Source organism: Punica granatum, chromosome 5 (assembly GCF_007655135.1).
Source record: "Punica granatum isolate Tunisia-2019 chromosome 5, ASM765513v2, whole genome shotgun sequence".
Classification (NCBI taxonomy): domain Eukaryota; kingdom Viridiplantae; phylum Streptophyta; class Magnoliopsida; order Myrtales; family Lythraceae; genus Punica; species Punica granatum.
The window spans coordinates 25656391-25719833 of record NC_045131.1 but is presented as its reverse complement, the minus strand read 5'-3'; the positions used below and the strand labels follow the sequence as shown (position 1 = coordinate 25719833).

General features: G+C 37.5%; 3 protein-coding genes and 5 long non-coding RNA genes across 9 annotated transcripts in view; 4 read left to right on the top strand and 4 right to left on the bottom strand.

Moving 5' to 3' along the window:
* Positions 1-12122: 12122 nt before the first annotated feature.
* Positions 12123-12558, bottom strand: LOC116206931. The gene is made up of 2 exons (XR_004156823.1): positions 12419-12558; positions 12123-12336 (listed from the first exon to the last, which is right to left on the bottom strand). It is a non-coding gene; the product is annotated as an uncharacterized LOC116206931 (long non-coding RNA).
* A 513-nt stretch (positions 12559-13071) lies between these two features.
* On the top strand, positions 13072-13512 carry LOC116206930. The gene is made up of 2 exons (XR_004156822.1): positions 13072-13213; positions 13312-13512. It is a non-coding gene; the product is annotated as an uncharacterized LOC116206930 (long non-coding RNA).
* Positions 13513-14555: 1043 nt separating this feature from the next.
* Positions 14556-21812, bottom strand: LOC116209409 (GDSL esterase/lipase At5g45920). Its single transcript, XM_031543041.1, has 5 exons — positions 21529-21812; positions 20990-21220; positions 15442-15509; positions 15168-15332; positions 14556-14958 (listed from the first exon to the last, which is right to left on the bottom strand). The coding sequence occupies exons 1-5, from the start codon at positions 21625-21627 to the stop codon at positions 14802-14804; spliced, it is 720 nt and encodes a 239-aa protein (XP_031398901.1). The 5' UTR covers positions 21628-21812; the 3' UTR covers positions 14556-14801.
* A 3898-nt stretch (positions 21813-25710) lies between these two features.
* Positions 25711-29381, bottom strand: LOC116206748. 2 transcript variants are annotated; one of them, XR_004156784.1, is made up of 8 exons: positions 29207-29380; positions 28169-28247; positions 27487-27608; positions 27206-27246; positions 26989-27087; positions 26538-26693; positions 26198-26418; positions 25711-25983 (listed from the first exon to the last, which is right to left on the bottom strand). It is a non-coding gene; the product is annotated as an uncharacterized LOC116206748 (long non-coding RNA). The 2 variants fall into 2 exon arrangements; XR_004156783.1 differs by lacking the exon at positions 25711-25983 and having other exon boundaries at positions 26046-26418; positions 29207-29381.
* A 3018-nt stretch (positions 29382-32399) lies between these two features.
* LOC116209096 lies at positions 32400-33347 on the bottom strand. The gene has a single exon (XM_031542654.1). It carries the CDS (start codon positions 33345-33347, stop codon positions 32400-32402), a length of 948 nt encoding a protein of 315 aa, XP_031398514.1.
* A 16862-nt stretch (positions 33348-50209) lies between these two features.
* LOC116208732 lies at positions 50210-51136 on the top strand. Its single transcript, XR_004157115.1, has 2 exons — positions 50210-50590; positions 50833-51136. It is a non-coding gene; the product is annotated as an uncharacterized LOC116208732 (long non-coding RNA).
* A 7067-nt stretch (positions 51137-58203) lies between these two features.
* LOC116209170 (pyruvate decarboxylase 1) lies at positions 58204-61905 on the top strand. Its single transcript, XM_031542731.1, has 7 exons — positions 58204-58825; positions 59214-59377; positions 59575-60136; positions 60375-60463; positions 60777-60894; positions 61055-61243; positions 61508-61905. The coding sequence occupies exons 1-7, from the start codon at positions 58367-58369 to the stop codon at positions 61676-61678; spliced, it is 1752 nt and encodes a 583-aa protein (XP_031398591.1). The 5' UTR covers positions 58204-58366; the 3' UTR covers positions 61679-61905.
* Positions 61906-63077: 1172 nt separating this feature from the next.
* LOC116207154 overlaps positions 63078-63443 on the top strand; it is a 2498-nt gene continuing 2132 nt past the window's right edge. Inside the window, exon 1 of the long non-coding RNA XR_004156875.1 lies at positions 63078-63207. This is a non-coding gene — a long non-coding RNA (uncharacterized LOC116207154). The remainder of the gene's footprint in view (positions 63208-63443) is intronic.

Sequence of the window (63443 nt, the reverse complement as noted above, 5' to 3'; positions counted from 1 at the left end):
TGCGGGCCGAGTCTATGGAGGCAAACCGCGGGCGAGAAATGGCCGTCCAAACTGAGGGTCTCGGTCCGAGTTCGAGCTCCGGGTTTCCGAGGGCTTGTGAGCTGGGAGTTTTTTTTCTTCGAGTTTCTCCGTTCAAGACTCGAGCTGAGGATTTCTTTTTTTCTTCGAGAGCATCCCCCAGCTCCGGGATTTTTTTTGCCTTTTTTGTCCCTCCTCCTTCCAAGTCCCGAGCCGCGGGTTTTGTTCCGAAAAATCGAGAGAGAGAGAGAGAGAGTTGCGTGTACGATTCCGTTGACGTGTGCAGAGGAAGACGTTGGCGTGTGGCAGGCTCAGGTGCAGCGATCACGGGTCGGGAGGCGTCCCTGCAACGAAGAAGAAGAAAAGAAAAGAAAAAGAAAAGAAGAGAAAAGGAAGAAGAAGAACAGGAAAAAGAAAGGACGAAGGAGAAGCAGCAGTCAGAAGTCAGTGATTTCTGACCGTTTTTGACTCTTTTTTTTTGTAACGCGCGTACAAATTAAAAATTCTGTCTTTTTGATCGGACGTCGGAAAAATAATTCGAAATCGCCATCGCGCTCAGAAAAATTCATTAATCAATATTATGCGATAAAATTATTTTCAATCTCGAATTTTGTCCCACATTTTGAAAATTGACGTCGATGAACGCGGAATTCGAAAACGTCCCGAATAGTATTATTTTTGAAAAAAATCATAAAATTGGTGTAAAATTAGGAAAATTTGCTATTTTCAAAAGGTCGTGAATACTCGAGTAATTAATCGGAAATACTTCCCTCACGGGTGGCAAAATGACGATTTTGCCGCTCTGAAGTCGGTGGATCAAAATTGGGTGCTGGCAATAGATAAATGAATAATAAAAAGAAAAGAAACAAGAGAGCTTCCGCGATATATGCCCAGTTGATCTTGTTCTTCTCTCTTCTTCATCCTCGTCGTCTTACTCGTTCTCTGCCAACAATAGAATCCACTGGAGCATAAGATGAGAACAATCAGAGCATTCTTGACTAATGCCTTACTCCAAGATTCAACAATTCCGATCTTTAATTTATTAAAATCGTTGTTTGTGACGAGAGAGATGAAGGGAGAGAGAGAGAGAGGCAGCCATGAAGAAATGAAACCTGGATTTTGACTTCTTTTATTTTTTGGATCAAGAGACACTAAAGACTAGGACACATGGGCTCCGGCCATCGTCTCTTTTTTTTTTTTTATGAACTTCTATAACCTACAAAATAAAAATGAAAAATGAAAAAGTAAAAAAAGTGAAATAATTTCGACTTCTAAATTGAGCACGGTATATAAATACCGGCATAAAATGAACAAAATTAAGATAATCATAGAAGATTCCCTTGAATTGATGTAGGTGTTCTTCTTGAATTGCATGACACCACCACTTGCTCGATTGCCACTTTAGTTTGTTCTTTCGTCTTCGAACCCTCTCTTTCAATTCTTGATAGAGTGCCTGCATTACGAAATCTATGTAAATCAATCCAATCATTAAATTTTTAATTTCTTAGTAGAGACACGGAATTTTTTATCAATTTAGGAAAGTGAAAGAAAATTGTAAGTCCATCTCAATTTTTCGCTCATGGCAAAGGTGGTGTAGGTTCTAGGCACTTTAAGACTCCAAGAAAATCCACATCTTCAAATTCTCTTTCGAGAAGCAATGAATCCTCGAGTGGATATTCCGGATTGCTTGCATCATCGGGTGGCATGGTATCGGGTCCTTCTTGATGCTCTTTCTCTATCGATGTGGTGTCGTCCTTGAGTTCCACGGTGCTAACACTCGTGACCAATCGTTCCGCCACTTGTTTTCACTGCATCATGCTCGTCGTGACTTCTTTGATAACCTTATCCTTCGAGTTGAAATCGGTGTCATTCAGCAATTAGGATTGGTTGCAAAGGATGGAGGCAATTAGCTCTCCTTGTCTCTCAATTCTCCATCCCGTAGCTTCAATTTCTTCTGCTAGAGCCACTTGTGACTGTAAAGAGTACATGAAGCGTTCCTCCATCATACTTGGTTCTTCTTGTACCGGAAACCATTATTGCGGTTCAAAACCAAACGGATTCGGCCATGTCCCCGGTTGATCTTACCATGAGAAGTTGGGTGGATTACACCAATCCACATAACCCTCGGCAATATGTCTTTCCATCATGCTCTCCATCGACGGTTCGTCACTATTATCAGAGCACATCGCATAAGTTCACCTACAAAAATTCAAGAAAGAAATATATTATGAGCAAAAATATAAAATGAAGCTTGATTGACAATAAAGTTGTTTAGTATCAAAAATAGTAGAATTTTAGAAAACAAATCCCCAACAACGACACCAAAATCTTGTTTGGTTGTTTTACAACCCAACAAGTGCACAAGCCGTAACAAGTAATATAATAGTGAGTAGAGTATCGTTCCCACGAGGACTTGACCTATATTTCTACTAGCATTCGGAATTATCAAAACCTAATTGAAGTCAAGCAAATTAAAATCGGTTTTTAAAATATAAAGCAAATTAAAGATAACCGAAAAATCAGTTGATGAGATGACCTAGAATTACGATTTCCCCCACACTTCACCAATTCGATCTACTCCCTCTTTCCCTAAAAACAAATCAAAAACCACTTAAAACTCTAAATCCTACCAAGAGGAAAATGAATGTAAATTAAACTATAAATCTATTAAAACTAACTTAAACTCAAGAATTTAACTCTAATTATATCCGTTAAAAGTGCCAAATAACTCTATTTTTATAGAGTTACCAACTATATATTATATGTTAATGGCCACATTAGACCATGTTTATAAACACAGATGGCCAATATATAAAGGGCAAATTACAAAAAAAAAAACCCAAATTTTGTAAAAAGTCTCAGTTTTGTCCTAAATTTTGTTTTGTAACAAAAAAACCATAAGTTTTCTAAAATGTCTCAAAAATGACCTCCGTTATAACTTCCGTCAATTTTTGCTGCTGATGGTGAGTCCCTTTAACAGTCCACGTAGGTCACACGTAGGCAAAAATTGACGGAAGTTATAACGGAGGTCATTTTTGAGACATTTTAGAAAATTTATGATTTTTTTCTGTTACAAAACAAAATTTAGGACAAAATTGAGACATTTTACAAAATTTGGGTTTTTTATTTGTAATTTACCCTTATATAAATGCCTGTATCAGTAATTGATAATAGTAATCCCCACCTATGGAAATCCTTTCTATGTGCCCAAATTACAAAGACACAGTTTTCAGAGGCCGGTAGGAGAATGGTATGTGGCAATGGGCTCCCATAAACTTTTCAGCTCCCATCGATCTAGTAAGTTTGTGAAATTCTGCTTCACAATCATTGTATGGTGCAATTACTTTTTTGGACCATGTCAATTGATTATTTATTATGTATCAATAATTGTAATACTACGACTTAACTTCCTAAATTTGAGCTCTCATTCATCAGTGTTGGCTCCCCAATTTATCCTTGGACAGCCTTCCCATCGCATTATATGTATCCAAAAATCTCACAAGTGCATATACCTCATAAGATGCTGCTTAAAGAAAAATAGTAATAAAACATAGTTTTAGAATAAACATAAATAGTAGTTTTAGAAATTGATAGCATACAGTAATTCTGCTTACAATATTTAAAAAGTAGTTATATCCCTCTAGTAATCCGAACGCACTATTAAAACTGTCATCTCAGCCAAAGGAAAGGAGATATTTTAGTGTCGACTAAACCCTAATGTTTTGAACGTAAAAGGAGGTTTAAAATGAAGTAATCAACTGATCATAATAACGTAACTCATTGGCAAACTAAACTCTCAGTGATGTGCGGACTTTACTTGCATTGTACAGATTCGAAATCCCACTTAACTAAGGCCAAGTTCACATCACAATGTGATTAGTTTCGACTACTAGACTAAGGACATATTTATAGCCTAGAAAATATAAATAAATAAATAAATATTAATATAATAAACTCATTATTAGAATGAGTAAAATAAGATGAGTTCGAACTGAAATCAGTCTCAACCGATAAAATCAAAATATCTTTTAACATCTTGGAGATGGAATCCACCCACAAAACAAACCCATAATATATCAGAATTCTTTTATATCCTCGGAGCACGTAGAAATATAAAGATATATCGTGCATACACATTGTTTTTATAGGAAATGAGCAAAAGGAATAGCAAATCACCGACCAACTAATATTTAAAGAATCAAAAGCACCTTTCCTTTTTATTTTTTTATGGGAGGTTATGAAGGCGGCCAGAGATTCAATATAAAAATTGAAAAACCAAAATAAAGGGAAATAAAAATTTCACTAATGAAAATCAAATCCAATATCTCTTAATTCCAAGTCACCGATCTGTGCCACTATATTGAATTTCCTTCTCCTAATGTTCCATTTCTTTTGGTTACTGTTCGACGGTTTTTATAACCCCGCAAGTGCACGGGTCGTAACAAGTAATATAAAGTGAGCAGAGTATCGTTCCCACTAGAACTTGACCTAGAATTCTACTAACATTTGAAATTATCACAACCTAATTGAAGTCAAGCAAATTAAAATCAATTTTTAAAATATAATGCAAATTAAAATAACCAAAAAATTAATTGGTGACACGACTTAGAATTACAATTTTCTCACACTTAGATAATTCGATCTACTCCCTATTTCCTTAATTCGATTAAGACCTAATCTACTAACCTCAAATTCACAAGTGATTCCTAAGTATCTTCCAAATTGCTTAGGAAAAATATCTAACTCAACCAATCCCCTATATTCCTACGGGAATTGCAATTAAGCTAAATTCATTGAGTTTCAACTTGAATTGGCTACCTAAGGTGTGTAAATATATTCCTATCTTACCTACTAATCAACTCGATTCCTCGAGATTGAACTTAGGCCTTTTTTACCCCTGTTCTAAACCTAAAATCTGTTTTCCAAGTTCAATTAGATTAACAGATCATAACAACTGTTGATCAAACAATTGCAGGCATTAAGCACAAGATATAATAAATAGAATAAGATCGAAAACTAATTAGATCAAGAAAAAATCAACAAATTAACTCCGTGTGGGTTCAATCGTAATCATAGCATATGAAATTCAGCCTATAAGAATTAGAAAACACATCGAAAAATTCAATATAGACATTAAATTCAAAATAGATCAACAAAAGTATTAAGAGAACTCCCTAAAACCTAAGTCGACTTCTTCTTTGTGGTGTCTTTTTCTCCTCTGGCATCCACAAAGAACTTGTGCCCTAGCCTTGCCTTTTATAAGGGACAAAGACATTAAATTACCAAAAATCTTACCCAAATCTAATTTCCTAATACTTGAAATTCAATTTCCAATCACTTGAAATTCAATTTCCTATCTTAAACATCAATGAATATCTTTCCTAAAACCCAACAATATTAACTCAAATAAATCCAAATATCTCCCTCTTAATTTCTTCTCCAATTATGCTCGGGACCCATGGAAAATATCAAGAAAGACAAATTTCGATTGGGTGAACAGATCAATCAAGGTCTAGGCCTCCAAATCCACAACCCGGGCCTTCTTAGATCAGTAAAATAACTCTGCACATCGAACTTCAACTTGCCGTATCTTCCTCGTCCAAATTCCAAATCACGAACCATTTGAACCATTGCGTTCCTAACTTGATAAACTTTCTATCCATATGCAATTTGGGCTAATTACTCGAGTTAAACCTGTCCAAAAATATTGAGAACTTAGAGGCTGCTAAAGGTCACTTATTGGACCAACTCCAAAATCACCTAAAAACAAGCCAAAAGCTAATAAAAACTCCTAAAACATTTTTGGAATGAAAATGAATGAAAAATAAAGCAAAAACTACTCAAACTAACTTAATCTTGATAAACTAGCTCCAATAATACTTGTAAAAAGTGCCGAATAACTTTTTTTTTCATAGAGTTATCTGTTACAAGCTAAAAGAGATTTATGGACCTAATGCAATAATAATTTTTCGATTTTCTTTGCTTTTGACCTTTTGCATAGAGATTATATATTGGTTCCCGACATTTATTTGTGGGAAGAATACTTATTCGTAGGTGGCGCATACATGTTTATGTGGAAAGTCAAAACGACAAGATGACAAGAGGAAAAATCATGAAGATGCAAATGCTCTTTTGTCCTACTCAATTCAATTTAAGGTTTTCATGTCGTTTTGTAGGCTTTGTGGTCAAGGCTGCGGAAAAGGCAATGTTTGATGACTAGGTCTACAACACAGAAATGTCTTTTGGATTAAGCAATCTTCTTTTAGCAATTCTGAGACAATTATTCAGAATGCCGCATTTTGGAAGAAAAACATATATTTAAAGCTTTGGCACAAATATGAAATTTAGACTATGCTAATATATGTGTAAAATTTAGCAACTTTCCTCTATATCCGATGTAGAATATTCACTGAAAAAAAATACGTTGTCTTTATTCGGCTTGAACAAATGAATGACAGTTGTGATATAGAGAGGTTTTGTTGAGGCAAAACAAATATATGTAACTCGAAACTAATATAAATGGTTAAGTCGCAGTCGATACGGGGAAAGGGAATGGAACATATCTATCGAAAGCAATGAGTTCAAGATAATGAAATATTATAGCATTGAGAGAAAATGGGAATATTTTGGTTTTTCTTGAAAACATGATGATAATTTAAAAATTGGATCTACTAATCTCAAGGACCTACCTCCACAGCAAATTGATCTCTTAGTGGATGAATTTCACCTAGCATGCCGGAGTTTGAAACCTCACTTAGAGTACCTGAGGGAGGGCTACAGTGAAGCCCTATAAACTTAGTCTCAACCAATACACTGAGAATATCCGTAGTTTTTAAAAAGAATTATCAAGATGTTATGCTAAGCAATGAAAATTATATATCAATTTAGCTGATTTATTTTATTAAATTGTTGAAATACTGGAACGGATATTTCCCTAATTTTTTTGAAGAAATATCCATTCCATCAAGTTAAAAATTATGGGGGAAAAGAAGATCGTTAAAATGAAATACCATTTCAATTCTGAATATTGAAATTGAAACCAAATAAAGAAACAAAACGAAAGGATGAGATATAATTCCTTTCAATTGCCCCATATCAATGGTGACCTTCATCTGGAACCGGCACTTTAGTCGGCCCGATTCTACCTTTAGAATTAAATGCACTATTAGATCCATGAATCTGTATAAGATTTGAACTTGAAACCTCAATGTACCTCCTAAAGCTTAGACCGATATGCTAACCAATTGCACAACCACGCTATGGTGCTACATGTATAAGATATATTATGTTTAATTTATATTGTCAATTATCGTATATTTATTTCAACTTACAATAGTTTTCTTAATAGTATATAACAGTTCAATTAAACATAAAGTCTGAACCAGCAAACCAATAATTGGACCCATAAACCCGTGAATCCATATCCCGATTGGTTCAATATCGTATATATCCTGCTCTGCTAACATTGGGTTCAGCGTGGAGTCCCCTAGATAAGATCATAGAATGTACATAATTTGTAGTTGGCCAAAAAGAATAACATGGAAAGTATATATTATGAGAAGGATTCAACCGCTGATTCCTTCGGCGGCATTTGGTCCCAAGGGTGCATTATAGCTAAATTTTTATATATCACACTATATCGTAACATAGTCCAAATTAGCTCGTGAAGAGATAAGATCCTCCACTAATTGCAATCATCATTTGGATTTGCCCTTCTTTCTGTGCTCTTATAATTATTTTTGTGGGGTGAATCCTTATTTATTAATTTATTTTGGTTGTAGCCCTATATATGTGATTTAAGCTCATGCCTCTTCATCATCACTTGGCTTGTTTTGCCGAATGATCCCTCCATAGCCTCCTCCCATACGCTAACTTTTAAATCCCGACCGGTTTTCTTCTAGCTTTAGCTACATGGCTAATTGTAATTTACATTTTTGGCGTTTTTCGGCTTTTTATGTAATGCTACTACTTCTTGCGCTAAATGTGACCTCCTTGGAAGCTTTTAACGAAGCTCTCAAACGCAAGGCATTGATAGTGCAAAAGAGGGCAAATGGCCACTCAGTTTTACGTGAACTCGTGCTGGATTTTGGCCGTCGCTCTTCCAATTCTTCAATGAAGCCAGGATCAAAAAGGCAATTGACAGATGAGGAACGACTTGTACCAGAAGGTCCGGATCCTCAACATCACTCTTCTCCTCCAGCACTGCCTCAGGTATGATTATGAACCCAAGCAAAAGCCAGTGGAGTCAATTGGGAGGAAACCGTCATCTATGTAGTCCGTTCATAAGAGAACGTACATGTTATAAGGAAGAATTAATTAGATCTATATGCTTAGGAAACATTATGATCCACTAATGGCGTGCTTCAGGGCCATCCTAGCAAAGCACGACTTACTACTTTTTTCCACATCCATGGAAGTTGTAACATGAAATAATAGAATTCATCTTCATTTGGAGATGTATGTGGGCAATTTTATAATTTCGGAAGATTTTGTGCTGATGTTAAATTTGTTTGCTTATTGAAAGTTTAGTATGAGGATGAATTACATTAAGTTGTATACGAAAGTATATCATAGGGCTGGCCCGTAAAGTGGGACCACTCATCCTCAAAGGTAGAAGTACATAACAACTTTGACCAACTTTTATTTCAAATATACATCTTCCTTAGTTCATGAATGGCATAATTTATATACCATTGTTAATAATACGGGCAACTTCTTTGATGATGTCACTTAGGAGCTGTTAGACATTAGTGATAATCTGTGATTGATTGTATAACCCAAAAAAAGAAATATGTGATTGAATGCTTTTGGAGTTTTCACTAATCATAACTCGGTAAATAGCGTGCTGTTATTGTGCCAAAACACTCATGAAATTCTAAAGTTTATTTTTTCAGTGAACACTAGAGTTGTTTAGTGTTGAAAGTCGAAAAGCCATATATCTATAGTTCTTAGAAAAGGAAAGACTAGGGGCTGTTTGGATTCAGAGTTAAAGTTACTTTGATTTTGATTTTGATTTTGATTATGGAAAAGGACAAATGAGATGTAATTATAAATTTGACTTGGGAAATGTGTATTTTTGTTATGTAGTGTGTTGAGTTAAAGTTAAAGTTAAAGTTAAAATCAAATTTCTTGCAATCCAAACAGGGCCTTTTACCATTTCCAAATACATACATGCCTTCAGTTTTCTGTAAATGCCGCCAGCATCACAGGAAAAATAGAGAAAGTGTTGAAACTCGAAAAGCCATATATATATATATATATATATATATATATATATATAGTTCTTAGAAAAGGAATGACTTACCATTTCCAAATACATTCATGCCTTCAGTTTTCTGCAAATGCCGCCAGCATCACAGGAAAAATAGAGATATTTTAACATAATAAATTTTAATCAAATATGGAGTCGCAATCAAATAAGTTATTGCGCAGTAGAGCGCTCTCTCGCCTGGTAATCAAATAGTTTCTAGTTTGATACTCATAATGAGACTAATCATGTTCCTTTATTGGTTATTGTGATTAATATTTTACTACATTAGGCACATGAGTCTTTCTTATAACTAAAAAAATATGCAGATGCAAATGAAAAATATAGAAAAACTAACTTCCTCATGAATAAGCCATGGCCAAGTATGAGAATTTATATAACTTACATGCCCGTTTCAACAATGGCCATCGGTTTTTAGTTATGCGCTCAACAATGCGCGGGCGGGAATGGATCTAGAAATTTTTCCCAAGGGATCGAAGTTTAAAGGAACTTTATAAAGTCAAGGGGACGAAATATGATAATTTTATTGAAAAATTGATAAACTCGACACATTCTAATAGAAATTTTGTAATTTTTCTCGAATCAAAGGGGATTGTTATGGACGGTGGAGAGATGACAATCGGAGGAGACAAATAAGAAAGTTCACGATGAAAAAAGAACTAGAAAACAGAACTCAAACAATGAGGGAAACCTCGAGGCATGGGTCAACACTTTCCAAAGAGTAGGTTGACCTCGACACTTAGTTGCTTTGAATTTTTGACAAACTACTCTAGGGATATAACGAGGTTAGAGTTCATTGAGAAGCAAACTCGAAAATTCACGCGCTCGAACTCTCAAAATTCTGGAAAGAGTGTCAATTCCCTTTTGGCACAAAAAGCCTTTCTATTTGTAGAGATTAATGGGCACAATTGAAAGTACATGTCTCATGCGTGGAGGGATCTTTTAATCTATTAAAACATAACTTGTCACCGCCTTAATGCAACGGTCAGAGCCTCATACGATGTCATTTTTAATTTTTTCTTCTATTTTTTTAACTTCCAATTTCGTCCACCAAATACGTAAATTACACTAAGTAATTACCGGACATATAAACCCATTGAATTTGCAATATGATTTCTCAACAATTCCCATTTGTAACTGTTTACGACAATGCATAGATTATTGGTATAGTTAAATTTAAACCCTTCATTAGTGCTAATTTTTCAAGATTCTGACTAGGTGATTGGTGGCTAGACGCTTAAGCCACCACCTTTAAAGTCAGAATCGGATAAATTGCACACAAAGCCATTTCATATCCGAGTAAGGGCATTCTTTTGTTAGCAGCATTATGACCTTGTGCTAATCCCTTTTCACAAAACATGTACAAGAGAGAAAATTTTGAAAAAGATCTCGTTCGAAGCGGTACCATTTCATGTCTGTATAGGTGGAATTCTCGACACTCATGTCCATCTATTAAGAGTTTTGCAGCTCATCCTCCTACAATTGAGCACTAAATCCTTTGTTATTAGTGCACTTTTTTCATTCAATAATTTATTACCCTTTAAACCTCGTAACTAGCTTTTGGCTAGGACGAGACAGGGGTGTCATTATCAATGACGCAATTTGCGGTTTTATTCTATTTTAGCAACGGTACGTATTCCAAATCCCTCAACATACTTTTCGTCAATGATATCGCTAAATTGTTTCACGATTAGTACTTACAAACACACGTCTCAAACTAGTAGTCTAGAACTTTAAAGTACACTTACTAATACGTCTGAGACATGGTCGAATCCTTTGTCAAAATATACGGAAACGGCAAAATTATTTTATGGCCACAGCTTTACACCTCACAAGAGATCTCTTTAGCCATTCCGTTGTATAGTGACATTTTAAGTTCACGCCATTTTTGTTCCATGGAAGCACAAAGCATTTCAATATCCAATTGTATGTTTACTTGTGAACCCGACAATTTGCATAACAAACACAAATTATAGTATAGTGCAACATATTGCAGACATTAACGACCGAAACGCACTAGCGTCCTCTGATAATTCTATGCATAAAATGTATCAACCTCATTTTGATCATTCACTTAAATCTTAATTCACCTTGAACCTCGATTCACCTTTAATCCCGAGGTTACATATCCTTTGATTTGTCGAACACCTAATAAGTTCTTTACCAAGATTTACAAGTCATCAGCTTAGGATTGACACCTCTCAAGTACAAATGCCCAGAAATCGTAACTTCACCGTAGGATGTTCTTACACATCCGGTTTATGAGAACCTTACTTTAGATGGAATGCCTTAAGAACATAAGCTAGAAATTTGCGAGGAAATGAAATTTAGACGTAAGTCTCTTTCATTTTCCCACCTTTGTTCTTTTGCTCGGATCCATAGTTACCCCGTCACAAAGGTACTTTTAGTTTGATCACTTGAGATCACATCTTCGAACTCTGCTAGTACCGTTTCTGTCGAATCATTGAAAACTTTTTCAATGAACAAAACACCATTTGTATTAATTACCGTATTTGACACCTAGTCAAAATTCAATGAAACTTTAATTTGGTTTTGAAATTTTTTTACTCCACTTTACTTAACAATAATTATTAATTTTTCATTTTTATTTAATTTTTTAATTATTAAATTTAATTTTTAATATTAAATTCTCTCAACTATTTATTACATTTTCATAATTTAACGACACAATCATTATTTTAACTTAACTATTCATTATTTTTTTATTTTTTTATAATTTAACAACGCAATCATTAATTTTTTTATTCTCTCCATCTTATTATTATAACCTAATAATATATATATATATATATATATATATATAATTTGAATGAGATTGAGTTAAATTCAACTACATTTCTGCATATCCCCTAAATTTTGGGGATATCCAACAATTATTGCTTTGTCGGCTCTGTATCCTAATTTACGGAAAAGGGGATATGAAAGGAAAAAATCGAAATTGTTCATATTCTTCTTCCTCGAATTTCTTCCTGCCTCTATCCTCTTCCTCTCTATTGTTCTTCTTTCTTCTCCGATTCATCTCTTCTAAACTGTTATAACAAATTGGTATCAGAGCTATAACAAATTGGTATCAGAGCTAGTTCCGGGAACTTCAAACTGGTAAAGGAATACCGTCACTGGTAGATGATTGAAGACGATGGAATCCACCGAATTCGGGGACTGGAGCAGAAATGGGAGCAGCTCGTGGAGGAATCAAAGGAGCAGAGGAAGCTGGATCGAGAAGAAACCAAGAACCAGCTATCCCAACTCTCGGCTCGGATATGTTCGAGAAGATAGCGGTGCTCATAGAGAAGAACAAGGTAGCGAAATCATCTAGCCCTCCCTTCCGGGTGGGACTCACTGCTGCTTCCGATACCGTTGAAGGATTCACCATTGCTTCCCACTCAAACGATGGAGGTCAGGGGAGGACCTCCAGCAGCTTCTAGGTTCAAACCAAAGATCGACTTCCCGCGTTTCGATGGGGGTAATACGAAGGGAAAAATAAATAAATCAGAGTTGTTCATCGTCTTCTTCCTCTCCTCCCTGTCTTCTGCCCCTAATTTCTCCCTGCCTCTATCCTCTTACTCTCTATTCTTCTTCTTCCTTCTCCGATTCATCTCTTCTTCACTGTTATCTCCTTCGAGATATAACACATGATAATTAGCCGACAGGAGAACATGTTCGACAAACTCTCGCGAGATTTGGACTGGCTTGTGAAGTGGCAGATGATTCCGAGCCTCTAATGATGACTTGTTACTCTCAAAGGGTTCCTCGTTACGATGCTCAGGCCGACAATGATGATGATGGGGACGATGATGAGCGAGTGCTACTGACGACAGAGCAAGTGCTACTGACGATGGATGTGATGGCTCGGATAGTGACGAGACGATAGAGGACTCTCATTTGGTGACTTTTGTCATTATTTTGGTTAGTGTGGGATTCCATGGCTTGATCTAGGCTTTTCTTTTTTTCTTTTTCTTTTTTACTAACTCGGGATATTCAAATTTCGTTCGATTAATTCCTAGGCTCCGTGAACTCCCAGCGACACACGGAACGGGTAATCACGCCAAAGGCGCTTCGATGGTTTCAAGGGATTTCGAACTCGGGGTTGAGACTCAATGTTGGATATTTCCTTTCGTGGATCGGTTTCAGATATGTTATGGTGAATATATGTATATTATGGATTTTGGTATTATGGTTTGTAGTTGAATGTGGATATGTGGTTATAGCTGTGGGTATGTTGCGGCAGTGCAGGTCCGGTTTATGGTTCCATGATAAGCTTGCTCGAGTTTAATATCATAGAGACAGGAATTTTTCATTTCTACGTCCGTCTCTACTAGGTTGGAAAATGGGACGGAAGAATTTGTCTCTCTGTTGAGGCAAAAAGCTCCGTCTCTGAGTCCGTCCCAGGAAAGACAGATAGTGGGACGGACCTATAAGTCTCAAGAAATAGATGGGAAAAATCATCTCAAAGTCCGTCTTACAACTGAGACGGAAAATCGGACGGTAAGAATCGTCTCAACAAGAGACGAATAGTGAGACGGACCTTATTAACAGTAAAATATGTCTTAATTGTTGAGATGAAAAGGTCCGTTTCTCTTTCCCGTCTCATGACTTAGTGAGACGGAACTTTCCGCCCCACGATTTTGCAATGAGGTTTTTTGAGGCGGCTTTGAGACAAAAATTTCTCTCTTAATATCCGTCTCTGTTGGGCCGCTTTCCAGTAGTCTGTGCCGATGCACTATTGATAAAATTCAAAGTTAGATCACTTCTCTTGTAGTGCACACGGGAGACCCAACCATATATATTTCAATTTCACATAATAAAAAAATTGAGTACTCCCCATTCTACATAAAATGTATGACTTTTGATCACTTCATCTCGTGCCTCTACTTGCCAATTCCATCCATGCTCCTCTATTTGACCACTGCCATCCATTAATAAAATGGACATTAAACGCGATTTTCAAATCCATAGAAGGACTGAAGATGACATATAAGTCTATTAAATACTACGCCCATTGATCTACGCTTGAGTTGAATAATCTTTTCTCTGAGACATCTAAAGAAACACTGTGACAATCCATATATTTTCGTTATAGAGAACTCATTCTTTCAAAAGACTTCTACGTCGTGTTTGATACTCCAGAATAATGTGCAATTCCGGCAACGATTTCATTTCTCTAGACTGGGAGGGGCATTTTATTTCTGGAATGAGCATTGCAACATAATGGTAATATGCTTGTGAAGGAGGGGAAGAAGAAAACAACTTAGAGGGCAAAGTTAGATAATACTAAACAAAGGCAAAGATTATTATGTTTCAAAAGGTACCTGACAAAGCTTCCACCAAAAAACGTAACTGCTTAAGAACAGCCACATGCAACAATTGTCCTGAATTTGCTATCTCATGTTTTGAATACACTGATGTGCAACACCAATGTCTCAAGAAACCAAAATATGACCAACTTCATAGAACTTTTCTACAGAGATAGGTCTGGTTTTTTATCAATTTTTAACTATTCGAAAGCTTTGAGGGGATCGTTAGGATCAATCTCGGATATAAGTGGAAGATCAACCGAAAAGTTCTCCAGGCACAGGCCACTGTCCTTCAGCTTTATGACCACTTCCTCAAACACAATCCGGTTCCCGGCCGGAGTCAAATGTAGACCATCACTACATCATGAAAAGCTCAGAACAGTCGGAAAATTAGACTTCCACAAAAAGTTTAACAATTTTCTTGCGATCAAACCTATTCTATTGCAAAGCACGATCTCCATCAGTCCTTGTGTGTTATGATTAACATTCAATGAATTGCAGAACGTTTGGATAGGTAGAAGAACAAGTTTTATGATCATAAGAATTTAAACCTCGAATTGTTTTACCTCAGATAAGCAGTCTCCCAATTGGGGAATTCTTGCATCTTAGTCCAGAGATTGACATACGGAACTCCACATTCTTTGGCGACGATGACGCACGCCTCAGCATAGGCACCGGCAGCTTTGTTTGTCCTCTCAGGAAGACCATCTGGACTCTCAACATAAGGAAACCTGTGCATTCACATTTTTTTGTTAGGACAATGATGTTCTTCCAAGATAACAATACGGTAACAAATTGAGAATTTACAACGGAAGCAAGCGTAGGCAGTTCGATTTCTACTTGAGGCGTGCTACTTCATCGATTGGAGGAGGAGTAATGAGGAGCACCAGAGCATTTGGCCATCGCTTCTGAAATTTCGAAAATGAAGAAATCAAGAAATATTGTTAAAAATTAGCAATTGTACAGGATGAATAAACTTTTAGGTACTAAACAAAATATGACTCAATTTTACTTGATAAACATAATTAGATGCTAAAAAACAAGATCTAGCACCAAGCCCAAATTGCATATGGACAAGAACAATAGCTCACACGTTTGTGTCAACAATAGACCCAAAAAAAAAAACCACAGTTGTTACAATGCAGACGAGATGTTGCTTATTGTATATATTACATAATAGTGTACAGTCCAAATCAAGTTCAGACAACTGTTTTCATTAAAAAATTAGACTACTAGCAATAAACTAATGTCCATGGATCGATGGCCTAAATGAGCTATATGATATCCTATGTATTCGCGTAGTATTACTTATGCTTTCTGAAAGGTTCCGGCTTGGACCAACAGTTCATGATTTGCCCGATATACAGGTTATATTCTGTTAAAAACCAAAAAAGATATTTTTTGTCATATAAATTTGGTATTCAGTCAATTTTGATCTTATAATATTTAAAACTACCGAATTAGTCCTATACCTTGGCTCCTAAAACAATTTCGATCCTGCAAGTTTTGAAAAAGACATTTTTAGTCCTATAAATTAATTTTTAATTAAAGTGTGATCCCATAAGTTTTGAATAAAAAATACATTTTTTGTCATAGAAATCACGAAATGGAACAAGATTACATTACAAAGCAAACATATAGGACTAATTAGACACTTTTAAAACTTAGAAAATCAAAATTTATCGAATGCTAAAATTATAGAAACCAAAATGTCCTTTTTCCCTCTGATAAAACAATATTGTAAAACCAAAATGTCTTTTTTCCCTCTGATAAAACAATAATGTTGTGTTTCATTGACAGGAGACTCAGGACAAAAGATCAATTTGGTATAAGGTGGGATTTTTTTTAATTTTTCTTTGGGCCACATGTATAAGTTGGGATTGAGATCCTAAATATGGATATACTTAATGTGTTAATCTTGTGTTTGGAGCATGCATAATACTATTGGGATAGCCCTTATCTTAAAATTTTTGAATTATTAATTTCTTAAAAATCTTAACAATAAAATAACATATAGAATTAACGAAAAGAAAAAGGATTGTCCAGAACATGGAGGGAGGCTCTGGGTGTAATATTCTCGATGGCCCAATAAGTGATTCTGCCCATATTCTACTCAAAAAATTAAGCAATATATTAATAGGGCGAATTCGAACTCTCTCGATATATATATATATATATATATATATATATAAAAGGAAATCCGGTGGATATTTTCTCTCTTGGCCAATAAGGGACTGATGAATTATTTGACCCTCAACAATATAATGGAGCGTGCCAACCGTCACTGCCTAGATCGAAGTTGTCAGCGAGCTCAAATGCCGTCGGCCATATCGAGCAGCAATGGCAGCTAGCATAGGGCCACCACCACTCAAAAAATTCCTCATTTTCTTTCTCTTCTCTCACCCATCTCAATTAGGATCACCAGCTATCTCTATAGCCATAGGCGCCAATGCCTGCTAACACAGGGGCCAGGGAGGGCTGCAGGATCTTAAATCAATGGGGCCGAGATGCTTAAGGGGGACAAATAGGAATATAAAATTTTCGAATTAGGGGACTAATATATATATATATATATATAATTTTATAAAAAAAATAGAGTAATAAGAATTTCTAATGCAGCCTTCAGTGTTTGTCTCATGAGAAATCTCGATAAGATTTTCGAATGCTTGATAAAATTTCTGAAATCTATGAAGAAACCATAGCAGCCGACCTAAACCCACTTCAAAGTTCAAAACTATTGTAAATACCATTATTACTATCACCAACTAAGTGGGGTCCAGTGACATCATACAACGAATACATCACATCACATCCCCTTTTGCTACGTAATTCTTAAATTGAAACAAAACAAAAGACTATGATAAGTTCATAAAATCTGGGTATGCATTAGCACGCACGCAAACTTTAATGGGGCGGTGGACCATCGACAAAGGCATTCATCCACGAGAAGGTGAAATTGAAAAGGAAAAAACAAAAAAGAAATGAAAAGTATAAAATTATTAATTCCTTAAAATAGAAGGAAGAGTCCATAATGAATCCAATTCGAATCTACAATTGTCTATACAGATGCGACTATTTTGGTGAAAAACTCTCATCCAAAGATATCATGAGATACTCTTGAGTTCATTCGATCTTATTGATTGTTCTACTTAAGTTTGAGATCTTATGCAAGATTTTTTTTTTTCCTACCCGGTAAGATTATGCCAGAAATTACTCTAGCAAATGCTAGCCAATGATATGGGGTCTACGTCTATTTTTATTGTCAAAAAGGAGGGCAAGTGAGAGTGAAATGAAAGAATGCTCATTACACTGACCAAAAGATGAATGAAGGCAATTGTAAAGGAACTGAATAGCCAAGTGGGAAACATTAACAGCGACACTGGGCCTCGTCCACCACAGACCACAATGTTAATTTTGGCACAATTGCCCACTCTCCCTTTCATTTGCTAATACTCCTCCATTTCCATCCAAATCCCATTTTCTCTCTCTTAGAGAGATCGTAAGTATTCTCCACTGAAATTATTTCTTTTAGGTATTGATTTAACTTAAATCACGAAATGTTTTCAATAAACTTTAAACTTAGATAAAGTTTACCCATAGTGTGCTCGATTTGTCATTTAACCACGTTCTTGTCATTATTTTCACCTTTTTTATTTTTTATTGAAATCACCGAAAATTACCTCGTGGCCATTCAGATTGCATTAGCCCCTCCATGATAGTCGCACGATAACATTCTCCCGGTACGCAGGAAGAAAATATAGGGTGTGTTTGTTTTTTGAAAATTTTTCAACTCAACTCAACTCAACTCAACTTATCTTCAATTCAATATCACAATCATTACTTTATTTCATTTTTAAAATTTTTTTAATCATTCAATTCAATTTTTAATATTAAATTCTCTCAACTATTCATTACTTTTTCATAATTCAACAACACAATCATTACTTAATCATTACTTTCTCTCAATTATTTATTACTTTTTCACACTTTTTCTAATAATTCAACAATACAATCATTACAAACCAATTAAAATCAAAACTCAACTCAACTCAACTCTAAATCCAAACGCACTCATAATCACTTGATGCATGTAAATCCTATTTGCTAGCTATGCCCCAAGTCCCTCCTCCACCAATATCATTACTCATTATTCCTGACAACTTTATTGGAGCTTTACCAGTCTAGGCTTAATTCCCACGGCTCCCCCCCACGAATGGAGTTCTTCAGGTCAATTTTGGAGATCTAAGATCCGTAGTATATCCTACTGGTGCCTTTATATATTTTATAAGGAAAAGGACAAAAATCCCCATTATAGTTTAGAATTGGGACAAATCACACATTATTCTTTTATTTTTGGACAATTAGCCTCATGCGGTTTACTCCGTTAGACATAGGAAGTTACGATGTTAATTTTTTTCATTTTTAGTCCTCAATTTTAACCTTTTAATCATTTTGATTATAAATCTTTTTTCTTTTATCATTCCTATTCTAAACTTTTCATTTTATTTCATTTTAATCCAACAAAGAAAATCGAAAGGGAAGGGGGGTCGGGACTGCCAATCGGCGACCCCAACCCCGAATCTACCGGGGACTCCAAGTTGGAGATCCCCGGTCGATTCGGGGTCAGGGCCTCCGATCGGAGACCCCGACCCCTCCACCGAGGTCGCCGGCGTCCTCTGTGGGCGCCCGGGATCTCGGCGGAGGGTCGAGGTCGCCGATTGGCGACCCCGACCCTAAATCGACCAAGGATCTCCGAGTCGAAGTCCCTAGTCGATTTGGGGTCGGGGCCGACAATCGGCGACCCCGACACCTCCACCGAGGTCACCGGTGCCAACAGAGGTCACCAGCGACCAAGTTAGAGGGGTCGGAATCGCCGATTGGCGGCCCCGATTCCCTTTCGATTTTCTTTGTTGGACTAAAATGAAATAAAATGAAAAGTTTAGGATATGAATGATAAAAAAAGATTTATAATCAAAATGATTAAAAAGGTTAAAGATTGAGTACTGAAAATGAAAAAAAAAAAGATTAACGCTGTAACCCTATGTCTGACGGAGCAAACAATGAGATTTTGGTCTTTTTCCCTATTTTATATTTTTTTCCATGTGCACACCTGCAGTTAATTAATGAAATGGTGACTCCAACCATTTGCATCCAACACAAGCACATTGAAACCTCAAATTGACATGTGCGAAACATAATAAGCCACATGTGTCTCCCGCCGTCTAAGGTGTCCCGTGAACAATTTTCTCGGTGTCCGAAGCCAAAAGCTTTGCATTGAAAAATGGTTCATAGAGGGCCAGATCTGGTGGTCATGAAATGCTAAGAAAAGATTTGAATGGTCGCAATATTTTTTAAAAAATAAAAATAAATAAAAAAGGAATGTGTAGTTTGTACATATTCTCGAAGTTGTACTTCTGCATTTTAGCTAGACCATACAAATAACCTCTTTTTCGTTCAATCCCCCCCACGTAATTACATACGATCCACACAAATTAGAGCCTATGACAGCATGTTTAGATGTTATTGATATTTAATAACAAGAATTAAATTGATAAGGACTGAATTAAGTTTTCATCAATTAAATCAGAATGATCTGACATTTTTACATGTGTATCAAATTGCTAATGACTCAGTGCTATGCGACTGATGAAATCGAGTTAATATAAAAATAAGATTGAGTTCGTGCAATAATTATTGCTCATAATCGGAGCATTTGGCCCATAACGACATTCATAATATATTCACCAAACTGTGGACCTAGAGACATCGGGATTTTTCCCTTAAACACACGGGTAATGATTAAGCACTTCCAGTAAAGTTACCATATAGGATTTTCTTTTTTTTTTCCCTTTTTCCTTTCATACACCAAAGTTTGGACCTAGAGAGATCGCAATTTTTCTTTTTTCTTTTTTTTGGTTCAATAATCAGGTAGTATTCACCTCAGTTTATGTCTCCTTCTCTCAAGGAGGTTAAAAGGGTTTTACGTTATCAGACCTTAAAATGTTTACGTTAGACCTAGAGGATTTATAATTTAGAAAGTATACTTATGATCAAACAGGGAGGAATTTTAATGTACCTAGTCGCCTGTAAAATGGCTAGTGATTTGCGTGCATATATGACAAAATAGATATAATAATATAATATGATATAATATGATATAAATTAAGAATTCACATTTAATTTTAGATCGGAGACTTAGATTAAGCAAAATATCTTCGAATTTGAAAAAGGGCAGTACGTTGGCACGTTTCTAACTCAATAATTTAAAAATTGTAGATTCGATTATCACGATAAAATTATTTGTGTTCGAACTCAAGATAGAACTCCGTTGTAATGAAAAGAAAGAAAACAATCTTCGGATTTGAGATTGAGTAACATACGTACGTACCTGGAAAGCAGAGACAAGAGAGCGGAGATTTTGCTTGTATTCATCAAGGGGCACGTGCTGGAAGGCCGAGCATCGGTCTGGCAGGCAGGCATCATTCGCCCCGAAGAACACCGTCGCCGCAAGCGGCTCGTCACCCTCACCCGCACCCGCATCTGGCGGGAAGACCCTCTCAAACACCTTCAGCGCCCATCTCGTATTGTAGCCGCTGTACCCTCTCAGCACCACATCCACCTATGCAACCATTCATTAATCCGACGAATGAACCATGAGAGATTAGTTTTAGACAATACAACAAATAAAAGACACCCGGTGATCTCATCCAAAAAAAAAAAAACAAATCTATGCGTACAATGTCATTATTTCTAGGAACTCGTGATGGAACTTGACGAATAAGTCTTTTCATGTCCGAATGAAACTGACGTTGGACAATGAATACACCATAAAGATTGTAGTAGTGCTGATAGAAATTTTTGGGCATCGGCTGAATCCTCCACCAATGCTTTCCAGTACGAATTACTGGATAGAGCAAACGTACGTACCGTGCGGGAGAAGTGGTGCGCGAGGGTAGCGCCCCAGCCCGAGTCGCCAAAGGACTCTTCAGTGATCGAGTCGCCGAAAAGATAGATTTTAGGCCTCATCTCTTCTCCTCTCCTCTTCTTCAAGTAGTCTCCACGGAGGGGTTTGCTTCAATGGAAGCAACTCTATTATATATATATATATGTGTGTGTGTGTGTGTGTCTATGCAGAGAGGATGGTGGAAGCTGCAGAGAGGGGACGAAGCTTCTGTGATCCAAACCCGGATGGGGTGTAAAAAGCAATATTGCTTGGTATATGTAAAAAGCAATAAATTTAAGGCTCACCTAATTGATTTGCGAAGAATGCAATTCTAGCTGGCCTAAAAGGCTACTTATTTATGAAGAAAGGGGATAGTACAATGGTGCACCTCTCGCGTGATTACTAAGACATCTCAGGTTCGATACTTAATGGGATTATTCGTATCTTTTTATTAGATATTTTATGATTTCTATTTCAATATACTGTGCCCATGAGTCTTCATTGTAATTAGAAAAAAAAAACTACTTATTTCTCCTAGCAATAGAGGAGCAGAGAGAGGCAGAGTAAGAGAGAGAGAGAGAGAGAGCGAGAGAGATTTAAAAGTTGAGTGTGATGGAAGGTTTGGTAAATATGAGTCATTTCTTAAGTGAAACCTTCTAGTTTTCGATTTCCCCATTTTATTTTTTAAATTTCCTCAATTTCTTTTCCATAATAAGGAGATTTATAAGATGAAATGAAAGATGAAAAAATAAAGAAACACGGGAATTTCCCTAAACGAATTGATGGGAAGTGCGGACGCATTAACGTAAGATTGAAACTTAAAGGAATTTAATGGCCGCGAAGTGGTGCCTGCAACTGTTGATTCAAACATAGGGAAACTTACCGGGTTCGATACGTAAAAGGATCGGCAGACAGAGATCTCTTTCTTGACCTATAGGTGGTAGTGCATGGCCGTTCTTAATTGGTGGAGTGATTTGTCTAGTTAATTTCATTAATGAACGAAACTTGACCAGCTAACAAGCTATGTGGTGGTACTCTTCCGTGGCCAGCTTCTCAAAGGGACTATGGCTGCTTAAGTCTTGGAAATTTGACGCAATAACAGGTCTGTGATGCATATAGATGTTTTGGACCGCAAGTGCGTTACACTAATGTGTTCAATGAGTCTATAGTTTTAACCGACATGCCTAAGCAATCTTTAAAATTTTATCGTGATGGAATTAAACCATTGCACTTTATTATCTTCAATGAGGAATTCCCAATGAGAGCGACTCATCGGCTCACGTTGCAGTGACTACGTCCATGCCCTTTGTACGCACGGCCCGTCGCTTGGACTGATTGAATGATGCAGTAAGGTGTTCAAATCGTGGCGACACGAGTGCTATGTCATCAAAGACATCATGAGAAGTCTATTAAACTTTTCATTTACTAAGGTTTAAATGAGGAATTCCTAGTAATCGTGAAGTGTTCGGATCGTGGCCACTGTTTGGACCGTACGCCCGGTCCAACAGGGAATCAATTATCTTGTCCCATAAGGTTCTATCTTTTAGAACCAACTAAATAATTAAACCCTTGAACCCATAATATTACTAGGTTTTAGCCGGAACATCAAAGAATCAGATATGATCCTACCAGTAGAGTAGAGCAAATGCAATGAAATGAATTAACATCTATATCTCCACTTCATTTTATTATTTGATTGTACTTGTAAAATTTTAAATAGTCATTCCATTAAACAACAATGGTTGATTTAAGCGATTTAACGTTTATTCTTCTTAAGCAAAATCTCGAATTCGAATTTTGTGAATTGAGAAAATCATTTATGGAAGAGTTTTACCCCTTCGTGGGTTAGGCTGGGCCCGTTGGATTTTCAAATATCAAGGTTCACACTGAAATATTTTGCTAACGAGAGTTTACAATGGTCAATGGATTTTATGTTCTAAAATCACGTAGGGGCAGAAATTTTGTTATTTAACTCCAACTTACTAAATTACCATCTTGAGATTTTTTTTTTTACTAACCCGGGGTATTCAGGCTTCGCCCGACTAAACCCGGGGCTCCATGAACCCCTGACGACGCACGGAACGGGTAATCACGCCAAAAGCGCTCTGGTGGCTCCAAGGGATTTCGAATTTGGGATCGAATGGATACTGATCTCCTCCTTAACCACTAGGCCAAACTTTTTGAAGTAACCATTTTGAGAATTAGGCAAGACAGTTTTGGATCCAAGGAGAGAACATAAAATGAACTTCCATCGCAGCTGTACAATGAATAGAACTAGTACCAATCAACCCAATCCATTTAGGATTGACATTGGAAACTTAGGTACCTCGTACATGCTCGAACTAAAAAGAGAATGCATCACTTTTTTCGTATGTACTCTGATATTCCAAAATATAATAGATTCTAATTAATCCAACTTAAATCGAATCAATTTATAAAGGATAAATCTCTCCTCTCAAAGCAATTGATTGTCTTGCGATGGAATATGTTAGCATTCCCCTTAGTAAGGGTACCCATTGCCAAAGGAAAAGTCCGATAAATAGGACAAAATGGGGGCCTCGAGAAGAGATTCAATATGCAGTTGACACGAGGCATTCAACTCAGACCAAAAGGGTCGTCCTCCTGTCAATGTGAAGGGCCAATCCAAGCATTGCCTTTTTCTGTCTGGACGGAGATAGAGAAAGCAATGATCGTCGTCCCTAGGGTCAATTGTCTTGACAATCACCAATTTGAGTCGCCGCTTCTCAATAAGAATTTCTTAAGGAAAGGGTACGATTGACACTCAAGTTTGGGATAGGAACTGGGATTGAATGAAATCTGATTTGAAATCCTAAGGATATTATATCCTAATCAAGTATTTAGAGTATACTATGAAATTAGAATATTTAAATGACAAATATGCCAATAAATAATTATGCTTTTAAAAGTTTCCTAGAATAATTATCCAAAAAAATTCCTTAAATGATTTCTTAAATAAAATAAAAATAAATTATTTTTATTTTTAATATAAAAATATTTCTAAAATTCAAAAAAAAAAAAACAATTGAACGGATAAAGGGTGCAATGGTTGCTCAATCGCAGGTCACCACTGCTTCAGCAAGGTCGTTGGAGCCCTCAGGGGTCTCCAACACCCTCGCTTGGCCACCACCATTCGGATTTTGGAAAAGAAAAAAAAAGAAGAAGAAAAAGCAAATAAGAGTGAGAGAGAAGAGATCGAGGCTGTGGTGGCCCAATGTCGGCTGCCACCGCCCAGTTAAGGTTGCCGGTAATATTTGTTGCCACCATAATTAATAAATTTAAAATATCTCTACTTATATCTTTATATTTATAATATCTTCTAAGATATCTTATATTATATAATGGGTTTATGACATAAAAATGCACAAATTTTACATATTTTTTCAATTCTAGTACGAAGTCAAATTTTCCGTTTATTTGAACGGAAATTGCCGAGGTATGTTATTGATGATGCGTGACTGAAGATGATATGTCGAGTGGGAGCCACAGACATTTCTTAATAAAAAATTTTCTAGAAAAAAATGAAAAAAAAAGGAAAATCAGAAAAGGAGGGAGGGCCGGTGGCGGGGGCCTTGGTCCCGGCCACCAACCCGGATTGGGGTCATTGATGACCATAGAGAATGCCACTCGACTATCATCTTCAACCACATGTCATCGGTAACATACGTAAGCAATTTTCGTTTAAATTAATAGAAAATTCGTGCTAGAATTGATATTTAATGGATATTTTGTACATTTTTATGTCAATAAAAAAAGTTATATTAGAATTGAAAAAAATGTGTAAAGTTTGTGTATTTTTTAGTAATTAACCCTTATATAATTTTAAAACGAATTTAACGCTGGAATTTGGTTTGACACCACCTAACATCTCCAACATAGGGGTGGTTAACATAGCATCATTTACCAACTACACAAAAATATTTTGTTAAATAAAATCTTACAAATCATCAAAAGTTCAATCCTCAAACTTTGCGGTCCTGAGACAACTTAAGTGCTCCCTATCAACTAAGGTATTTAGCTTTTGACGTTTCCTCAGTTCATCAGTTGCATTATGAGTGAGTCTATATATTGTGCGTGTTACATACTACAAAATTGAATCTTCTATAGTATTCTAAGCTATTATACAAATATTATTTTGGTCGTGCATATATATTATCTTGGTCGTTAAAGATCGGCATGATATATTATCTCAGACTGGTGGAACTATCCCATGCAATGCAGTACTCAACAACTAGCAGACAAATAATCACTCTATCAAAGCACTCAAAAAATAAAAGCTCTCAACAAACAATCCTTCCTTCCTTCCCCCCAGTCAATTGTATGATGTGATCAACTCCCACCACCTTCCACCTCACGTTTCTTATTCCCTCTCCCTCTCCCACACTATAAATTCCCACGAACGAAACTCCTTTTTTTTTTCCCTGAAAAGAGACAAAAGAATTTATCACTAAGAAAGGCAATATATATTTAAGTGTCCAGATAATGAACAGTATAATAACTTTCCGCCTTCTCTCTTATTAAAGACGGCTCAAGGCCTATTTATACATGTGAGGTGAAAGTAACTGCCTCATCCGGGCAGTTAACCCGCATTTACATTTAAACAAGAATAATAACTGTTCCCTCGTGTTATGCTACCTGGGAGTCGCCCTGGGGGAGCCATGTTTCATGGGCTTGGGCTTTACTAAGCGATCCTAACTGTTGATTCCTGTCTGTATCGCTAAACAGGAGACGAAATATTCCTTCTAGTCCCCCTACGAGCAAGTCCTCCATCTACTTCTCAAATGCCTCCTCATGTCTTCAGGACCATTTCTTCTGATTCCTCGGGCCATTTCTTCCCCTTCCGGTTTTTGTTGCCTCTGGATCAATAGAGTAACATCATTCATTGAGGCAAGCAGCTGAACATTCTCGTGAAGAACGGATGTCCAGTACCGCAAGCATCTCCATCAATGGATCAAGGGGAGCAAATATTACTTACCTTTTGCTGCCAGGTATACGAAGCACTACATCGTAATGTCCACCCTGTTGGTAGAGGATTCGGATAGGGTTTTCCTAGCCATATTGTTGACCATATTCAGCTACAACCTCAGGAGCAGGAGCCTTTCTCTCCTTCATGTAAACTGTGATGGGCGCCCTATGAACGGAAAATACTGAAAAGCTTAAGACACAGAGAATGTACAGGTTCTAAGACACAACCATTAAATTCAAAGAGAATATTCTATATGGCAGAGAGGAACATGTAATGCTGCTCTGAAGGAACCACCAAAACAGGTCTTATGAAAGGTTCGACAGGGAAAATTTAGGTTAATCAAGGACAGGAAAAGACCAAAGACTGTAATCCTACTACAACATAATGAGACAGACTAGATCTCGGATATGGCCATATGCAGAGCCGAACGGAATTAACAGAGAAGTGAATCCAGACTCACTGAACGACATGGGAGCACATGAGAAGTTCGGGCTCTTCTCCCCAGGTATCATGTTGTCACATTTTTTTCGCGTACGTGTCAAAATCACCTTTGAGAAACCTAGCAAAGGAAAAAAAAAGGGGGCATTCGATCAGAAAGCCAAGTCCAAGCAGATCCTAGAAATGGTGTTGGAACTTGAAAGTCTGCATGCCAAGGAAAGAGAATCAAAAGTGAGTACCATTCAGACTCCCCCTTCCTCTTGACAAATTGATTTGCGACCTGTCAAAATCCCAAAATGTTTAGATTGAATCGATGATGTCGGATATGGACAGTTTCACCGGATCAGATAGCATGCATCACTTAACCCCAACTACTGACACATAAGTACAACAACTTTGACAATTATGAACTCTCTCCGTATGTCAACTTCTATACGAGAGCAGAATTCATGCAGTGTGTGTGTGTGTGTGTGTGTGTGTGTATAATTAATAAAAACGAAGGGAAGAACTGTTTTCGTACTTTAGCTCTAAGCTTATCCGCCAGTTCCATTTGAAGGCTTTCAGATGGAGATGGGTTTCCGTCCCTAACGTGTGCCCCATGAGCCACGGCACAGAACAAACATCTTCCATCTCCCAGTATCCCTGAACCACCCGACAGAAGCAACTCAGTAAATGTTGTTTAATATTGAAAACTCAAAGGCAGTGCGTGCAGCCCATCACATTAATTTGTAGCTCTTTCTATGTTCGTACTAGGCATAAAACTCCCTGTACTAGCTATTTATACAATTCCATAATCTGCCGACTGGAAATATACAGAATTGAAAAACCTCTAAAGGTGTCACTTTATGAAGTACAAAGAGAGTTAAGCCTACAGAAAGCCCTGAGCTTTTGCAAACCTTATTGAATCTACCCTCAATCAAACAACTGCAGAGCAAAAGAGCGGCCACAAGCAAATCATTAATTGGACCACTATATATTTTAGTCATATATTTGTTAGCACAATCCAAAAATGAGCATCCAAATTGAAATCACAGTCACATCATATCTTCTGTGGTCCAAGTGGAAAAGCTTTGAGTTTCAGAGAAACACCTCAAGATCGATATAGAAACAAACAAACACGAAACATGGAAGAGCAAGAGACCCGGGCAGAAATCAGGCAACTTAAAGTAGGATATGCTGGAAAAAAAATTCACAGAACTTACTAATCTTTCAACATTGAGGATGTTGAGGCTTCGGCATTCTCGATCGCGAGGAGAGGATATCCAATCCAGCAGATATCGGCTGAAAATCAACGAAGTAGAAACATAAGAGACAATAATTAGAAGTTTTTGGCATGCGTACGGTGTATGTAAAGAGGATAAGCTTGGGTCAAGCTTCGAGATCTTGGCTCGAGCTCGAGCAAGCTTGGTTTGACTTCTAATCTAATCTAATCGGTAGCTCAAGCTTGAACTCAGAACAGCATCAGAAAACACAAAACAGAGGTCAAAAGCGAACCCTAATAGATTTCCACTCCAGATTCACGACACTGAACAACTTACAAAAACATCAACCATCTATCTCCCTCTACAATCGATTACATGCCCTGAAAGTGAAGGCTCAATCAAGAATGAAAGTTAAGGCAGTTTGCAAGGTAGCTGCTTTAAAGAATGAAATCCTCAAGCTGGTCAGTCTTATCAACTCAGACAAAGCACGAACGGAGAAACATACTAAATCTACCAACCAAAACTAACTCAGCTAGCAATATTCTCCCACCCCACAGCCAAAGCTCCAATTAGGACAAAACGAATATACTGATCAAGTATTGTAACAACAACATCCCTAGTTCTCCTACTCAATAGAAGTTCGAACCGCGGAAAATTCGGCCGGTTACAAAGCTGTTCGGGACAGAAAAATGCAGGCAGTTCGAACAGAGGTCATAACGAAGTCATGTTTTAGTGAACTACCTGAAAAAGGAAAAGGTATTTGCTATTGGAACATAATCTACATTAGAAGCTCTCATGTAATCTTATAAAGAAACTACACTTAACAGAGGACCAAAAGCACATCTACATAAGATGAAACAAACTAAAAAAATGAATCAAAAACAAAGAATTGACAGCAGAAACGAGAAACGAATCAGCTCCAGAGGCGGCAACGGCCGGAGCCGGCAACAACGAATCATAGGGGACCCAGACGAATCAGAAAAAAACGAATTTGGAAGCAAATCGGACGGAGATAGCAAACGAGATCGGAACTCTGACCTAGCAGGAGCCGGAGCAGCGCAGGAGGCGGCAATCGGCGGAGCCGGCGACGGGGAAGAGCAGGCAAAGTGGAGTAGCTGCTCAGCGGAGGGAGAAGCAGAGGTGTCGAGGCGACCAAAGCAAGAAGCGGACTGCGAGGCGTCGTCAGAAACGATGGAGAGCTAGGCTAAGACAAAATGGACAAAATGGTCCCTGAAATATGCACCTCGGGACAAGTTCATCCCGGAAATTTAATCGGTGGACAAATTGGTCCGAACGTTGCAAACATTTGGACGAATTGGTCCTTCCGTTCGAAAAAACGCAGGTCCCTGACGAAACCTAGATGCCGTGATGAATTCCGTTTGCCCCCTGCTCAACTTGATATCCTGGTCGAAAATTGCCCCAAATCGATGAAACCCTAATTGAGGTGCCTCTTTTCCAATTCAGTCGTCAAATTCCCCCACCCACGTCAAGATTTCTGCAATTGAATGTGTTGTCCGTGATCCAAAGGTGAAATCATCGTTATTGGTGGTTGTTTCCGGTGAGAAGTTGAAATTTTTATTGCTGCTGGTGAGTAGTTGGTCACCGTCGCGGCCTAGAGCTCCGAGAATGGCGGGCAACGGTGAGTTTGATCACTTATCGGCATCGCTACTTGGTTTTCTGTTCTGTTGCTATGTAGGGCTTAGGGTTTTGTGAACTGATGGCTCGACGTTCTATCGGAGACAGCAGCTCAGGTCGGGCAACGATGAGTTTGATCTCCGAGAAGACTCGAGGAAATCAAGAGCGAGCTCAGAGGGGGTTTCAAGATCGTTGATTTGGGATTCGGGGCAGCTCCTCTTGCATTCCCCAGGTCAGTGATTACTACTTGTTTTGATTGACCCTGGAGATGGGTGTGAAAAGGAATGAAGTTGTTCATCAGGTACAAGCTTAGTGAGCTTGTTCCCCAGCTCAGTGATCGAAATTTGATTATTGGTGAAAAGGAAAGCAGGCGGAATGAAAAGGAATTGTTGGCCTTATTGGAGTGTACAATCATGAGTTAGTTTTCTTTCTTTCTGTGGGGTGGATTAGAAGTTAAGAGACAACCATTGTCGCTGCATAGATTTTGAAATTGTGTTGTTAAATGCTTGAAAAAAGTGTGGACTTTGGGGCTGTCGATCTTTCTTGTTCGTTGATTTGTATGATTGAATTGGTTTTGGTTTTGATTATCCTCGCCTGTTCGTTCTGTACTGCATGGGCTCCATGCATCATGAATTGGTCACATAACAGAATTCTACCGAAGAAGATGATTTGAATCTTGGTGATACCTACATTAATTGCTGAAAATATGTTGTTTGTTGTTGCTTTGCTGTTGAATTTGCTGGAGCATATGCTATTGGAGAATTTGTTAATGATGATAATTTGTTACTGATGATAATTTGTTGCTAGAATTATGGGAGGTGAGGGAAGCCAATGGAGTGGGACAAAGCAATATGTCCAAAAGTGCACAGCTTCTTCACGGGTTGAGGAATCAATCAATTTGTGTGGTTGTGGAAGGAAGCTCCTGTTGCAAACATCTACCAGAAAATAAAGTTATGGCAGGCGTTTCCTTGGTTTTCCATTATGGAAAAGAAGTGACATTACCTGTTGATACTTTGAATGGATTGATAATGAGGAGCAGCTTGAAGTGCAGCCGACTGCAAGACCCGAACTGGAGAAGATAACAAGCTCATGAAGATGATGAAGAAGAAAATTCAATTGTATGAACATGAAAACAGAATGCTAAAGATTGCATGTGGCATTTTGTTTTTCATCCTTGTTGTATTTTTAGTTTGTGTTTGTCTTAAGATATTGTAACGCATTTTTTCGTGTGAATGTGATACTGTAGGATTGTGAGATTCTAATTTGTATTGAGATGACTTTATTATTGCTAATATAATACAATGTTTGGCAGTTCTTGTGGCATTCTGTTATTGTTGCCTATTATGAGTGTCCATTCAGTTATTGTTGTCTATTCAACAAAATACATAACAAAATTCACTTTTCCAATAAAATACATAACGGAATTTACTTTTCCAACAGAATACATAACAGAATGCAATTTTTCAACAGAATACATAATTGAATGAACTTTTCCAACAAAATGAACTTTTCCAACAGAATACATAACAAAAGAGACTTTTCCAACAGAATACATAACATAATGATCTTTTCCAACAAAATACATAACATAATTTACTTTTCCAACATAATACATAACAAAAGAGATTTTTCCAACAGAATACATAACAAAATTTACGTTTCCAACAGAATACATAATAGAATGCAATTCTTCAACAGAATGCATAACTGAATGATTTTTTCCAATAGAAAACATAACATAATTTACTTTTCCAATATAATACATAACAAAATTCACTTTTCCGACAGAATCCATAACCGAATGAACTTTTCCAACAGAATACATAACAGAATTTACTTTTCTAACATAATACATAACAGAATGCACCTTTTCAACATAAAACTTAACAAAAGATTATCTTCCAACATAATACATACCAAAAGAGAGTTTTCCAACAGAATACGAAACCAAATGAACTTCATTATCAAAATACAGAACCATATACATACAACTATTGCAGGTCCTGTTGACATTTAATTCGGTGAAACTTCAATGAAAACAGTAAAAACTGCTATGTCCACTAACTCCTCAAGATCTTCGACTGATAGTGTTTGATCCTTGCGATGAGCTTGAATGGGAAGTTGACGCTGAAGCTGTTGAAATTTGTGGAAGCACTCTTGGCCTTATAGGATGGGGTCTATAAGTATGAGTACTCCAATTGCCTCTACCCATCACTGCTGCAGGTAATTTGAATGGAAATGTGCTTGGACTTGGAGATGGATTAAATGGTGTTGGAGGCCTCCAATTGGGACCTTGGTTTGCTGATATCCCTATTCCATAGCTAAAAGCCCTTTTTTGAACCTATAAAAACATGCTTTATATGTTAGCTTCCCTAAGTAAAAATAATTTTAATTCTCAAGTATATTCAATCAACCTGAGCAGAAGAATGTAAAACTGAAACAAGTACGCTAGACCCGAGGATGATAGAGTCTTGAGACCCTACAATGGGGCCTGAGGGGCCTAAGGGGCCTAATGAGAGTTCAACATACCAAAAGAACAAGATTGCTTTTATGAGACAAAACCAATTGAATTTATCATAGTTAACATAATAAACAATTAGTATACTTGTGAATCAGATGCATTAGAACCCCTAGTTGTTCTTCTGTTTCCCCTCTTATTTGGAGCATCATTATTAGCTTCTTTCGTACATCTCCTAACGTTGTGCCCGGCCTCTCCATATCTAGAGCAGTGAGTCTCACCATACTTTCTTGTTGCCTTGCATGAGTTTCTTGCCTCACCCTCAGATTGCCTTCTCATTTGCTTAGGCCTTTCAGACGATCTTTTAAATGTAGGTGGCTCAACTGGTGGCAGTTCAGTGCGGTGCCAGTCATTTTCACCAGTAATTGGTTCAATGTAGGGGACATAAGTGGCTCTCCATCGTTCAGTGGAATACCATGAATGAACATACTTCTGGGGTTCCAAATTATTGTAAGCCATGCAAGCAATAGCATGCGCACATGGTATCCCAGTTAACTGCCACATTCTACAACTGCAAGTCCCAGCACCTAAATCTACCACCTTACATTGGGGCATTTTCCATACTTGAAATTTGTAACTCGCTACATCACCAACCCATTCAGGGGTCCAATATGAACTATCTTTTATACACTTGTCTAGCCTACTTTGTGCTACTGAACAAATTGGACCCACAAAGCTATTTGCCCCCAATCTATGCTTATTCATCTTCCCCATCAAATAACATCTAATCTCTTCAAGCATCGTAATGATTGGATTACTTTTAAACTTCACAATCTTCGAGTTAAACTGCTCATAAGTATTGTTTAGTAGATTATCATTCTTAGGGTAATCACTAAATCCAGCTTTGCTCCAAGCGTCGGACTTGAATCTTTTCAGCCATGTCCATGCATCCTCCCCAAATGTGGCCTTCTCATCAAACTCAGGATACTTTCTGAACTCCTCTTCACTCTTCTCATCATCAGAGATACACTTGTCCACTAGCTCTTCTGAAATATAGCTTTCATCTTCATCACTAGAGATAACCATATCCGCTGTTGTTGGTGATAATCTCACAACTATATGCTCTCCATTTTCGGGATCTGATCCATCACCAATATGCTCTTCTTCTTCATCCAAATGACCCTCAGCATCCTCATTGAATATATATTTCGAATCCCAATAAACCTCTGAATCAACATGCTCAATACCTTCATACTAAAAATGATCCTCCCGCCCATCTACATCATATCCTTCAATATTTTCTTCCTCATATACCTCATCATTATTCCTTCATAAAACTAATTAAAAAATCATCACCTCATGCCAAACACAAAGTATAATTTGATTGCAAATGCTAAACCACACATTCATAATTGGCAAGCGGCATAAAAGGGCAAGATCTCTCAGCATTGTTGCCTATAACTGACTTGGAAGCCATGCGCAATGCAAATCAACAACCGTACCCGTTGGGACTCCCGAATCCTCTCGGGGTTATTCCCCTTCTCTTCCCTGAAAATATTTTATAGAGGTCATCTCAATTATCAATACTATTTATAAGAAATTAATTATACAAATTACAAATTTTAGTTAACGAATAAATAATCATAAAAAGTCGAGTTAGCAGTTACAGACTTAGATGCCCCTGTCGACCATTGATAGGATATCAGTTATAGGAGAGTACAAAGGCATTTACAAAGTTATGAGACTTGACTAAACTGAAAATATGACAACTAACCATTAAAGTTTGTATGATTCTGTTTCATTTTTCAAGTGGAAACATTAGCAGAGCTTCTGAGTCTACAATGCATAATAATCTTCGGAATGCTCGAAAACATGAAAAAAGAACAATTTGGGAAATTCATATGGTAGTGTCATTCAAATAGAAAGACATCATGAGTGTATCACGAGAATGCAACAGTGCAGTAAGCAATCCAAACTTAAATCGACATTGTCTGACATGCACACATAAAGACAACAGTAAATATTGTCGAGATGAGCTCAAATGAGCTCCAACGGTGCTAAACACGAACTGAACTGAGCTTACAATGCAGAAGCACTCCTTGCGCAGGATCTCCAACTCGAGATGAGCTCAAATTAGCTCAATGTTGGCAAAAGGAAGCTTGATCGAATGTTATAACGACAAGAGAAGCTCCAATCTGTGGCAGAGAAAGAATAGGTTTCATCGCATTTTGGGGAAAAAGGCAGAAAAGAGAAGCTCCAAACTGTGGCAATTAGGGTGGGAAGAAATTCGCAGGGGAAAGGGGTTGGGGGTTGACAGCAACGGGCATATGGCAAATTCGGCCGTGAGAGGTAATCCGTCAAGGACCTCTCCTATTTTCGGACGGAAGGACCAAATCATCCAAACTTTTGCAACGTCCGGACCAATGCGTCCAAACGTTTGCAATGTCCGGACTAATTTGTCCACTGATTAAATTTTCGGGATGAACTTGTCCCGAGGTGCATATTTCAGGGACCATTTTGTCCATTTTGTCGCTAGGCTAAGGGCATTTTTGGTCAAAATAGAAAGGCAATCCCCTCCTAGGAAAGTCTTTAGGTCCTGTTTGGATTCAGAAATAAAAAAGTTTAACTTTAACTTTAAATTTAACTCAACACATTACATAACAAAAACACACATTTCCCAAGTCAAAAATTTTAACTTTAACTTTTACTCAACACACTATACAACAAAAATATACGTTTTCCAAGTCAAATTTATAATCACATCTCATTAATTTGTCATTTTCCACAATCAAAATCAAAATCAAAATCAAAGCTACTTTAACTTTGAATTTAAACGCACCCTTAGATTTGGTCAAAACAATTCTTTAAAAGGATTTTTCAATTTTTCAATTAAAAAATATAAATGTAAATTTGTGAAATCAACTATTGTTCTTGCATTTTTAAATTTTTATTTTTAATAACTTTAAAACATATAATTACTTATGCTGCAAGACTATTGTTATTTTCTCGATGTTTTGAACTCTTCAGAAGACAAACTTTTTATTTTTTAAAAACATATAGATATAAATTTATGAGAGCAATTATTATTTTCTCAATCTTTTATTTTTCAATTAGAAGAATTTTATGAAATGATCGCGATAAATCAAACCATGTAATATTATACTTTCTTTACAAAAAGCAAATCGATCATATATATTCTTTTATAGATATAGATATAAATATGATGTGTCATCCATATATAAATAGCGGATGTACCGATTTGGGACTGGAAAAATGTTGTCACCATGCGGGTTCTTTATAGTGTGTTTGGTTTTAGAGTTAAGTTGAGTTGAATTTTGATTTTAACTAATTTGTAATGATTGTGATGTTGAATTATGAGAAAAAATGTGAAAAAGTAATGAATAGTTGAAAGAATTTATTATTAAAAATTGAATTAAATGGTTAAAAAATTAAAGAAAAATGAAAAAGTAATAATTGTATTGTTAACTTTTGTTGTGTAGTGAATAAAGTTAGAGTTAGTTAAAATTTTAAAATTATATTGCGAAATCAAATGGACTGTCGTATGACCTTATTTTGGTACATTTATCGAGGTGAGTTTTCAACTTTATATTTTTCTAAAGAAGAGAAAAGAATTCAAAAATCATATCGAAAACTAAGAAATCGAAGTCGCGATGTACCTGAGTAACGTGATTCTGTGCAGGAGTGTTACAAGGTGGGAACAACAGCGAAAGGAGGTGGGAGGGGTTGGGTATCAACAGTCAGCCGGAACCAAAGGCGGAAGAAAGGTCATAGTTGTAAGGGGTTGGGGAGGTTTTGGAGAAGCCATTAAGGAAGGTGAGTAGAGAAAGAAGGGACCTACACTTTTTCTCTCCATTAGGGTAAATTACACCAGTGGTCCAATAAGTTTTAATAATGTATCAAGTTAGTCCAAAAAGTTTTTTTTACTACTTGATGGTACAAAATATTTCAAAAGTTTAACATGATAGTACAAACCGTCATCTCGCCATTGACATGGGTGGACCTTTAAGTTAATTAAAGAAACATTTTGTACCATTATGTTACATCTGTAAAACATTTTGGATCATTAAGTGACAACTTCAAAAGAGTTTGAACCATCATGTAATGTTCCACCAACTCCTAAAAACATATTAGAGCCACGTGTCGGTCACGTTTCGACCGCATCAGCTTCCCTTGACGGCGTCAATGGTGAGATAACGGTTTGTACTATCATGTTACAATTTTGAAACATTTTGTACAATCAAGTAGCAACAAAAAACTTTTTAGACCAACTTGATACATTATTAAAACTTTTTGGACCACCAGTATAATTTATCATTTCTATTATGTCTCCTCTTTCCTCGTTCCTCTCTCCCCTCTTGTCTCTTTTCACTTTTTTCAAATTGTTTTTAAATATATTTTCCCACAAATCTTACCCAGTTCTCTCTATTTCACTTTTTATTTTTAAATTTTTTTAATAATCACGCACGTAGTGCGAGCACACCTCTAGTTATATAAAAAGCAAAAGGCTCCCTAAAAATAAATTTATAAGAATATCTTTTATGCATTTGCAAGAGTACCCTTAAATATATTAAATGGCATATCAATATTTAAATTAGAAAAAAAAATTATTGCTTGAACGTGGCCTTCTCATCCCGGGGTGGAGTGGCTAACTTCTCCTCCCACAACCTCCCATCCCAACTTCTCCGTAACTTTCTCACAAATTTTTTTATTAAAAACAATTATCAAAATAATTTACAGCAAAGGAGAAAAATAATGAGAAAATTACAAATGGATTTCCTTCAACGAAAAATGATTTGACCTCTATGATTACCATTAAAAATACATATAAATATAAACTGTTACTGTGTAACTTTGATAGTCCAAATAGTATTTCGTAATTTGCTTGAATTACCTCGTATTAAAGACAAATATTTTTCAAATATTTTCTTTTATTGTCCGTGCTACCTGCAAACTCGCCATTCACTAGTTACTACTTATACTGGAAAACATGTTAACAGTGTAACTTTCACTTTCCCATTTTACCGATATTCCTATAATTCTATTAATTAATAACCATTTAATTAAAGATATAATAGTAATTTCAAATATTAACCACATCACCACTCTCCACTTTTTTTCAATTTTTCTCTCCCTCTTCTCTCTCTCCTTTCTCCTATCTACCAGCCTTTCTGTCTCGTTGCCTTTCTTCTATTTGCATTTGTTTTTTCTTTCAAGTTTGAGTTTTAACTTTTTTATTTCGGGTTGATTTCGTGCGTAGTACGGTTCTCCTCTAGTACGTTATCAATTATCTATTATCTATTAGTATAATAAAGCAACAGCATTTTCTTCATTTTTTTTCAATTCTTGAAATTCCAATAAATAAATATATTGAAATTACAATTTTAACCATTCTAAAGTCTCATCAACCAATTATAAAACAACTTACTTGTGATAAATATGCCATTTTATAAAATATTCTTTCTCATTTTCTTTCATTTTTCTCTCCCACTGCCCCACATTTTCTCTCCCCCCTCTCCTTTCCATTCTCACGTCTCTCACTCTCTCTCTCCTTCCTCTCACACAAACACTTTTTTTTATTTTTTTAAAATTATTTCGCCACTAAATTTCAATTAATTGTAAAAAGTTCCACTAAATAATAATGTTTTACATTATGCATTTTTATGGGTTACGTTGCGCGTAGAGCTAGAGAAACCTTTATGTTGTAGTGTGTGCGAGATTAGATTAAATATCGTTGTATGTGTGGGGTTGGTGAGTTTTTGCACGTAGCGCGAACGTGAAATCTAGTCTGTTAGAATGTGTTTGGTATGTGGAAATGTATTCACATTCCTAGAAATGTGTGTTTCAATTCTTAGGACCCACAAGATTTTTATGTTTGGTTGAGACATGAGAATCTGCATTCTCATCTGTACTTTCCCACCTTGGTGGTAATATGAATTCTCACGAATCGGTGGGAAAGTGGGTTCCCACCAAAGCGAGGAATTGGATTACTGGTAATCTCATTACTAGCAGTCCATCAAATGCCACCTAATGCTATGTTTGTCCGGTGATGAATGTAATGGAACTAGTAAGTAATAGAATGAAGATTACATATAAATATGTTTGCTTGGTTGCATGTAATAAGGAAAATGGGAATTACAATTCTCAAATAAAAAAATACAAAATTACCCCACAAATACAAAGAACTATAATGCCTGTCATCCAAAATATTAGAATTTGTTGGAAAAAAGAATTTAATATTAAAAAAATATTTAAATAATATTTATTAAAAAGAAAAACGTAAAATCTAAATAAATAAAATTTTAAAATAAAAAATTAAATTTAAAAACATATTTTTTTTTAAAAAAAAAGACAAGTCGTGTGCTTCCTTTGGTTCACTGATTCTCCCGAGGCTCCCAAGCCACCTAGGGTTCATAAACCCTAGGGTCGGGTTCGCCCTTGGCTCACGAGCCCCGTCGAGGCTCGTGGACCCCATGGCTGGGTTCTCGAGCCAAGGGTGAACCCAGCCCTGGTGTCAACAAACCCCAAGTGGCACGAGAGCCATCGGCTCGTGACCTACAACTTTGTGGGTCTTGAGCAATTTTGGCCAGATCTCCATTAATTGAGGCCAAATCCGACCAAATCGAGGTTGGATCTGGCTTCACGACCTCGAATCCGGTCAAGAAAGATGTTCAATGTCACAGAGGTAGATTTCAGCTGTGGCGAAGGCAAAGAGGGCGGCAGAGGGGATAGCAATGAAGTGACACGATTTGAAAATTTGATGAATAACTAGGGGCATATTAGTAATTCAATATCTAATTACATATGGGAGTTCCTTAGGTTATGGTGAAGAATGACCATTCATTACCTATAACTTATCCTAAACCCCATCCGTAATTACTATTACGATTATGGACAAAAACAAGTAATGTAATGGGCATTACATATGTGATTGATCCATGATGGAATCCCCACTACATCCAACCAAACATACCATAGTGTAACAAAGCGATAGCCATCCCTCATGTGAATTAGCATGAATGCCCGCAAATTATTTGCGAGAGCCATCCCTCATGTGAACACCGAGAATGTCCTCAAAATTATTTTCAAGAAATCAATTATATATTAAGGTTTCTGTATGTATAATTGCGGATAAATTTTAAAAGAAAAGAAAAAAGAAATACGCATGTCTATTGTAACTACCCATTTCCACCCTTTTCAGTATTTAAAAAAAACTGCCAATTTCCCATAATGGCGACTTTTTTTTTCCCTTCAAGTATTTTTTTTTTTTTTTCAGTAAAGTCGGGGCATAGCTCAAATTACAACGAAACAGGAATAAGGCGGGGTATGGTGGCCCCTACAATGTCGCCTAATAGCAGCTGAAACACCCCACTAAGAACTGAGTGAATAATATGCGTGCCAGCGGGTACATTTCAATAAATTCATGTTCACTTAGTCATCCTCCTATTTTTTTCAAGTTAGTCAAGTTGCTTCTGCGTATAATTTTCCCATCTCTTACATATTTGATACCCACGCGTAGCGCAGGTGCGTCGTGCACTAATATATATAATGGAATTATTCTCGATTTAAAAAGTATTGTTTAAGTTAACCACTCTACTAAATATCCGTATTTCGCACGAACAAAAAGCTAGTTTATATATAAACTTGACAACAACCTAATAAATAGGAGTAAAATGGTATAATCCTTACTAATTATTATATTAATATACCGCATACCGCATAGAAACTATATGATAACCGTTAATATTATTATAATTAATAACAACATATGAACATAGATAAAGCATTTAAAGAAACATGAGAGAATATTTCAATCACTTATTGTCATAGCTTTAATACATAAATATATTCATTATTTAAAGAAAATAAATAATCTTCAATATAAAATTAAAATTATTTTAATAAATCTATATATATGTATATAAACTTTACAACACCATAATAACTAGTTGTAAAATGATAGTATTCTTACTAATTGTTATGTTAATATACCATGTACAAAATGACCACCTTTAATATTATAATTAATAGCAATATATAATATAGACAAAACATTTAAAGAAATATGAAAGAATATTTAAAACTCTTATTGTCATATCATTAATAAATAAATATATTATCAATAAAAACTTAAAATTATTTTAATAAATTTTGAGAATTATAGCTAATTTTATAAAAAGAAAATAAATAATTATCAGTAAAAACATAAGATATTTTTAATAAATCTTGAAAATTATAGCTAATTTTATAAAAAATTAATTAAGTATATGTTTTATTCAAGTGATTGGTCATTTTATCAATATTCGAATTTATAATATTTAATATATCTAATATCAGTTATAATAAAACACATTTTGATAGGTTCTAACATTATTCTTTCATAAATTAAAACTTTTTTATTTGAAAGTATTCAAATCATGAATTAATTTTCATAAAAATTAAATTGATAATTACAGTTCGCTTAAGAACTTTTGATATATATTTGATATATGTTCTTCTACTACAAGTCTAAATTTGCAAGTAAATTGCTCCGAGAGGGCAAAAAGCTTATAAAGCATAACACTTTGGGGCAAAAAGAAAAACAAATTGCAACAATTTAGTGCACAAGGTTTCAAAAATGTTTCAATTAAGGGCAATTCATCGACACCAGTTTGACGCCATCAACCCGATGCTTATGTAGCTTACGACTTGCCAATTATCCTGCGTGGTTCATCATGACAGGTCGCGTGGGACCCGCATAATTTTTTAATAAAATTTTTCTAGAAAATAAGTAAAGTTTGAAAAAAATCGATGGGACAAGGTAGAGGGTGGAAGCTAGCGGTGAAGGCCTTGATTCCAACCACCACCCCCAATTGGGGTCACCTTGACTCTAGAGGACGTCATCGATCCCAATCAAGGAGGGGTAGATTTGGATTTGGAGATTGTCCCGATTCAAAAGAGTGGGGGGTCTCGATCCTGGCCATCACCCCCTGGATTGGGGGTGCTTGCGCCCTTTGGTGTCATCATGGCCGGGTTTAAGGGGGTGGGGGGTTGCCCTTGGCTCTCGATTTAGTTTTTACTTTTTTTTTTAAATCATGATGAGTCACATGGCATCGGTAGTACAGGTCAATAATTTCGTTCAAAAACAAAAAAGTTGGCTTAAGGCTGACTGCGTTAGACTAGAGATGATGGCTTGCCTTTAATTGAAACATGTTTGAGACCTTGTGCACCAAATTGTTGCAATTTTTTTCTTTTTACCCTAAAGTGTTACACTTTAGAAACATATTGCCTTCCCGGAGTAATTTACCCCTAAATTTGCTCCATGAAAGTTTATGGAATAAAAGAGTAAATTTTTTACACGTTAATATAAACAACCAAGTAAAGTATTTAAATCCTAAATTAATTTTCATAGAAATTAAATTGATAATTACAATGATGTAGATATATTACATGAATTCTTTACTTAAGAACTTTAATATAAGCTATATGTAAAAGTATTTAAATCCTGAATTAGTTTTCTTAGAAATTAAATTGATAATTGCAACGATATGTATATTATATGAATTCCTTATTTGAGAACTTTTGATATATTTTAGTATATATTCTTCTATTACAAGTCTGGATTTTTCTGTAATCTTTTGACATTTTAGTATATTTGTTAGATACCTCGAAATAATTTTATACCTACATCATATTATAGTTTGTACCTTTTCATCAATATTTATCTCTTGTGTATATCTTATTTGTTATTTTCCCTGCAAATATTTTAATTAAAAAAAGAATTATTCATTTTTTTCATTTTGATAATTTCTGAATTACTATTCATTTTTTTATCAATAAGAAAATGTTAAAACACTTTTTTCTAGTATAATTTAATAATTATTATTTAAAAACTTAATTTTTAATGTATTAAAAGAAATATATTTTTCTATTTTTAAAATTTTAAAATATATATTAGGCACTTTTTAATCTTTTTCATTTTTTCATTTATAAATTTTTCTTTAAAAATTACTGAAATATTATTGATGGTCACTGAGGAAATTTCCCTAGGTAACTCTTTTTTGTTTCTAAGATTTTTTAAATGGTTTTAATTTTTATTTACTTTTTAAAAAAACTACCAGGGGATTAGGTAATTCTTAAAATTTATTTATTTATTTTATTTACATTTTAATGTCTTTTAGAAAATTATTAAAGTAATGAATCCCTCCGGTAATTAATTCCTCGGTAATTTGCTTAAAAATTTTGTTTGGTTTACCGAATGATTTTCGAGGGATCAATTGAAAATTTCCTAAGTTTCCTCGACCTTAGCAAGAATTTTTGTAGTGATTCTTCCTGCGCAAAGCTAATATTGTTCAACATAACTGATAGATTTGACTTCATCTTACTGATCAATATGTGGCAAGTTTTTTCATAATCTCATTTTGCTGATGCGTGCTATGGAGGTTTTCCCTTGAGGAAATTTTCATTTTATGCTCAAAGATGCATCTTCTTGCTCAATCCAGACACCCATTCCTAAAATCATAGGCAATTCGAATTCATGTAGATCGTCTACTCCCGAGATAACTTGGTTTCTTTCTTCTATGTAAAAAGTTGGTCCTTAGGTACATAACATTGGCATCATGTTACGAGAATTGATGAGGGTATATCGCTCGAGTTGAAGGCGTAGAAATTCCCTCGTAACATCTTGTTTGTTCACGTCGAAAAATCGCCGACAGGTAAGCTAATCAGAAAACCAGGCATGCCGGGGAATTGTCCTAAGTAAGTAAAACCCGACATTGACACCATCTGGCCCCACCAATACAAAGCATTGTACCACGGCCTCGAATGTCTGCGGGACTGAACGGCGATTGGATTTCCAGTATATAAAAGTACACGGTGAATTTGCCTCGGACTATCTTGCGGCTCGGGAATTTAGCTGCTATGAATTCTCCACCATTTGTTCATGCTTCGAGTGATCCGAAACTGAAGAAGTGCTGTTTAAAAGCCTACTATAAATATGGGCCGAGTCAAAAGATTTAGTTGTGAGAAGGTTAATCAAGCAAATCCTTTAGAATTAGCCACACACTAGTCGTGGCCAAGCAAATCCTTTAGAATTCAATCACTTCGGCTGCTTGTGCCAAAGAATGGAAAATTTTTGCCCTGACTGACCAAAACAAGAATAATAAGACACGACTAATAAAACCGTGCAAGAAATGGTTCTCAGCTTTCAATGGCCTAAAAGAAGACTCTAGGCTGGCACCTAAACTCGATGGAATAGACGGCTCAGAAACCGGTCTTAAGAATGATGCAACCACGAACCCCAGAAGATTCGAGCGCGTGGATCTCGGCCTCACAAAACCGAGAGAAACCACACCTAGGTTCGGAAAAATCGAGTCCACTACTACTTTGGTCCCCCAATTTTTCAATTGCCAGCACTTGACTACAAGAATTTTCAAAATAGTGAATTTGGTCCCTAAATTTTCAAAAACCATAACAAAATGGTCCTTTTATGGACCAAAATGTTAGCCAAAAAAAGGCTAAAAGGACCATTTTGTTATGGTTTTTGAAAATTTGGGGACCTAATTCACGATTTTGAAAATTCATGTAGTCAAGTGCTGGCAATTGAAAAATTGGGAGACCAAAGTGTTAGTGAGCTCTTCGGAAACCTAAGCTAGGGTGGACTCGTTCCTTGCCCGGAAGCTAAAAAAAGGGTAGAATGATAGGTACCGAATGATCAACAATTGCAAGGAATTAAAGGTACATAATATTAAACTGTTAGAAATGTAGGTATTGAATGTGCAATAATATAAGTGCGACAAAAGTAAAGTACTGGAAAGAAAAATATAAAAAAGTGTAGTGCAATTGATGTGCCGAAAGGGGTTACAATGAACTTCAAATCACGTATTTATAGGCAATTACCATAGAGAATCTATCGTAATCACATATGCCTATAAATTACAATATTAAAATAAAATTCTATAATAAAATTGACTACCGAATCTATCTAAATTACCTAAAAGATAGAAAATCAAAGATCACGTGAGATAACACAAAAATATTGCTTCTTTGCTCCATAAATAATACTTGGCTGCCACATCCAATTAATTCCACTGCCCCTGGACATGAGATGGACGTCCATACATATATATGCCATATATATATATATGCATATATGTATATGTCTTCATATTTGGCAGTCATTGGGCCTCTCTCATTGACTCTTGGACTCCAAATTGAATCGGACTATGCAAAAATAAACACGGCCCGTTCCTCCAATTTGATCCAGCATATCCAAAACCCACCCTGAGAAGATTATTAGAACTACCGAATACATGTCACGACTCGACAATCTTCACGAAATCCGGAAAAATTGGTGTAAACAATACCCCGCATTAGTCACGCGAAATCATATTAAGCGCGACTTAACATCTATATATTATTAATTTGCCATACAAGCACATGATGAGCATGGAAAAGGAAGAAAGAATGAATGCACCTCACGGCCAGCACAGTCCTTGCAGATAATTCGAGCATCAAACGTCAGTAAGCTAAACCAAAAGATATAATTTTGTATCCTTTGCTCCACCTCCATTTCTCCTACAACTTCGAGTATCTTTTGTTCAGTATTGGGCAAAAGACGAAGCATAAAAATTGTATATCACTCTATTAGTTTTCCATTGCATCTTGAATCATCAAAATCGGATCTCTGTAAAAAAATATATGAATTTTCCGAGAAGCTACACAAAATCGGAAATAGTGGCCGAGAACGAAATCTGCAATGGGCAGCCTTCAAAGCGAACTTCTGATCTTGAGAATGATCAGAAATATGGATCACGATCATGACCTCTAACATGGCCACGGCTCAACGAGTATGCTTCCATCTTGGTTATGACCTTAGACTCGGCTGTACTGATATCACGTTTATCTTCAAAACATCGTTCGGCCAAGTCGTGCTTCAGTTCTAGGGATTAAGATTCTTTTGATTCAGGCTGTGCTTCGGCCTACATCTCCGTGCCATACCTCAACAAAAGTCAGCCGATCTCTTCTATCACCAAGTTAGTCCTTTGTTGTGGCGGTAAAAGCCAGAATAGGCGTGCATAAGAAAAAAATGGGATTAGAAGATACTTGATGTGAATTGAATTGCTTGATAGTCACAACTCCAACCGGCCTCTTAGACCCGTCTTGCCCCTCAAAAGTATCGAAACCCACATTAATAACTTGAAATAATCGGGAACATGCCTCTGATAAGAAGTAGCAGCTCATGATTTAACCGAATCCTTATTAACTCGGCTAAGTTGGGCCTTGGTAGTTGTTGGCATGATATTGACTGTAGAACCATTGACAACCAAAACCTTAGGTTGCGTTTGGTTTCATAGTAGGATTTTAAAATCAGATTTTGATTTTGAAAAAGAGTGGTATAAATGGGGCCCATCCTTTGACTTTGTATGAGTTATGCTATTTTGTTGTGGAAAAAAGTAGTATAAATGGGGCTTACTCTTTGACTTTGTATGAGTTATTTTGTTTTGTAGTGGGTAGAGTTAAGTTAGAATTGTGATTCTAAAATAACACCCTAAAACCAGACAGGGCCGATAAGTTTGTTGAGACAATACTTCAGAATTCGTTCAAAAACGAAAGATGGAGCATGCTGAATTTTCTTCTTCTCGACTACTTGAGCAACCTTAACCGAAACAACTTCTCCTTCGTGCGAGTCCATTCTAAGCTGCCTTCTCATGAGCAGCTTCCTAGCCTGAGTCACATTCTGCTTGGGATGACCATCTTGACTAACTGCAATCCGTTTCGCTTGATGTCATCGTTGAGCTTTGACGCTTTTGTGTACAAGTAAGCGACTTTGGTGTTTGAGGATGCACCACCCTTCGCCACTCTTGCCTGGGAACCTTCATGAGATGCTCCATAAGTTGTTCTGTAGCCGGGACATATTAAATTATCGTCCGCAACCTTCCAGGCTGTTCAGGCGAGTGTATCGACTATTTACCTAGAGTTCAATGTCGCATCTCAGCTCTATAGCTCTGGTCGGGAGTTCTTCTCTGGAGTAAATATCACAGGAAACTCGGTCTTTTCCCTCACACTGCTAAGATTTTGCCCGACACCCCGAGCGGTGGTCGAAGTTACATTCCCAAACTTAAAAGCACCCTTTCGGGCCATGTGAACACCTTTCAGCTCTCGAGCATCATGACAAGAGCTGAGCATTCTCCTTTATGAACCCAAGCTAACATATTGCACGCTTTTGCACACGAGCTGAACCTTCACATTTCGTGGCCTCAAGCCCTGGGAATTGTAGCCATCATTCCTTAACTTTTGGAGCATAGGTTTGGATATATACTTAAACTCCCTGAGTTTTGCTTGAAGACGCAAAATCAGCATTGTAAGTAACTTTTTGAGCATTACAATTCACATAGCTCGAGTTTTGATGCATAAAATCGGTCTTAACTCGACCCCCGGAGAGCTCGAGCTCTTGTTTCTTGACTCGATAAGCACGAATTCAGCGTGAAACTTGACCCGTTAAGCTTTTAAGTGGCTCAAAGCTTCGTTAATGAGCTCAACTTTCAATCTTTTCTTAAAATTCGAGCTCCTTAAGTCCTTCTCAGCCTCGGGCTGCTTCTCCAAGACCGAGTTCTATGTGCAGCTGCTAGTTTGCGTAGTCCATTTTAGGATCCACTTTTCTAAAGGATTGGGGCTAATTAGTTCGGCGCGCCTTGCTTCCCCAAGCCGGCCATGATAAAATCGACGGCTTGATCATCTCTTATAGAACCAACTTTGCACAATTCGAACATAATCTATTCTCATTATTTAGCTTACGAAGAAGCCACGTTACCTCCTCAGTAGCCTCCAAAGAGATGTCATCTTTCCGGCTTATGTATCGAGGAACTTGGCCTTAAGTTAGTGGTGTCGTTTAAGATAGGTTTTAGAATCGAAAAGGGAGTGATGATAACTTTAACGGGCTGCTCCTTACTGCCCTCGCTTGCTTCCGTTAGTGAAGTGCAAGATGTTGACTTAACAACATTCAACTCAGCCACACCAATTTCAAAGTCGGTGCTCACAGGAATTATTTTGGCCGTGATCTTCTTCGGCCTCTTTAGATACAACCATGTCTTGCATATGATCGGTCGTTTCTTCTTCGATTGGATGTCTCTCACATGGAGGCTGAGCTGAAAGTTCCCCGGTGGAATCAGCTTGTTGTGGAGGAATCGATTGTTCCGCTAACTCAACTTCAAGGGGCTGAGTTAGCTAATCATCCCTACCCCCCAAAGTCGACTGTGAGAATCTTGATCGATTTCTTCCTTCAGTGAAGACGGTGGTGATGACAGAGTTGATAGAGCTTGCACCGGAGACTAAGATATAGGCGAAGGTGCTTGTTAAGCTTTAGCCGCAATTTAATCGGAATTATACTTTTGCAGCGATACTCTAAAATGGGCATTGGTATGTTACATTCTTTCAACCCAATTGTATATTTCTTCATCAAACAAAGACGGCTGCATCATCGAAGATGACGAACAACTTGATGGTGGCATCGAGTAGCTTGACAAAGGCAACTGAAATTGAACTTGAGATGGAGGTGGTGCTCGTTGCACCGGTGACTTAAGCTAAGTTTGCGTCGGAGGATGAGCCCGTGTTAGAGGCTGAGCTTGGATTGAAGGCTGAGCTTACGCTAGAGGCTGAGCCACAGCATATGGCACCATATATGGCAAGGTATGGGCGATATATGGTTGCATTGAATAGCTCGTCATTGCTTATGGATAAATCTTCGGTGAGGCAAAGTAGATAGTTGATGGTGCATCATTACTAACCGCTTGTGGTTGTGAATAGTTATAGCAATTGGACGATGGAAAATAGCCGGTCGATGGTGATGAATAAATTGACGGCATTTAATTGCCAATCGATGAATAAGGTGAATAAGTATACTTGGAATTTGACGACGGTGAATAGCCGGTCAAAGAATATAGTGAATAGTAATCACGTTCTATTAAAGTAGCACGACTTTAGCAGGTCTCACTGGGCATATCGAATTATCTGTTCACGTCGAAAAATCACCAACAGGTAGACAATAAAAAAACCATGCATGCGAGGGAGCTGTCCTAAGTAAGTAAAACCTGACGTGACACCAGCTGGTCTTGTCAAAACATAGTGTCATATCATAGTCTCGAGAGTTCACAGGACTGAACGACGATTGGGCTTCGAGTAGATAAAGTAAACGGTTGAATGCGCCTTAGACAATCTTGTGATTCACTGATTTAGTCGTTATGAATTCCCCACTATTTCTTCGTGCTTCTGAGTGATCTGCAACCGAAAAAGAGCGGCTCGAAAGCTTGCTAATAATATCGGCTGAGACAACTCAAAAAGGTTGAGTTGTGAGAAGGTCAACTCACCTAGCCACACACGGGTCGTGGCCACGCAAATCCTTTAGAATTCAAACACTTCGGCTGCTTGTGCGAAAGAATGGAAAAATTCCGCCTTGGATGACCAAAGCAAGAATAATAAGACAGCTAATAAAAACGTGGAAGGAATGATTATTGGCCTTCAATGGTCGAAAAGAAGAATCTACGCTGGAACCTAAACTCCATGGAATAGATAGTCCGGAAGCCGGTCTTAAAAATGATGCAACCACGAACCCCAAAAGATTCGTAGCGTGTGGATCTCGGCCTCGCAAAACCGAAAGAAACCGCACCTAAGTCTGGAAACCTAAGCTCGGGTGGAAGCCCATTCCTTGCCTAAAAGCTCGAAAATGGGTAGAAGAATAGGTGCCGAATGATTGGCGACTGCCAAGAATTAATGGTGCACACTATTAAAGTGTTGGAAATGTATATATTAAATGTGCGTTATTATAAGTGTAACGAAAGTAAAGTGCTAGAAAAAAAAAAAGCTAAAAAAAGTGTAGTGCGATCCATGTGCAACAAGACTACAATAAACTCCGAATCATGTATTTATAGGCGTTTATAAGAAATCCTATAGAATATATTGTAATCGAATATGCTTATAAAATATGATATCAAAATAAAATTCGAATAGAAAATTTACTACCTAACCCATCTAAATTACATAAAAGACAGAAAATCAAAGATCACGCGACATAACACGAGAATATTGCTTCCTTGCTCCATAAATAATACTGGGCTGCCACATCCAATTAATTCTACCGCCTTTGGACATGAGATGGTCGTCCGTACATATACATGCCATATATGTATATATGCATATGTCTTCATATGGGCAGTCGTTGGGCCTCTCTCGTTGACTCTTGGACTTGACTTTTAAACTTGGGCTTCAAATTGAATTGGCCTATGCAAAAATAAACACTACTCGTTCCTTCAATCCATCCACGATGTCCAAGACCCCGAGAAAATTATTAGAATTCCCGTATACATGTTACGACCGGCAATCTTCACAAAATACGAAAAATGAGCGTAAACACATCCTCCTTCCCATAACCATTCGTGAATGAGTTTTTCCCATTCCATCCCATCCCCTAAGTATCAGTAACTGGTAAACACATGGAGTTGGATTCATTCCTCAACATTTTAAAGGTACTGTCTTAGTTAGATGAACGAGTTTATTTACTTTTACACTTTAGATATTTGTCTGACTTTTGTTGCTCTTTGTTAGGTGACTTAGACCTCGATTTGTTAATTCAATGCATATCACACTGTTACCACAAATGAAAGATTTTTTCAAACAATAGACTATACAAATTTACGACGACAGAACCTTATAGACTTTTTCCGTAAACATGAACGGGAGAATCAAAAAAATAGTTCTATAAGTTTGCCATTTTTGATATCGAGTCATATAAGTTTTATATTAGTTTTTTCAATCCTAAACGTTTGCTCCGTCAAAAAATCATGGTCCAAATCGTGACGGACCATTAATCGATGCTGAAGTAGACATTAATATCATCAAATTTTTTTCAGGTGTCCTTAAGTAATTATGCGGAATATATTAAAAAATTTAAATTAGAAACAAAAATAAAATAAAAATAAGGAAGGGACCACCCAGCATCGGGCTGGTGTGCCTTGCTCGCGGCCCCCACCTTCTCGTATGAGGTCGCCAGCTAGCTCATCGGGGAGGTGGTGCAACCCGACTCATCGAGTTCGCTAGAGGACGCTCTACTCGTCGGCGACCTGGATGAGGGGTATTGGTGGTCGGCGGGGCCACCAGCCCCCAAATCAAACGAAAAAATATAATCCCCTGCTATGATGGTTGCCGATCCCTTATAGCCATGGCTGCCAATCCCGTGCTACTCCAGCAATAACCTCCTTGCTCATTCACCTTCTTCTTCATTTTCTCCTTCCCTGTCTCCCTCTGCCAAGTAGTGATCGATCACCCTTTCTTCTTCTTTGGTCTGGGTTTTTTCTTTGTTTTCCTCACAATTTATACTTATACTGTTTGTTGATTTTTATTGCTTTGATTGATGAAAATTTTGTTTTTGATTTGGAATTAAAAATTGCTACTTTATCATTGTGGAATTTTCATTGTAATGGAACCTGCCTGAGACTATCCGATCAGAATTGCAAATGTGGCTCGGATAAATCTTGGTCAGGAGGTCAGATCTGGCTCACTAAAATTGGATTTGTATTTGCAGACTCGAGAGCAATTGGGGGAGGGTCCTCATGTAGACGGATTTGGACGTCTGGCAGCGCCTTCGGTTTCAGCGAGACTCTAAGAGAGAGAAAGAGAGAAAAACCAGTAGAGAGAGAAAGGTAGTTGAAAGAGGGAGAAGACAGATGTTTTTTTTCCCTTTTTTTTGGTTGTTTTTAAGTTACTTTAATTTTTTTTTTATATATTTTAATTACAGGTGAAAAAGTTTTGATGATGTTAATGTCCACATTAGCATCGATTAATGATCGGTCACGATTTGAACCATAATTGTTTGACGGAGCAGATATTTAGGACTGAAAAAATCAAAACGAAATTTATAGGACTCGATATCAAAAATTAATAAAATTATAGGACTATTTCTATAATTCTCCCAAACATAAACGATGGAATTTAACCCGACTTATAAACTTTTCAGTAAACATAAATCATGGGATTCAACCTGACTTATGCACCTTTTCAGTAAGGGATTTTTACCCTAAATGACCAATGATTTACGCGTTTTGTCAAATCTATTTTATGTTTTTTTGTCAGCTATATCCCATAGTTTACATTTTGCTTCAAATTTATCCCGCCGTTATATTTCCATCAACGTCTAATGGTTTTGCTACAGTAACCCCTTTTATCCGGGATAGATTTGAGAAAAATTAAAATTATAGGATAGTTTTAAGGAAATAATTAAAATCATATGATAGATTTGGGACAAAATTGAAACCGTGAGATAGATTTGGAGCCTACTAACGTTTCATTAACGGATAACAAAAATCGCGGGATAGATTTCGAGCAAAATATAAATCATGTGATATATCTGATAAAAAAATATATGATAGATTTGACAAAACGCGTAAACCATGGGTCATTTGGCGTAAAAATCCCTTTCAGTAAACATAAACTATATGATTCAACCCCGACCATCATATGCCTCTGCCTTTACATATATATATATATTAGAAAAAAAGTCCGTGATTCGTTACGTATAGATTTCCTGAATTAATTATATCTCTTTTAGAATATTTAAATTCGAAATTACGGTAACTTTGACATCTTATTTTATTTGTAATATAAGTTCACCGTGTAATTATATTCATAGTTAATAGAGAAGATTAGCATGAATATTTTTCATTATTGCTTACCATGTATATAGTTCATGTATTTTAGTCATGTATAGATAGTTTACATACTTAGAACTATGTACATCACTATTTATTCTAATAAATTCACCTCACACAGTAAATGAGGATTCAGCTAATACACTGTTCTTTCATGGTATCAGGGCATTAGACGGATAACTCCGATTAGCTCATCTGCTTCCGCTCTTTCTCTTGTCTTTCTAATCAGTGATTATGGCTGGCACCACATCCTCACTCGTCTTTTCCTCATCTTCTTCACTTACTTCTTCTGCATCCTCACCCTTCATCATACAAACACCGTCTACTATTCCGATGATTCCCGTCAAACTTGATGGCCAGAATTACTTATACTGGAAAGGTGTTATGAAACCTTTGCTAGCTACCTACGGTTTGCTAGACCATGTTGAGGGTCAGGCTACTGCCCCTAGCAAGACAATTGTCGGTACTGATGGTGTTCAATTCTCTAATCCTGACTACCTAAAATGGGAGTCGAGAGACAATTTTGCTCTCACCTGTATTATGCTTGTCATCACCGAGGCAATTAAGGTGATTATCCTCATTGCTAAAACCTCTCACGAGGCCTGGATTTCTCTAGAACATGCCTTCATGAATCAGACAGCTGCACAGGAGGATTTACTCGATCAACAGTGGCGTGACTTGAAGAAGGGCTCCAAATCAATGGCTACATTCATCAATTCGGTGAAGGAACATGCCCTTAGATATGCGCAGATTGGGGAGCCTAAGAGCACTGCCGAGATTAACCGCCGAGTTTATATCGGTCTTGGCCCGGAATGGGAACCCATCGTTCTAGCTCAATCCGAACGCATGCTAACAATCAGCACGGATGAGCTTCAATCGCTGCTCGTCGAGCATGAAGAACGACGCCTATATGCAGCTAGCAATGGAGCTCAGTCTTCCAAGTCCGCAGACGCCCCTCTCTCGGGGATTCTTGGTCCTCCTCTGGTCGAGATTCACTACACTGATGGTTGGAGCAACCACAGCTGCCGCAACAAAGGCAAATGAAAAGGAGGAAAAGGCAACGGGAAAGGAGGAGGCTCAGTATTGGTTTCTGATCGAGGGACAGGAAGAAGAAACCCTAATCAAGTGGGGTCGGGTGGAGAAGATAACCGACTCGGGTCGGGTTATGTCAGGACGGGTCAGGCGTACTCGGGTAACTTACCGCATGCTGGCCCGACTAATCTTGGGCCTAATAACTTACCGCATGCTGGGCCGACTAACGCTGGGCTTATTTTTGGCCGGCCCAACTTACTTCCTTCTTCAGCCCGTGGCCCATCTCCTCTTGGGCTACATCAACAATTTGGATAAAGGCAACACTTTAGGCCCGGTCCATCTGTTATATGTCAGACCTGCAATTGGGCTGGCCACACCACGCCATTATGTCAGTTTAATCAATTTTCTGGGGCTCAGGCTCATCTGACCTACGGCTCTTCTCCGACACTTTATGATCCAGAATGGTATATGGACTCAGGAGCTACACATCATGTGACTTTAGATTTCTCTAATCTTAGTGTTCGTGATGACAATTTGAGTTCAGATCATCTCTATGTGGGTGATGGTAAATCTCTTCCAGTTTTAGCCTCTGGTTCTTCTACTATTAAACTTCCTTTACGACCTTTGCATTTGAAACGTATTCTTTATGCTCCTAACATTTCCAAAAATCTCATTTCTATATCTAAATTTGCCAAAGATAATACCTGCTTCTTTGAGCTTCACCCAGATTGTTTCATTGTGAAGGATCGTCATACTCATCAGGAGCTTATGCGTGGCCCAATTAAGAATGGACTTTACTGTTTCCACCCGAGAGACAGGCACCTCGAACGTCCTCAAGCTCATCTCTCTATGTCTGGATCTAGTGTCCTATGACATCAACGCCTTGGTCACTCATCTGTTTCCACTATTCGTCGTGCATTAAGTACTTCTTGTTCTCTGAATAATGATCATATTGGTCATATTTGTCCTGCTTGTCAAGAAGGAAAAAAAAAATTCTTTTCCACCTACCTTTCATAAAAGCACATCCTTATTTGAGCTTATTCATACAGACATTTGGGATCCCGCACCAATCACTTCTCATACTGGTCATCATTACTATATTTACTTTCTTGATGATTATAGTAAATACTCATGGTTTTATGTTCTCAAATCTCGATTTGATGTACTTAGTGTTTTTCGAGCATTTCGACTTCAAATCGAGAATCTTTACGGACATCGAATCAAGTATTTTCAATCAGATGGTGCGAAGGAGTTCCTATCTGCGAATTTTCAATTTGAACTGTAGAAAAATGTTATTTTTCATCGTATCTCGTATCCTCATGTTCCTCAACAGAATGGTTCTGCTGAACGCAAACATCGTCATATTATTGACATGGGTCTTACATTACTTTCTCATTCTTCCATACCATCAAAATTTTGGGATTTTGACTTTGAAACAGCGGTATACCTTATTAATAGGTTACCTACTAGATCTCTTAATTCCAAATCCCCTTATGAAGTACTTCATGGTAGTCGACCTGATTATTCTATCTTACGGGTATTTGGATGTCTCTGCTTTCCATATTTACGTCCTTATACCCATCATAAGCTAGAACCTCGATCCCAACCCTGTATCTTCCTCGGATACCCCTATCACTATCAGGGTTATCGATGTCTCAATCCTACCACTGGTCGTATTTTTTTTATCTACTCGAGTTGTCTTCGATGAGCATTCCTTCCCTTTCAGGACAGGTGCGCCTATCTCGGTGGATGCTGATCGATCCTCCTCTAGCCCCGCATTTGCTACTGGTATGTCTATTCCCTCTTCTTTCAATATCAATTCCACTTCTATTCCTATTCCATCATTTGTTTCCATGTGAATTCCTAGCTCCAGTGATCCTGTCACTTTACCCACTGAGTCACCTGTATTTGCTCCTGAGGTTCATAACCGGTCTACAGATCCTACAGTTCAGGTTGAGGATGCTGTGGGTGCTAATGTTGCACCTGCAACTTAGAACACTTACAGGATGAGGAAGAATATACAGCATTACTCCATAATCACACTTGGGATCTTGTCCCACCTTCCTCTGCACAAAATGTTGTTGGTTGCAAATGGGTTTACCGCATCAAACAGAAGGTTGATGGCACTATCGATCGCTTTAAGGCTCGACTGGTGGCAAAAGGATTTAATCAAAGAGAAGGAGTCGATTATTCAGAGACATTTAGTCCAATCGTCAAGCCGGTTACCATTCAGACAGTTCTCTCTATTGCTGTCTCATCCCAGTAGACGATTCGACAACTAGACGTGAAGAACGCATTCCTTCATAGGCATTTCGCTGAGGAGGTTTATATGTCTCAACCTCCCGGTTTCATCGATGTCTCTCGTCCTAATCATGTCTGTAGACTTCGCCGATCTCTTTACGGACTCAAGCAAGCCCCCCTGGCCTGGTTCCAGCGACTTAATACCTACATTCAGAGACTTGGGTTTTCGGATTCCAAAGCTGATCTCTCGCTGTTTATCCTCCGAGGACCTACTTTTCTTCTCGTCTATGTTGATGATATCATCCTGACGGGAACCCCAGGTGCACCCTTTCACTCCATATTACTGCCTTACAACAGGAATTTGCCATGAAGGACCTCGGTCCTCTTCATTATTTTCTTGGAATGGAGGCATGCACTGATGGTATTGGACTCTACCTCACACAGTCCAGGTACATTCTTGATATCTTAGCTCGTACTTCTATGCTGGAATGCAAGCCTATCAGCTCTCCAATCTCATCAGGATCTCGCCTTTCTCTTCATAATGGAGATTCTTTTCCAGATCCTTCTCTCTACAGGAGTACAGTTGGTAGCCTCCAGTATCTCTCGCTCACCAGGCCTGACATTGCCTATGCGGTAAATCAGGTCTGTCAGTTTATGCATTGTCCAACTACTGTTCATTGGATGGCGGTGAAACGTATCCTACGATATCTCAAGGGTACAGTCACATACGGCCTTCATATTCGTCGAAGCCCTATCTCATCTATTCATGGTTTTTCGGATGCTGATTGGGCGGGTAATCCCGATGATCGTCGTTCTGTCAGTGGTTTCATTGTTTTTCTTGGCTCCAGTCCCATCTCTTGGAGCTCCAAAAAGCAGAGGACAGTCGCCCGATCGAGCACTGAATCTGAGTACAAGAGTCTCGCCAATGCCACTGTAGAGATTTTATGGCTCCAGTCCCTACTTCAGGAACTCGGGGTTTCATAGCATCACCCTCCTACTCTTTGGTGTGATAATCTCTCTGTGATTTATCTTACGGCGAATCCCGTCTTTCATGCTCGGACCAAGCACATTGAGATTGACTATCACTTTGTGCGGGAGCGTTTCATGCGCAAGCAACTATCCATTCGCTTCATTTCCTCCGATGACCAACTAGTTGATGTACTCACCAAAGGCTTATCATCTTCTCGTTTTGTTGACATCCGCTCCAAGCTTCACGTGGCACAGTCCCCGTTCGGCTTGCGGGGGAGTAATAGAGAAGATTAGCATGAATATTTTTCATTATTGCTTACCATGTATAGTTCATGTATTTTAGTCATGTATAGATAGTTTACATACTTAGAACTATGTACATCACTATTTATTCTAATGAATTCACCTCACACAGTAAGTGAGGATTCAGCTAATACACTGTTCTTTCAATGGTTAATATAATATTTTAATTAACATGGATTAATTCAAGTAATTCAAATATTCTAAATGGAAAAAATTCATGATTGTTAGAGTTTTAGGCTTAATTGGCTGGCTTGATTTGAGTTGAATCAATCTAGATTTATTGAACTTTCAAATAGCAGATAAATCGGCAAAGAGAAAAGGAAATCCATATATAATATTTTAGGTTATCCTGCAATAATGTTATTAAATTATTTATTTTTATTTCTAATTTTCTTCAAGTAGCATAAGTCATTAACCGGGACACCAGCTTTGGTTTCTGTAGAATAATGGGGTCCAATTGTTTGAAGGAAATCAAGCCTGTGTGGGGAAGAAAACTTTTCAAAGACAAATGCCCTTTTGTCCGCGGCAGTGCTAGCAAACCATTTCTTTTGAAAGTTTTGGTCCAATAAGAGTCCAAAGACTCCCAGCACATATATCTCATACGATCGATAAAATCTTCACTCCCGGCATTTCATGAGACAATCAAACCCAACGACTGAACAAAAACCACCGCCGGAACAAAAATCCATCAGATCCGATCCGCCCAATCATTAATTTACCATGTGTAACGTAATCGTGTCAGGATCCACTAGAGAATACGACTCAATAGTAAATTGAGTTTTTAGGACTTTACCTCTAGTGCCGAAGTTCGAAATATAATGAAAACACCTAATGCATGATCAAGAGAGAGTAAAAACATAGTAGCGCACTTCTCGTTTGATGATAAAAAATATTCCAAATTTAATATTTAGTAGGATCATCTATGCTCATTTATTAGATTTTAAGATTTTTATTTCGATATACTATAAATATTGTGCATAAAAGACAATTGAAGCTTGAACAAAACTAATATAGCAACCAATAAATTGAGAATATTCGTACAACACTTTGAAAGATTAGTTTTAGAAGAAATTTATTTTCCAACACGTGTACATCGTAATATACTTTGAACATATACGGTAGCTCTGCTGACCTCAAGCGTAGCTTCTCAGTTGACCAAAAGAGCACATAGTCCTTTGATGATCAAAGTCACTATATGGTACTTTTTACCACGACCTAAATGTTCATTCCTCATTATTTGCTAGAAGTATCCTATTTGGCTGGGGCTGGGGGGGGGGGCCGACTTTGTGAATTATACTAAATCCTTAATAGTATTATGCCAACGGAACTAGTGTTGATGCATGTTATTTAGTTCGTATAATATATCCGCAGTTGAACACGATCCAAGCATTGCATAAGGTGGCAACTACTGCTGGTATTATTTAGTTAAAAAAGGGTTCTATAGCTGCTTCTTTGTTTTCATCAAACAGCGTCCGCACATATCCATTGATTTCCGTCCTCGGAAAACAGCCCACGGTTTCTATCAAGTAGGAATTTTCCTCTCTCTTTTGTTTATTGATTTTTTTTTTCTGTTCGATTATAAAAATTTATGAATTTAATATATTAAAATATAAATTTTAAATATTTAATAAAAATAAGAATGATCTCACTACATATATCGAGTAGACACCTTTTAGTAATCAAATAAAAAGTGCGCCAAGTTTATTTTATTGTTTTGGGTGGAGGAATTTTCGTCTGTCATCAACACATTTGCAATTTGTCAAGTTGAAAAATACCATTATTAAAACCTTAAACCTCGTAGCCTTACTCCCATTGTCGGTCGCCTTAGATCATCAAACGAGAGAACTAAGCATACATCTTCTTCACATGGACTCGGCCAACAACATAGGTTCAACGCCTGTCGCGGCCCGGGCCTCCTCCTGGCCCGGGACTTTAGGCAGCCACCTAGCTCGGCGGCTCGTCGAGATCGGTGTCCGCGACGTGTTCTCCGTCCCGGGGGACTTCAACCTCACGCTCCTCGACCACCTCATAGCTGAACCGGAGCTGAACCTGATCGGCTGCTGCAACGAGCTGAACGCCGGGTATGCCGCCGACGGGTACGCGCGGGCGAGGGGCGTGGGCGCGTGCGTGGTCACGTTCACGGTCGGGGGCCTGAGCGTGCTCAACGCGATTGCCGGGGCGAACAGCGAGAACCTGCCCGTGATCTGTATCGTTGGCGGGCCCAACTCGAATGATTACGGGACGAACCGGATCCTCCATCACACGATCGGGCTGCCCGATTTCACCCAGGAGCTGAGGTGCTTTCAGACGATCACTTGCACACAGGTACTTACTATAATTTTAGCACTGCAAATATCTATGTGGGGGGCAACCTGCAAGAAAACAGGGAATTCTATGGTACCATCAAAACACTCCTGCTCTTCTAATTGACTACCGTTGGATTTGCTCAGTAAGAGAGAAAGTGAGGGCTGGGCCGTGGATCATACTTTGATCATTTATGCAGATAAACTTTAATTGCAAATGTAATGAAATTAAATGGGATTCAAAAGATTGAAGCATGATTGATGGACTTTTGATATTTGGTTAAGAAATATTAGGTAAAATAGGTAAATTTGACAAAAATACTTACTGCCCTGTGTTGCTAAGATACTGACTGTTAGGTATATAAACATATGAGCCAGATGATGATAATGTCCTTTGTTTGATGTTGCAGGCAGTTGTGAATAACTTGGATGATGCACACGAACTTATTGACACCGCGATATCGACCGCCTTGAAAGAAAGCAAGCCTGCATATATCAGCATCAGCTGCAATATATCCGGAATTCCACACCCGACCTTCGCTCGAGACCCAGTCCCTTTCTTCCTAGCACCAAAGTACATTCTCTTTTGATACACCATTGTCAGTCGTTTCATTCTATAATAATCAACTTTTTCGATCAGCACATTTCATCTTAGTTCCATTCCTAACATATGCCGGTTCTTCCATTCTGTTCGGTATGCTAGAATAAACATAGGCCTATATGAAAATTTTCGTCGTCCTTCATACTGTAATGATTCTGTCTGATGTGCAGAGTAAGTAATCGAATGGGACTAGAAGCAGCCGTGGAGGCGACTGCCGATTTCCTCAACAAGGCTGTGAAGCCCGTGATAATTGGTGGGCCGAAGCTGAGGGTGGCCAGGGCACAACAAGCCTTCAATGAGCTTGCTGAGGCGAGTGGATATCCTGTAGCAGTCATGCCTTCAGGCAAGGGCCTAGTGCCCGAGCACCTCCCCCACTTCATTGGGACCTATTGGGGCGCAGTCAGCACGACCTTCTGTGGGGAGATAGTCGAGTCGGCCGATGCCTATGTCTTTGTGGGCCCAATATTCAATGACTACAGCTCGGTCGGGTACTCCTTGTTGATTAAGAAGGAGAAAGCGATCGTTGTTCAGCCCAATCGTGTGACAATTGGGAATGGCCCTTCCTTTGGTTGGGTGTTCATGGCTGATTTTTTGAGTGCATTGGCCAAGAAGCTGAAGAAGAACACAACGGCATTGGAGAATTACCAGCGGATTTTTGTTCCACCAGGCGTGCCTCTCAAGTACGAGAAAAACGAGCCTCTTCGAGTCAATATCCTCTTCAAGCACATCCAAGTAAGGCATTATACGTAGAACTAGTCATCAATGTAGTTGTCTAATTTGATTCAATATGAAGAAATCTTAGCGAATTCCTTATACCAAACTCCTCATTCTCAAATATAGTAAGTACCTATTACAAAAACATGACATGCTTTTAGGAACATGAGATGTAACTAAATAAGCGACATGCTTACCTGTCTTCTTCAAGAACAATCGGACCAAATTTCTTACTTATTGCTGTCCTTTGGTACAGGAAATGCTTAGTGGAAACAGTGCAGTTATAGCTGAAACCGGTGACTCCTGGTTTAACTGTCAGAAGCTCCGGCTCCCTGAGAATTGCGGGTAAGTAATAAGAGTCTGCAATTATCTCTGGTGTTATATATCATTTCAGTTCTCCATCTTTCATCAGTTCGTATTGGCAAGGACTTGATTACATGTATAAACTGTTAGAAGGCGGTGGCCATTGGTTACTTGATGAGTTAGTTAAAGGGAAAACAAACCATCTGATATATATGTTATGAATCTTATGTTTGTCTCGCCACAGCTTATTTTGTCACTATTCATGTCGATTCACTTGGACATTCTTACCCGGTTCCTGTTAAGGAGTATCACTTCCGAAAAAGATATTCTGACTTCTGAAAAACTTCTATTCTAGGTACGAATTCCAGATGCAATATGGATCTATCGGGTGGTCAGTTGGTGCCACGCTTGGTTATGCTCAAGCGGCTCATGAAAAGCGTGTGATTGCTTGTATCGGTGATGGAAGTTTCCAGGTTAGTGATGATTTTATTTGCAAAAGTACTTATATAACCATTACTACCCATAATGTAAATGACCTTTCCTATGAATCAGATTAAAGTTTAAGTTGTAATTCCCGATGTATATCTTCAGTTTTTACATGACCTTTTGTCTCAAGGGATGGCTTCATGGCAGGTGACTGCTCAGGATATTTCGACAATGATTCGATGTGGCCAGAACACCATAATCTTCTTGATCAACAATGGAGGCTATACAATCGAAGTTGAGATCCACGATGGGCCCTACAATGTGATTAAGAACTGGAACTATACGGCACTAGTCGATGCCATCCACAATGGCGAAGGCAAATGTTGGACTGCTAAGGTAATTTTAGCTAAAAGATATCGCTAAGTGACATTTCGTACTTCCCACTGTCACAAACAAAAAAAAGCTAATAATAATATGAATATCCAACTTATCTTTTAAGCATTCCTCTGGAGTATATTCGTTGAACTTTTGACAGCATGCTAAACTGACAAGCAAGTTTTTGAGACAAAAATATCGAGAAGGTCATCCTTCTCGACTGAGCTTAAAAGAAAAGAAACTCTCATCTGTAATCTGCTAAGCCTCATTGATTGCTGAATGCAGGTCAAAACAGAGGAAGAGCTGATTGAGGCAATTGCAGCTGCAAATGGACCACAGAAGGACTCCTTATGTTTCATTGAGGTCATCGTGCACAAGGACGACACGAGCAAAGAGTTGCTAGAATGGGGGTCCCGAGTTTCTGCTGCTAATAGCCGCCCCCCGAATCCTCAGTAATGATTTCGAGAGCTGATTAACTAAGAGCTGATGCATTCTCCGTCGGAAATAAGAGTGGAAGGATAGTTGTTACTAGTTATTTACACCAGTTGTCTGAAAATACAATGATGTTTTTGTACAGTAAACTTGTATTGCGCGCGGTGAAAGCATCATATATAAGAGCAATTCGCTGGTCATTTCGTATAACCAGACGGGATAAAAGAGAACGAATCTTTTGACGAGATAAATCGTAGCATTTTTATCTCATATTAAGTCTTACCATCCCATCTCTCATATAAGTTTCTACTCATCCTCCCAATTTACTGCTCGTTTGATTGGGCTCCGTAATAATTCAAAAGTCTGGGCCAATCCTCCCAAACAGTTTATCTTCATTGGTTGCTTATGCTGCGTTTGGTTTTAAAATAAAATTTTAAAATTAGATTTTAATTTTGAGAAAGGGTGATATAAATGAGATTCATCCTTTGATTTTGTATGAGTTATTTTATTTTGTTGTGGAAAAATAATGGTATAAATAGAGTTCACTTTTTGACTTTATATCATTGTTATCAGATTGGACCGGACCGGTCGGTTCGACAGGTCGGATCGAAAATCAGCATCATGTCCGGTCCGGTTCGCCTGAATACCCAAAATGCACATTTGAACTGCTGGATCCATAGAATGGGCCGGTTTTAAGCAAAATTTCATTGAACTGGCCGATTCTATGGATTTATGAGTTTACTATTTATTGTACAAATTATTTGGTTGTGTAAGGATTTGAACTCATGACCTTTTACTTCTCATACTAGTATACTACCAACCAAATAACCACTACTTTCTTGTTCTTTTAACTCTACTTCTAAGTACTTATTAAAATTTAATATTTATTTTGAAGTAAGAAATATTAAATATATTTATATTTTCTTACACTATTATCATATATCTTTGTAATCATCATACGTCTATCTTAATTATCATAATTTTTTTAATAATATAAATATTTATTTTATTTTAATTAAACGTGCAGTTCGATCCATCGAACCCCCAGTTGGACTCATAAACCCATGAACCCATACCCTTTCCGGTTCATCATCCGGTCCAATTTTGATAACACTACTTTGTATAAGTTATTTTGTTTTATTGTGAGTAGAATTAAGTTAAAATAGAATTTTAAAATCTACTTTGAAACCAAACAAGTCATTAACGCCCTGAATAGCTTCGGATTCCAACCTAATTTCCCTCAGAATTGCAAATATGGTTAACATCTTTACCTTTACTTTAGGAGTTGAAAAGAGAGTAAGAAGGAGCTCTTTCAAAGCTGTCCACGTGTAACAAAAACGTAAGGGGAAAATCTTTGTTTTTTTTTTTTGGAGAGTTTTTTTAAAGGTTTGTTTTATTAATGGGAGAAATTGAAGGGAGAGCAAACGCAATAGGAGACGCAGGGATGAACTATGAAACCCTAAAACCCTCAACCTGCATTGGATGCTATGTCTATGATCGATCTGACTCAGGCATCAACGAACGGTCTTCTCTGCGATTCTTCATACTCTGTTGTAAGTATTGCTTGGAAACTTCTTATTTCCTTGATTCTCTCTGTTAATGTTGGAGAATTAGAAAAAATTTCTGGGTAGAAACATTTTTCAGGAGAAATTAGGGGTTCTAATTGCCAGGTCCATTAGACAAGGGAGAAAGAGAGAGATAAGAGTGCGAATACCTCGAGTTTCCTCATCTAAATCCACGAGCATGGCCAGATAACCCATTGGGTTACATGTCGCAAAGCCCATGTATT

Excerpts from the sequence above, each read along its gene's own strand:
- LOC116209096 (XM_031542654.1), bottom strand. The coding sequence starts at position 33,347 with ATGGTTATCTCTAGTGATGAAGATGAAAGCTATATTTCAGAAGAGCTA.
- LOC116209170 (XM_031542731.1), top strand. The coding sequence starts at position 58,367 with ATGGACTCGGCCAACAACATAGGTTCAACGCCTGTCGCGGCCCGGGCC. Across the intron at positions 60,895-61,054 it reads TCGGTGATGGAAGTTTCCAG|GTGACTGCTCAGGATATTTC; the intron begins GTTAGTGATGAT and ends GCTTCATGGCAG. Across the intron at positions 61,244-61,507 it reads GCAAATGTTGGACTGCTAAG|GTCAAAACAGAGGAAGAGCT; the intron begins GTAATTTTAGCT and ends TGCTGAATGCAG.
- LOC116209409 (XM_031543041.1), bottom strand. The coding sequence starts at position 21,627 with ATGAGGCCTAAAATCTATCTTTTCGGCGACTCGATCACTGAAGAGTCC. Across the intron at positions 21,221-21,528 it reads CGCACCACTTCTCCCGCACG|GTGGATGTGGTGCTGAGAGG; the intron begins GTACGTACGTTT and ends ATGGTTGCATAG. Across the intron at positions 15,333-15,441 it reads GATGAAGTAGCACGCCTCAA|GTTTCCTTATGTTGAGAGTC; the intron begins GTAGAAATCGAA and ends GTGAATGCACAG.